This window comes from Pelophylax lessonae (assembly GCF_965119305.1).
Source record: "Pelophylax lessonae genome assembly, chromosome: 7".
In the NCBI taxonomy this organism is placed as follows: domain Eukaryota; kingdom Metazoa; phylum Chordata; class Amphibia; order Anura; family Ranidae; genus Pelophylax; species Pelophylax lessonae.
In genome coordinates, this window is record NC_138774.1 from 155,892,244 (window position 1) to 155,964,332 (window position 72,089).

At 44.8% G+C, this 72,089-nt stretch overlaps 1 protein-coding gene across 1 annotated transcript; it reads right to left on the reverse strand.

Annotated features, from left to right (window-relative positions):
• Window positions 1–20,955: 20,955 nt before the first annotated feature.
• Window positions 20,956–58,426, reverse strand: VBP1 (VHL binding protein 1). The gene is made up of 6 exons (XM_082263779.1): window positions 58,297–58,426; window positions 42,768–42,892; window positions 42,620–42,686; window positions 38,367–38,465; window positions 27,732–27,870; window positions 20,956–21,199 (listed from the first exon to the last, which is right to left on the reverse strand). The coding sequence occupies exons 1-6, from the start codon at window positions 58,384–58,386 to the stop codon at window positions 21,129–21,131; spliced, it is 591 nt and encodes a 196-aa protein (XP_082119905.1). The 5' UTR covers window positions 58,387–58,426; the 3' UTR covers window positions 20,956–21,128.
• Between the last annotated feature and the right edge of the window lie 13,663 nt (window positions 58,427–72,089).

Genomic DNA, 72,089 nt, shown 5'->3' on the forward strand with positions numbered 1-72,089 from the left:
TCGTGGCGAGGCCTGGGCGGACCACAACCTGTGCATGTTCGCTGGCTAGGCTGGGACACCAGAAGGATCTAGATTATAAAGTGCAAGGCCCAGTCTGGCTGTCACTTGTAGTTCTCCAGGAGGATCCGCCTGATACTAGCTAGCAATAATGAGTGAGAAATAAAATAAAACCATTTTTCAAAGAAAAATAAAAACTGAGACGGGATTCCCAGCAGGGTATCCTAGTCCTACTCCTAAGCTAGGCAGCAAGAAACTGATTAGCAGCATTGTGTGTCTGAGGGTAACGTTGAGAGGGACAGCCCCTAAGAGGTGTGTCTTGTTTAAGTTTTTTTATCAAGTTTTCACTACCTAGCCTGCACCTGCAGAGGGCGCCATTACCCAATAGTGAAGAACATGTGGAAGGGCTGCCACTGTCAGAGGACGTAGGAGAAACAGCATTTTTGCTTGCACATGATTGGATGATAGAAATCAGCAGAGCTTCCCCTTGGATCTAGGGTAACTGCGCTGGCAGAGCACAGTATATTTGCCTTATGAAACACATGGAGGTTGAATTACTAAACGTCCTCTCTCTCACCTCCATGTGTTTCATAACAGCTCTCTCTCGCTGTAGGCAGACAGGGGAAATAATCACATGCACTCCCAGCTGGGGCCTGCTCTAGAGCACTATTATTGTGTGTAGGATTGCTGGCTTCCTGGGTTGCCATGACGACACGTGTACCCCCTTTCTCAAGTCTTTCAGCTGGAAGTGCATGTGATCCTTTCCCGTGTGAGAGAAGCTGTTATGAAACACATATCCCTGCCAAGGATTCTTCTGTGATCGATGTGGGATGTTTAAAGGTGCACACCTGATCTGGTTAATATGAGTGCATTTGATTATTAGAAAAAGTATTTTGCTGTGCTAAATGTGAGCTTCTTTGTTCTCATACAGTGCATCCGAAAAGTATTCACAGCACTTCACTTTTTCCACATTTCATCTTACAGCCTTATTCAAGAATGGATTAAATTCATTATTTTTCTCAAACTTCTACAAACCATACCCCATAATGACAAAGTGAAAGATGTTTGAAATCTTTGTAAATTTATTTAAAAAAAAATGAAAACAAATCCCATGTACATAAGTATTCACAGGCTTTGCTTAATACTTTGTTGAAGCAACTTTGGCACCAATTACAGCCTTAAGTCTTTTTGAGTATGATGCTGCAAGCTTGTCTCCCCCTTTTTTTGGGCAGTTTCTCCCATTCTTCTTTGAATATCTCTCAAGCTCAATCAGGTTAGATGGGGAGCATTGGTGCACAGCCATTTCCAGAGATGTTCAATCGGGTTCAAGTCTGGGCTCTGCCTGGGCCACTCTAAACCATTCAGTTGTCCATAGCCACTCCTTTGTTATCTTGGCTGTGTGCTTAGGGTCATTGCCCTGTTGGAAGATGAACTTTCACCCCAGTCTGAGGTCCAGAGCACTCTGGAGCAGGTTTTCATCAGAGATGTCTCTGTGCATTGCTACATTCATCTTTCCCTCGCTCCTGACTAGTCTCCCAGTTCCTGCCACTGAAAAACATCCCCACTGCATGATGCTACCACCAATATGCTTCACTGTAGGGATGGTATTGGCCAGGTGATGAGGGGTGCCTGGTTTCCTTCAGACATGCCATTTGCTTGCCATTCAGGCCAAAGAGTTCAATCTTTGTTTCATCAGACCAAAGAATTTTGTTTCTCATGGTCAGAGTCCTTCAGGTGCCTTTTGGCCAACTCCAGAAGGGTTGTTATGTCTTTTACTGAGGCGTGGCTTCCGTCTGACCACTTTACCATACTGGCCTGATTGGTGGAGTGCTACAGAGATGGTTGTTCTTCTGGAAGGTGCTCTTCTCTCCACAGAGAAACACTGATGCTCTGCCAGAGTGACCAGGAGGTTCTTGGTCACCTCCCTGACTAAGGTCCTTCTCCGATCGCTCAGATTGGCTGGGTGGCCCATTCTAAGAAGAGTCCTGGTGGTTCCAAACATCTTCCATTTGCGGATGATGGAGGCCACTGTGCTCATTGGGACCTTCAATGCTGTAGAACATTTTCTGTACCCTTCCCAAGATCTGTGCCTCGATACGATCCTGTCTCAGAGGTCTACAGACAATTCCTCAGGCATCATGGCTTGGTTTGTGCTCTAACATGCACTGTTAAGTGTGGGATCAGACAGGTGTGTGCCTTTCCAAATGATGTCCAATCAGCTGAATTTACCACAGGTGGACACCAATCCAGTTGTAGAAACATCTCAAGGATGATCAGTGGAAATAGGATGCACCTGAGCTCAAATTTTGAGTGTCATAGAAAAGGCTGTGAATACTTATGTGATTTTATTTTTAATAAATTTGCAAAGGTTTCAAACAAACCTCTTTCATTTTGTCATTATGGAGTATTGTTTGTAGAATTTTGAAGAAAAATGGGATTTTTGACTTACCGTAAAATCAATTTCTCTGATGTCCATTGACGAACACAGTTCCTTATCTTCTTGACCATTGGGTTATACTGTCTACCTACAGGAGTAGGACACTAGGCAGGAAAAAGCTTGACTATGCCTATGAGGCAGTCCCAGAGAGCTCTCAGCTATAGGCACTCAGTTTTGTTACAAGCAGTGTCAGAAGAAAGCCAACACCACAGAGGGGTGGGTGCTGTGTCCATCAATGAACGTAAGTCAAAAATCTCATTTTCTCTATCGTTGTTTGACGTACACAGCTCCTTATCTTCTTAACCATTGGGATGTCCAAAAGCAGTGTCAATCATGGAAACCGCAAGAAAAAAATTTCCAAGGCTAAACCGTAGCCAGCCAGGTAACATGGAGCTCAACCATAAACAACTGGAGCTCACCTGGAAAAAAAAAAACAGTACACCCTCAAAGAGGACTAGGTCCTCTAAACAGCAGCCTGCAAAACCTTGCAGCCAAAATACGCATCCGCAGATGCCAACACATTCACCCTATAAAACTTTGTGAAAGCGTGCATAGACGACCAGATGGCCACCTTGCAAACTTGCATCACTGATGCCAGGAAGCTCTAAGCGTGCGAGTAGTGTGCACCTCAACAGAGAAAGGAGGAACCTGACCCTTAATTAAATAGGCCTGAATCACTGTCTGTCTGATCAAACTGGAAATGGTCACAGCAGAAGCAGCCAACCCTTTTCGAGGTCCATCCGTGAGTACAAATAGTGATTCTGACTTCCTAAAAGACTTCGTAGCTGCCAGGTACACCCTGATTGCCCGAACCACATCCAGGAAATGCAAGGCAATTTCCTTAGAATGTTTAGGCCTGGGCCATAGGGAAAATAACACAATGTCCTCATTCAAATGGAAATCAGAGACGACCTTTGGAAGGAACAACGGGCAGGGACGAAGAACCACCTGATCTCTGTGAACCACCAGGTAAGGTGAACGACAAGACAACGTCACCAGCTCCGACACCCTGCGTGCAAAAGTTTTAGCCACCAAAAAGGCCACCTTCTGGGACAACGTAAGCAGGGGAACCTCCTGAAGACTTTTGAAAGGAGGTTTCTGAAGAACTGACAGCACCAAAATGGAGGTCCCACAGCGGCAATCGAGACCATACTGGAGGAGCCAAGTGATGAACTCCCTGGAGAAAGGTATGCACCCAAGGAATGTGTGGCGAATGGACATTGTAGGAAAACCGCTAAGGCCAAAACCTGGCTCTTGATGGCACTCAAGGCCAAGCGCTGCTCAACCCCCCCTTGGAGGAAAGCCAATATCTGAGCCACCGAAAAGGAGCAAGAGTGAACCCCAAGAGACTCATACCATGCAATATACATCTTCCAAGTACGATGGTAGATATTCCTAGAGGTAGATTTTCTAGCCTTTAACAGCGTAGAAATCAGATTCAGAAAAACCTCTATCCTTCAGCACCTGGCTTTGAACAGCCAAGCTGTTAAAGCCAGCGACTGTAAAGCAGGATGGAAGATTGGCCCTTGAGACAGCAGATCCTCCCTGAGAGGAAGTCTCCAAGGAGCATCGGCAACCAGCCGTACCAGATCGGCGTACTAAGACCGGCAAGGCCAGTCTGAAACCACCAGAATGACCGGAATCCCTTCTGCCTCGATCCTGCACAGGAGTCTTGGCAGAAGTTTGAAAATGGGAAAGGCATAAATCAGATGATAGTGACTACAAGGGGACATTAAGGCATCTGTGGCGTCAACTAGAGGGTTCTAAGACCGTGCCACAAATGTCTGTACCTTCTTGTTGAGACGAGAGGCCAACAGGTCCACCTCTGGAGTATCCCACTGGAGACACAAGTGATAAAACCCCTCCGGATGAAGCGACCATTCCCCCATGGTCCAACGCCTGTCGACTGAGGTAACCTGCTTGCCAATTTTCCACCCCTAGAATGTTTACAGCAGAGAGGGCTGGACGAATCATTCTGCCCACTTTAGAATACCAGCTACTTCCCGAGCCGCAAGGGCACTTCTTGCGCCCCTATGGTGATTGACATAGGCCATGGCGGTGGCATTGTCCGATAGAATGCGCACCAGACACAACGAAGATGAATTGTCCATTGATCCAGACAAAGTCTGATCGCTCGGATTTCGAGTACATTGATCAGCAATCTGGACTCAGGAAGAGTTCAGACCCCCTGAACACAATCTGTGCCAAGGATGCCTCCCCACCCGGACAGGCTAGCATGCGTGGTGACAATCGTCCAGTACAGGTGGCGAAAGGATTTCCCCTGTCGGAGAATGAAGCTACCAGATCAAGGACCCTCCTCTTACCCCGGCTCAACAGGATCAGATTGAGACTAGGGATTCTTGTCCCATTTCACCAGGATCTCTTTTTGGAGAGATCTCGTGTGGAACTGTGCAAACCGAGCCACCTCGAAGGTAGACACCATCAGGCCCAACACCCGCATGCAAGCCCGGAAGGATTACTGTCTGCTGGACAACAGAAGCTGAATTACCTCCTGCAATTTCTGGAGTTTTTCCAGAGGAAGAAACATTCTGGCAGAGGCCGAGTCCAGAGTCAGAACTAGATAGTCCAGTCGTGTGGACAGAACCAGAGCAGAGCTTTGAAGGTTCAGAATCCAACCAAACTCCCTCAGAGTTCAAAGAGTAATCTCCAAGTTGTCCATCAGAGCAGTCTGGGACTCCGTTCGCAGAATAAGATCGTCCAGGTACCCCAGTACCACGATCCCCCGCTGACGCAACAATGCTAGTACCGGGGCAAACACTTTCATCAAGGCCCAAGGAGGTGAGACCAAAGTGTAATGCCACAAACTGACAATGCTTCTTGCCAGCGGCAAAGCGGAGGAAGCGCTGGTGACCGGCGCATATTGGAATGTCCTTGATGTCGATAGAAGCAAGAAAATCCCCCTGATGTAGGGAAGCCACTACCATGCAAATGGACTCCATTCGGAACTTCTGTACCCGCACATAGCAGTTTAGCGCCTTGAGGTCCAGAATTGAACGTACCTTGCCTTCCTTCCTGGGAACTGTACAACAGGTTTGAATAAAACCCCTGAAAACATTCCAAAGTCAGACGGGGGACAATGTTCCACCTCCGGGTCCCGGCGTAAAAGTTTAGCCCACTCGGTCACTTCAAGGGTAACTTCTGGATCTGGCATCCACCAACTCCCTATCATGTGCGGCTATAGAAGAGGAATCATCCTCACTATCTGAGCACGCAGGGTGCATGGACCCAGACGCAGAAGGGTAACTCGCATCTGCAGCGGCCGAATCAGATCCAGGATCTAATGAGACAGATGAAACAGGTGAAGGCGGGGGTGCTTCGAACATGATCCCTGGAGGAAAGGGGACGCTGGCAGGAGCCCCCACCAGGTACATCCCCCTCCCAAAAGTTGATCGTCCGGTCACCGGCGGCACGCTCCCACCCCCATCGCCAGCTTGACACCCCAGACTGACCTAAGAGGTATGGCCACCCAATGGGAGGGAAGGGGGCTTTGGGCAGATAGGGGGTAACAAGTCAGCAGAGGACCACTGAGGAAAAAAAGGGGGGGCGTGCTGCATGGGAAGGAGGGGAACCCGGAGGTCTAACTGTCCCACGTCCACCCCAAAACCCTCCAGGGGTAGAGGGGGGACAGCTACTTACCATACCCCAGGAACAGGGTGGGCACAGCTCCTGACAGACCACCACTCCATCAGAATGGGGGGGGCTGTTGGCCAGGGGGAATGCTGCGACTCAGGCCAAGACCAGGTCGTTTGCGCCTTCACAAGACGTTTACCTCGCAGGCCAGCCCCCCATCCAGTGGGGCTATGTTGCAGCCGACCTAGTGCAGAGCTGAAGCTTGCATGCGCTTGCTGGCCAGACTGAGGGGCCCGCCTGGCTCTAGAATAGATTATTCAGTGTCGCCCAGTCCGGCAGTTGGTTGTAGATTCTCACAGGAACAAAATAACAAAAAGTTTCATTCAAAAAGGAAAAAAATTGCCAGGACCAGAGATTCCAACAAGGAACTAGGTCCTTATTCCTGACAAGGCAGAAAAAAACCTATAGCTGAGAGTGGGAGTATACCCCCTGGGACTGCCCCATAGGCATAGTCAAGCTTTTTCCTGCCTAGTGTCCTACTCCTGTAGGGGGTAGTATAACCCAATGGTCAAGAAGATAAGGAGCTGTGGCCCCTAATGAACGACTGAGAAATAATTAATTTAATCAGTTTTGGTGTAAGGCTGTAACATAACATACAGTGCATCCGGAAAGTATTCGCAGCGCATCACTTTTCCCACATTTTGTTTTGAAGGGTGTGCATCCCTTTGTGCATGATCCCACTAAGAGCTGCAGATCAGTGAACATGGGGTGAGGACATATAATATGTCCGTGTTCTCTGAAGCTGACTCTAAGAATACTTCAGTGCGATAAGTGGAGAAACAACTCTTCTTAGAATCTGCAGGCCTATCCCCATAGAATTAATCTCTGGCCTTGTAAAACCATTGATGAAAGTCTGAAGGGAAGGGTTGTTTTGCATAGGGTTCCCATTAAAGGGTGTTTCTACTTTCATATTGAGCATAAAAAATAAGCAGTTTTTGCTGTAATATTCACCCTTAAGCCAGAGCTCTCCCTTACAGTACTTCTTCTCTGCCACTAGATGTCCTTTGATGGCCATAATTAAGTAACCTTCCTCTGAGCCCAGGTTGTCCTGGACTTGCCCCAATCTGTGTCTAGAGAGTGAAAGGAGAAAGAGAGTACAGTGATGAGCTCAAATCTGTTCCTCTCGGTCTGCTTTGTCCTATCAGCATGAAGGACATGCTGTAACTTTTTTGGGTTGTCCCCAGAACAGTAACGCAGAGAAAATCTTCCAGTGGGGACACTGGTGACCTGGAGGGCCTAAATGGCTCCAGGTCACCAGGGATTTTTTCTCACGTCCCGTGTTGTAAATCTCCCCAACGGGACACAGATGGCAAAAAAAAAAACCTGACGGGTTATATATAACCCTCCCTTACACTCCAAAACGAAAAAAAAGTTTTACTTTTAGTTCTAATTTAAGGGTAGGTTTCAGTTTAGCCTATAAAATGTTAAAAAAATATGAGGCTACTGCTAGAAAATTAGGACTGTTCAGAGGAGTTTTAGGTGTAAAATACAAATCGTGAAAGAAGTTATTTATTGGTTTATTTAAACTATTATGTACAAGAATGTTTTAAACAAGTAATGTAGAAAGATTAATGGAAAACAGGAACATTTATTTCCAGATGTCTGCACTGAACAGCTATATACAGTATCTCACAAAAGTGTGTACACCCCTCACATTTTTGTAAATATTTTATTATATCTTTCCATGTGACAATGCTGAAGAAATTACACTTTTCTACAATGTAAAGTAGTGAGTGTACAGCTTGTATAACAGTGTAAATTTGCTGTCCCCTCAAAATAACTAAACACACAGCTATTAAAATGTCTAAACCACTGGCAACAAAAGTGAGTAAACCCCTAAGTGAAAATGTCCAAATTGGGCCCAAAGTGTCAATATTTTGTGTGGCCATCATTATTTTCCAGCACTGCCTTAATCCTTTTAGGCAAGGAGTTCACCAGTGCTTCACAGGTTTCCACTGGAATCCTTTTCCACTCCTCCAAGATGACATCTCGAAGCTGGTGGATGTTAGAGATCTTGCTCTCCTCCACCTTCTGTTTGAGGATGCCCCACATATGCTCAATAGGGTTTAGGTCTAAAGACATGCTTGGCCAGTCCACCTTTACCCTCAGCTTCTTTAGCAAGGCAGTGGTCATCTTGGAGGTGTGTTTGGGGTCGTTATCATGTTGCAATACTGCCCTGCAGCCCAGTCTCCGAAGGGAGGGGATCATGCTCTGCTTCTGTATGTCACAGTACATGTTGGCATTCATGGTTCTATCAATGAACTGTAGCTCCCCAGTGCTGGCAGCACTCATGCAGCTCCAGACCATGACACTCCCACCCCCATGCTTGACTGTAGGCAAGACACACTTGTCTTTGTACTCCTCACCTGGTTTCTGCCACACACGGTTGACACTATCTGAACCAAATATTTTTTTTTTTTTTTATTTTGGTCTCATTAGACCACAGGACATGGTTCCAGTACTCCATGTTCTTAGTCTGCTTGTCTTCAGCAAACTTTTTGCGGACTTTCTTGTGCATCATCTTTAGAAGAGGCTTCCTTCTGGGATGACAGCCATGCAGACCAATTTGATGCAGTGTGCGGCGTATGGTCTGAGCGTTGTCAGGCTGCCCCCCACCCCTTAAATCTCTGCAGCAATGCTGGCAGCACTCATACATCTATTTCCCAAAGATAACCTCTGGATATGACAATGTGCATGTGCGCTCAACCTCTTTAGTGGACCATGGCAAGGCCTGTTCAGAGTGGAACTTGTTCTGTTAAACCGCTGTATGGTCTTGGCCAGCATGCTGCAGCTCAGTTTCAGGGACTTGGCAATCTTCTTATAGCCTAGGCCATCTTTATGTAGAGCAACAATTCTTTTTTTTCAGATCCTCAGAGAGTTCTTTCCTATGAGGTGCCATGTTTCACTTCCAGTGATCAGTATGAGAGAGCGAGAGTGATGACAGCAAATTTAACACACCTGCTCTCCATTCACACCTGAGACCTTGTAACACTAACGAGTCACATGACACTGGGGAGGGAAAATAGCTAATTGGGCCCAATTTGGACATTTTCACTTAGGGTGTACTCACTTTTGTTGCCAGCGGTTTAGACAATAATGGCTGTGTGTTGAGTTATTTTAAGGGGACGGCAAATTTACACTGTTATAGAAGCTACTTTACATTGTAGCAAAGTGTGATTTCTGCAGTGTTGTTACATTAAAAGATATAATATATTTACAAAAATGTGAGGGGCGTACTCACTTTTGTGAGATACTGTAGATAGCTGGGGTGGTCAAAATAATAAAAACACATAACAGTTTCTTAATTTCAAAGACTAATAAGTGATTTTTTGCACTTTGCCCTGTGAAAAATTTCACTCATTCCTAAAATGCTGCCAGAAGTTCAGAAATCTAATGTACATTGAAATTGTTTTAAATAATTGTTTTTTTTTTTTTTTTTTTTTAAATGAAGAAAAGCTATTGATCCACAAAAGAAGTTATAGTCTACTTTACACTTTTCCAATGATGTTCAGATCTGATGACTGGGGAGACTATGGAAGACTTTTGAGGAAAATCTAACCTGTGAAATAAAAAGATGGGACTGCCATTGCCTTCACCCCTTTTATCGCTGCCTTAACTGTGGAACAGTACTGCTTGCCGCACACTGGGTCAGTTGACCTTATGGTGGCTATATTTACCCTGAATGAAAACTTATAGTCCCTTTTGAAATCTTGAGTTTTTTTTTATCAAATTGTGCCTCAAGCTGTCCTTTTCTTATGGCTAGAGGTGATCAGGTGACGACAAGCCACTCCTCACATCTATTCATGCTGCTGGAAGCCCCCCCCCTCCCTGCCCTGTGGTCTGCAAAGTGCTGCTTTGTTTACATCACCGGCTTTTTTTCTTCAGGATGGAGAACGGTGAGTGTAACTAAACCTGTAAATGTGCATTCATGAGCAGCAGCATTCCTGTGCTGGTAGAGAATAGGAACTTCACCCATGGGTATGGGTATCCCCCTCCCCCTTTTTTTTTTTTTTTTTTTTTTTTATTTTTTTTTCCAAAACATTTTATTGAAATAAAATACAGTAGAATGAAATAACCATTGAACAGCAGTTTGAATGGTACAAAGCGTTACAGAAATATCAACAGTAACATCCAAAATACAATATAAGGGTGGAGGAACAAACCACGACACAATCGTACATTGGAGCACATGGGAGTGCAAGACTGAAACTGAGCATGTAGTATATACCTTAAGTAGTGCGGGAACAGTCCTGCTTCCCATACTCTGATGTGGGGCCACAGGGAGAACATACAGTCAGAGGCCGTGTGGACCTCCAGAGGTGCGGGATGTGTTACGGAAAAGGCACAATTAGGGGCATAGATGGTGCCTCCCATGGTCGGACACCCCCACCCCTCCCCCTTTTTAACTTATTTGCTGGGTAAACCCCCGTACACACGTACCGATTGTCGGCCGTAAATATTCGGCCGACAACCGATCGTAGGCTTGTTAGTATGATGCTTCCGACAGCCGACAGCGCATTTTCGGGCCGAACAGAATCTGTCCTGCAGGCATTAAAATTTTTGTAGGCCAACACCAGAACGGCCGATTGTTCGCCAGTCAGTACAGATTTCGGCCGACAGATAGCAGATTAGCAAGACTGGGCATGCTCAGAAAAGAAAAAAGACAAGGAAAGTTAACCATCCCATGACATCACTTCTGCAGTCGGCTATTGTTGGCCGACAAAATTCGTGTGCAGTCTTTTGCCGTTTTCAGCAGACACGACAGCCCTGGACAAAAGATGGCCGATCGTTCGGCACGTGTGTACGAGGCTTTAGATCCCTTTCCCATTAAAGATCCAATCAGGTTCAGCAGTCCGTTTCTCAGATGGACCATATCAGACCCTGCATCTCCTCTATAGAATGCCAGATATAAATGGACTTGTCTTCGTTTAGACCTGGCAACTTCCAGGCCCAATAAAAAAAAAAGTGGAAAGGGGTCCATTCCTCTCCAGCTGGCTAGATCGGATGGCAGCCAGGTGCATCACTGTCCGCTCTGCACAAGGCAAAGCGGGCACAAACTTGTCATCCACCCACTTAACACAGCTGGGGACAGTCCCCCTGCTGAGCAAAAACAAATCTGGCCTGTGTAAAAATACAGGCCCAGCAAATCCAGCTGTAATCGGCCACTCTCTGGCTCCTAAGCCACCATCTTTGTTTACATCATCGGGAGCCAGCTGTGGCTTCTAGGTTCTAGCATCCATCCCTGTGAGGAGGTACCTTGGAACATGAGCAATGTGTCAATTCCACAGAAGGCTTGTGGGGAAGTTGGACATGGGTATTCGAGGAAGCTTCTTACCCAAGCAAGAAACACATTTTCTGATTGGACAAGGTGGAGAGGGGGTGCTATGACATCACATCATCCAGCAAGAAAGCAGCTTCTATTCATCGTAAGAATAACAAGGTGTTCTGTGAATGGCAGTGGTGCTGATCAAGCAACCTTGTGTGGTAAGTTTGGCGTGTGGTAGCTGCTCAGCACAGGACCCATAAGATTGCAGGTATTACTATAGTAGTGCTGACTACTACAGTGATTGTTACCTTCTCCAGCTGCCTCAGGTATTAAATATGCATACTCAGACTGATCAAAGCTGGACCAATGTAAATTTGCAGAAAAAAATGCATCTGGAGTTTAGGTTGAACATAGCTCCACTTTAAGGCAGCATATAAAATTTAAATGGACTGTCAATACACAGCAACACATGAAAAACTGGACTGTAACAGCTCACTGCAATCACAGAATGTGTTATAGTGTACTACATACAGAGAAGATATGTTGGCATATGCTGTAGATATGAATTGGAATGTCAATAGCACCAAAATATACTAAGCAACGTGTAATTTAATAGGTGTTGCCTTTTGATAAAATGTATATTAATGCAATAGTGTGACACCAGCCCCAGGAGGGATTTTAATTTAGCACCAAGTATAGTAATGCAAGTCCCTTGCATAGAGGTTCTCATACCTGCTATTTTACCCGTTTCCTAAAAAGCCACACTTTTAAATGTGCAAATATGAATTAGCTCAATACAGGTTTTATCTTTAGCAGGAATTGTGGAGATTTATTTTGTGTGAAAATAATCCCTATAGTTTTAGGGAAATTGTTGTGTTGACAAACATTTGTGCAATTATCAAGAGATATGCAAAAAAATAACAGCACCATCTTAATTCTACACAAATATATATAGTTGGGGATTGGGGCACAGTTTACACAGGCCAAAAGCAGTTAGTTCGCAAAGAACCATCTGACTTTCAGCCCATTTGTACAGCTCCCTGTCCGACAGAAGCCAGTCACAGGACTGACTTCTGTTGAACGAGCATGCTAGAAAACCAGCATCCAATCAGCGTGTTCTGGTGGGGCAGCAGCCCCAGAGATGCTCACTGAAGGATGTGGTGTGGAAGAATGCTTGCAATCCCCTACACTAGGAGTCAGCTAACATTTTACGCATAAGCTTAGAAATAGCAGCTGTCTAGGACAGTGTTTCTCTACTCCGGTCTTCAGGGCACACTAACGGGCCAGATTTTCAGTATTACCTTGGGGAGATGCAGACTAGAATACTGCAATCACTGAGCAGCAAATGATATCACCTGTGATGTATTTCAGTTTTCTTTCCAACCTGGCCTGTTAGTGTGGCCTGAGGACCAGAGTTAAAAACCACCGGTCTAGGATACAGGCGTCAGGTCCCTTAGGAAAAAACACTGCAAGACCTCTCGCCCTTCCCACACACACAGCAAGAGGATTGTAAGTTGGCAGGTCCCCTAAGGACTGCTGAGTAAAAATGGAAAATAGACAACCGCACCCCTGAAAGTATGAAAGATAAAATCCATTTTATTGAAGATCCAAATAATCCATAGTGACAAACATCAGAGACAGAGGATGAATACAGTTGACGCGTTTCACGAAAACAAAATTTGCTTAGTCATACCCGCGGATTATTTGGATCTTCAATAAATGGATTTTATCTTTCATACTTTCAATCAGGGATGCGGTTGCCTATTTTCCATTTTTACTCAGTTGCCGGGTATGCGGACCTAGCCGGCACCCTGTCTGATTGGTTGGACATTTGCACACCGGAGCGGTTTTCCTCTATGTTTGGCCCTAAGGACTACTGCCCTTGTTCCTTATGATCATACTAGGCATTTTAAAAGGGTGAGGGACTGCCCACAAAGGGTACTTGCAACCTTTTTTCCCCCACTATTCCTCCATTTCCAGCGTATCCAGGGTTAAGGATAAGTCTCCTGATTAGCTTTTCCTTCTATAGAACTAGGTCACTCCGTTTTATATATGGGCAAGAGAATAGAGCTCCATAGTGTGATGCAGTTTAATTTTTTTATTAAAATAAGAATAGGGTACTCACTTTTTAAAAACGAATGCAGTGTATGACATTCACGAGCGCCAAGCTCATTTAACATCTCTTCCAGGATGTCGGACCCCGACATCCTGGAAGAGATTTGTTAAACGAGCTTGGCGCTTGTGGATGTCATACACTGCATTTGTTTTTAAAAAGGGAGTACCCTATTCTTATTTTAATAAAAAAATTAAACTGCATCACACTATGGAGCTCTATTCTCTTGCCCATATATAAAATGGAGCGAACTAGTTCTATAGAAGGAAAAGATATTCAGGAGGCCTATCCTTAACCCTGGATACGCCAGAAATGGAGGAATAGTGGGGAAACGTTTTATTTCAACGCTGTTACCTTACAGCAGTAAGGTGAGTGGCTTGTGCACACAAAGGTGTAATTTGAACTGAAGATTCACCTATCTCGTTTCACTATTGGTCTGCACAGAAGACTGTTCACTCAAGCATAAATCACTGGAAAATTGTGCAGCAGTTGTTCACTATTCACAGCCTATTTGTCACCACAGTGAGAAAAAAAAAGTGTACTCCAATAAATGGTGCTCAAATATTATAAAAACGCACATATAGAGTGCTGCAGCTTTAAACCAGATAAACAATTAAAGTGAAATTATATTCCCACTAGCCACTCATTAACCCAAAACAAATATAATAAAATATAAATGAATCAGTGTCATAAACATATAATCTATGTATAAATAAACAAAAGTCCAAAACCGTGCACTGCAATAAATCAATTAATTAGTGCCAAAAAGTCCACAGTGTAATCAGGGAATTAAGTAATCTTTGGCGTTAAAATCCCACGCTGAGTAATTGGTCACCGCAAAAATCCACCTTTGACAAAGTCAGATGTGACGAAACACGTGTCAGGGCGCGGCTACACGGCATACCGGAAGATCGTGAACGGAGGTACTTTACGAAGGTTCGTTGCGCCATCGTGGAGGTGGTAAGGACTAAAGGAATACCTCAGACCCTCTAGATAACTATATGCGCCAATGCTGTTTTATCCTATGTGAGTGCAATTATATTGGGCTTGATTTTAATAAAAAGGTCAAATTTATAACTTAATTTGACCAGATTAATTAATAAAAAGGTATTGCACCAGTGGACTCTTTTTCTCCATGCATATACATCTGAGAGAGGAAGAGGTGACACGCAGGTCAGGAGCAGTCTTAGGAGGATTCCTTGATTTTGCTACATTGATTTATTATGCGCATTTGGCCCCAACCATGAAGATGGTGGGCATTAGTATGGGGTGAGTTGCGTAGCTGAAGGGTGTGGATTTTGCGGTGACCCATTACTCAGCACTGGATTTTAACACCAAAGATCACTTAATTCCCTGATTACACTGTGGACTTTTTGGCACTAATTAATTGATTTATTGCAGTGCACGTTTTTGGACTTTGTTAATTTATACATAGATAGGTTTATGACATTAATTTATATTTTATGGTTTGTTTTGGGTTAATGTGCAGCTAGTGGGAATATAAATTTCACTTTAAAGAATAGGTTTACCTTTTGTGGAAAAAAAAAAAAAAATGTACATTATTTTGCAGGGGAAAAAAAAAAAAAAAGTGCCTTTTTTTTTATAATGCAGCCTTTAAAGCATTGTACCCACAAACAGCAGAATCCTCCATCAGGGGGAAGGCAGTATATATGGACTACAAACGCAATCACCAGTGCCCTCACTGTTTGGGAGCTACAAGCCATCAACCACATAGGCTAGGTAAATTCATTCACAGGAAACTGAATGAATGACGCAACTGCATAGGCAGAGCCCTACATGGCCTCGCTGGTTTCAAATTGTGACAGCGGGTGCGGAGCGAGGATACCCCACCTACTGTCACAAAGCAGGTAGCACTGGCGGCAGGTCACTAGAAGCATGTTACACTTTAAATATGGGTGTAACATGTTACATTCTAAATGTGGGTGTAACATGTTCCTAAAGGTGAACTTGGTCTTTAATATCATTTGTGACCAGGCCACTGTAAGGCAGCAGGGAGCCCAGGTGTATTCCAGAGGATGGTGCATAGGTGAAGGGTATAGTTTGCAGAAGTACTAGAAAAATGGCACACACATACCCAATGAGCCCATCGAGAGGAGGCTCTGGCTGTAGCAGAGCCCCGAAATCTCGGGCAGTCGCACTAAAGACCCGCAAGAGTGCCAATTCAAATATGGTGCAGCTCTTCTTTCTGCCAAATTATCTATTCCATCACAGCTGGAGCCCAGTAAGTTAACTCCTTGGAGGGGTTGAAACAACAGTTTTCCCTGCACTCAAGAGCAAAGGCATTACTTAATGCAGCCGAGACACACTGAGGATGGAGATACAGGGACACAGTCCCTAAGCAGACTTCATGGGCAGGACAGGTTTATTGCAGCCCTGGACTAAGCAAGCACCTTCAGCAGAGCCCAGTAGCAAGAAAAGTCAAGCTGGAGAGCTTCAAAACAAGTCCTTTATAGCTCTGCAGTAACAGAAAAAGCTTGCTAGAAGAAAAAGAATCTTTATTAACAAAAATAATTTGCTTCTAGGAAGAAGAAGACGTCCATTCTGGAATAGCAAAAAACAGAGGCATGATGGGAGCAGGAGGAGTGTTCTAAGCTGTCCTCAGGGATTTGGTTTTTTCCATGTCCAATCTTCTCAAGGCAGCAGCCTATCCCAATGTATGGAAATAATACTTCAGCCTATCTTCCCCTAATCTAGTATTATGAAAACATGTCCATACAAAATGTTTTTTTTTTTATGCAGCCTCTTACAAGATTATCATACTAAAGGCCGCCTACCGCCTAGGCAGTGTTAAAACCTACTTGTTACAACAGCCCAGGATTCATTCCAGAGCCCACCTAAGGGTATGCACAGGAATTAGGGTACTGTCAGCACCATTCTGTTTCGATAAGGGTGTTGTAAAAGTGCAGCTAAACCCCAAACATTCCTATTTACAAAATGTCCTCTTTGCTACCATATTCTGCCATAGTAACCCCCATAAAACAGATTTTAGCTGCTGCTGGAGTGTGCGCACACTAGACATATGCCGGTTTTCGGTAATTCGATATATCGCGGTATTGCATAGCCACGGTATTGTTATTGTGGCATTTTTTAAAATACCGTGTTTCTCTGCTCCTGGGTCTGACTTGTGAATTGATACATTTTAGTGAGCTGGATGACTCATTCACTCACACAGCTAAGCCTTTCAGCATTAAGTCTCCTAACTATAAACAAAAATGATTACATTTGTATCTTTTCCTTCCCTCTGCCAGGGAGAAAGGAAGTTTAACCTCTTAAAGACTGGACCTTTTTCTGACACTTGTTGCTTGCTAGAAAAGTACTTAGAACCCCCAAACATTTTATATATTTTTTAAGCAGAGACCCTACAGAAAAAAATGGCGATTGTTGTAATATTTTATGTCACACTGTATTTGCGCAGCAGTCTTTCAAACGCAATTAATAGACTTTAATGAATAAAAAAAAAAAACGTAACAGTAAAGTTATCCCAATTTTTTTTTTTTGTTACACAGAGAATCGTGATCTTTATTCCAAGCTAAAAAAATCGTGATTCTCATTTTGGCCAGAATCGTGCAGCTCATATATATATATATATATATATATATATATATATATATATATATATACATATACATATATATATATATATACATATACATATACATATATACATATACACACACACACACACACACACACACACACATATATAGCAGCCCACATTACATTATTATATAGCCATCAAGCAGTGTCTGGCCTACCTGGTGATGACTGGTCCTGGCGCTCTGATCCGATGGCCTGGTCTTTAAAGGGGCAAATCCTTGCGATCCATAAGTGGTTAAACCTGCAGGAGGACCGGTGTTTTTATCTATTAATGACTTTACTATTGCTTTAGGCCTGGTTCACATGTATGCGGGTTGGCAGCCCACATTTGCACAGGCATAGCAGCCCATTGATGTGAATGGGCTTGAGCTGCTATGCCTGCGTTTTCAGCTGAAAAAAGGTGCATGCAGAATTTAAAAAAATGCAGTGGCCATGAAATCCATCCTTCTTTTGCACCATGCGACTTACCTGCCGTTGCTGCACACGCAAACTGTTTTTAAATGCCGTGCCCACGTATACAAAAAATGCAGAAAGCTTGCCAGAGCAGGAACTGCAGGTTAGTCGCATGGTGCAAAAGCAGGATGGATTTCAAGGCCACTGAATTTTAAAAAAATGCTGCATGCACCTTTTTTCTGCGGAAAATGAGGGCATAGCAGCCCGTTCAAATCAATGGGCTGCTATGCCTGTGCAAATGTGGGCCGCCAACCCGCATACATGTGAACCGCCAACCCGCATACATGTGAACCGCCAACCCGCATACATGTGAACCAGGCCTAAAGCAATAGTAAAGTAATTTATAAACAACACCTCCTTCAGGTTTAACCACTTCTTGACCACAAGGATTTGCCCTCTTAATGACCAGGCCATCGGATCAGAGCCGAGCGCCAGGACCAGTTATCACCAGTTAGGCCAGACACTGCTTGATGACCTATTTTAGGCCTGGTTCACAGAGTCTGTACTGACTGACTATATAATAATGTGCATAAGTGAACCAAAGCCCCTAAATTCAGCAATGAAATTGAAGTGAGGTGGAAATTTAATAATTTAAATTTAATAATAGAATACCGTGATAATACCGTATACCGTGGCAAAACCTTAATCAATTAATCGCAGCATGAAAATCTGATACCGTCACAAGCCTAGCACACACACACACACACACACACACACACACACACACACACACACACACACACACACACACACACACAAGAAGCTTATACAAAAAGCTACAAGCTATGCCCAAAACAGGAACATGTACAAAAGTGAAAGGTGAGTGGGAGACTGTTTTACTTACAGTACTCTACAAAACAAAGCTTTTTTTTTTTAAATTTAGGTCTACTGAAAATAGTTACAGTATATAGCTGTATACTGTATCTGAACTTACCAAATTATCTCTAGAGCTACACTGACTTTACAAGCACTAAGTATCAGCTTATACTTCTAAAGAAAAAAAAAAAAAATTAGATGAGAGCAAGCCCCTTAACTTATGATCAACAACTTTTAGAGGCCATTCAAATGGGTGATTTTTTTTTTTTAATTGTATCTAAAAGAAAAAAAAAAGTGGCAACACGGCCAAAGCAGACAGTTTACAGGTTTTATTTACTAAACGCAGGTTAGAGGAAATCCAAATTCAAACTGTCAAAAGTTGTTTTGTGTTTATCTGGTACAATCATTGCAGTGTGAATAAGCCTCAGCTACCTAAAACCGACACTAAATGTGAAAACTGCTCTGGTGAAGACATCTAGAGAATCTAACATTTTAAACAGTTGGTGTTCCAAATACATTGACATAAAATATCTAAAACTTAAATAACAGAAAACGCAACATTTTCATATTTTTTACAATGCAGAATAAAAAAAAACCCCACTACAAAACCAGTTTATTAGAACAAAAAGCCATAAAATAGGATGATTTATGTGACTATGTAGAGATTAAATGCAATGCATTGTTTAGCAAATCAAACAAACATTGTGTGGGGGAAAATACCAGTTGTGGGGAATCATTTTACTTATGCAGAAGCAATTTCTTAAAGTGGGATTGTCTGCCAAAAAGTAAAGATGGATAAGGCCTACATGGTTAACATTTGCCTACCTCACAAACTATTAAGTACTACATCTCACAGCATGGCCTGTGGAAGAAATTAAGTAACTTTTTATCCTTCGGTTGCCGGCGTCAGATACAAGGAATGTGCTCTTGTGGCAATATTTAGATTTTAAAAAGCGGTACATGCCTACTCTCTAAACTCTTGAAAATTTCAGATACGTGTTAAATGTAGGTTTACTTTATATGTAGATACTGTACATTTGTTTTCTCTGCTTATAAAAAAAAAAATTCCAGTGCTAGTGAAGAGAACTGCATTATATAAAAAAAAGCTATCCATATAACAAAAAGTTATATTTAAAAAAAAAAAAATGTGCAATTAAAATATGTCTTAGCAGAAATCTCTATTTAGGAAAAACTATGGGAATAGTATTTGATGATCCAGGTCCAATATATTTGCTCTAAAGTCACTGACCTGCAATATGTTTGTACATAAGTTACTACCATATGATATGCTTTTTCCAGGTCAGTGGCTCACCAAGTAGTGAAGGATGGGTAAAAGGAACAGTCCTGGGAGCATGCAAGCTCGAAAACAAGTGCAACATAATTCCAATCTATACAGGCCTTTTTGAACTTTTCATACATGCAACACAAACCAAACAAGTTCATTAAATATACATTTCCCCCTCCCTCCCTCCTTGTCCTTAAGAACTCAACCATGATAATTGAGGGTCCTGCAAGTTCACATTTCTTTTTTGCTTGGAAATGGTGTGCAGTCATGGGCGTTAAATCAAACAGGCGATCCCTGGGTTTCATGCCGTTTAGTTTACTCCCAACTCGTTGCCTTATACAGCATGCACATTTGAAGTGACCCCCTCACATACCCTATACACAACTTGTTATGCAAAGAGCCTTCTAAAGAAGACTTTCCTGGGAATGCTTTAAATGTGGTGCTTTTTAAGAAGTCCATGATCGGCTAGGAGGAACCAGAACAGGAGCCTGAACATCTAAGACAGATCCCAAGAACAGAAGACATTTGACATCACTATGTAGAGCTGATCATTGTGCATACAACTTTAGAGCAGAAATGTGAACTGGAAGGACATTGTTGACTGAAAAGCTCTTAAAAAAGCATAGGAAAGGAAAGTTTACTAGCTGATCTTCTCAAAGTTTGACTAAATAGAATAAAAGGAAAGGGTATTTTAAAACTGCCACTATTCGAAGATTTGCTTTATCAATTTGATATAGAATATAACATCTTTCCATTTTGTTCCTTAAGGAGGTTCCCAGGATAAACCAAAACTGGCTTTCGACTAAATGCCTCCCAAGACCTTCAATTTTCTAAAATTCTGCAGGGGCAAAGAATTGACAGTACATGATCTGATTTTATGCTAGGGATGCCACTGATTCAGCAACTTCCACAGGAAAAAAAAAAAAAAAAAAAAAGTGTCCACTGTGCACGTTTCAGTGAATCAAGAGCAAAAAAAAGTATTGGCTAGGTATACAAGTGCTCACAGACTACCATTAAGCCTCTATAGCTGGATCGCAACACCATACTTTCACCCACAGTGATCCAGGTGGATGCAAAACGAATCAGTTCCGCCCTAGGAAACCCATGTAAAAAGATGTTCTACTTAATCCCCTGCAATAAGACGTAACTAGGAAAAAACCCATCAGCCCTTAGTGGATTTATTGGAGCATACAGAGATGGCATGTAAAGAACTACAAGTAGCTGCATGACACATTCCAGCAGCTCATGTACATAGTCTTATTCAGTCCCAATTTAGGTGAATGCAAGAGAAAAGATTCTTATGCTCATTACTATTGAAAAACCAGTATACCTTGATGCATGCATGAAATTGGATTAAACAAATAAATAAGAAGTGCGCGCTTCAAGATTAATGGTTTAGAGGAAAGACGGAAAAAAAAAAAAAAAGACTGTAATCCTATCTCAAATGTCTGCTGAGGGCCCATCTAAAATTGTTACTTGGAAATAATTAAAACTATGCTTTGATTTTTGTGCCATCTCCCTTGTTTCTTCTTTTTACATCCCAGTTATAAACTCTAGCCATATCTGGATATTTTGTTAAGGAACCAGCTTATGAAAAGATTTGGCAATTGAAACAATATACAGTTAACTTTAGACTTGAATTGAACTAAATCGAGTCAGAGAGGTACACTTGTATTTAGAGCTCTTTCACCCAGGCAGCACTTTCTACTGCCCTTTGAGAAGCAAATCCATGTGGACCACAGGACAGTAGAGCAGCAGCTTCCCAGGAGATGATCCTGAGTTTTCCTGCATGTGTTTTTCTTTTATCCGTTTAGATTTAGTATTGAAATAGTATGTGGCAACTGCTGTGGCACAATCCTTTTGACCTCAGGCAAGTATTTAGGGAGAAACATCCCAATATTCAAAGTCTCTCAAATATAAAAAGGGATTTTTGACTTACCATAAAATCCATTTCTCTGATGCTCATTGAAGGACACAGCTCCTCCTCTTCTGGACTAAGTGGGTTATACTGCCCCCTACTGGAGTAGGACACTAGGCAGAAAAGAACTTGACTATGCCTATGGGGCAGTCCCAGAGGGTATACTCCCACTCTCTGCTATAGGTACTCAGTTTTGTTACAAGCAGTGTCAGAAGAGAAAAACCCAACTCCATAGAGGTGCGGGTGCTGTGAACATCAGAGAAATGGATTTTATAGCAAGTCAAAAATCCCATTTTCCCTTTCATTCATTGACGGACATCTTATCTTCTGGCCCATCTCCGAGGACAAATAGGGAGTCTGACTTTCTAAAAGACCCTGTAGCTGCCAGGTAAAACCATTGCCTGAACCACAACAAGGGAATGCAAGGCAATTTCCTTTAGTTGGTTAGGCCTGGTACACAGGTAGGGCAACATGAGGTCTTCATTCAAATGAAAAATCAGAGAAGACTTTTAGATGGAACGACGGACTTGGATGAAGAACCACCTTATTCCTGTGAACCACCAGGTAAGGCGGACAAGACAGCGCTGCCAGCTCTGACACCCTGCGCGCAGAAGTAATAGCCACCAAAAAAAGGCCACCTTCTGGGGCAATGTAAGCAGGGGAACCTCCTAAATGTTCAAGGGGAGGCTTCTGGAGGAGAACTGACAACACCAAATTGAGGTTCCACAGCGGCAATGGAGACTGCACTCAACATAGTGTCTCACTCCCTGGAGAAAAAGGTACACACCAAGCAGCGTGTGGCCAATGGACATTGAAAGAAAACCACCAAAGCCGAAACCTGGCCCTTGATGGTACTCAAACCTGGCCCTTGATTGTACTCAAGGCCAGGTGCTGCTCAACTCCTCATTGGAGGAAAGCCAAGATCAGAGTCACCAAAAAGGAGCTAGGGTGAACCCTGATGGATTCACACCACGCAATGTACGTCTTCCAAGTACGATGGTAAATCTACCCATGAGTAGATTTTCTACCTTTTACCAGCGTAGGAATCACCGAGTCAGACAACCCTCTATCCTTCAGCACCTGGATTTCAACAGCAAAGCCGTCAAAGCCAGCGACTGAAAAGCAGGATGGAAGATTGACTCTTGCGACAACAGATCTTCCCTGAGAGAAGTCTCCAAGGAGCTTCGGCATACCAAGACTGGCGAGGCCAGTCTGGAGCCACTAGGATGACCGGAAACCCTTCTGCCTCAATCCTGCGCAGGAGTCTCGGCAGAAGCTTGAGAGGAGGAAAAGCGTAAATCAGACTATACCAACTCAACAGAGCCACTAATGCGTCTGTGCTAGAGGATCTCGAGACCGTGCCACAAACCTCAGCACTTTTCTTTTGATGTAAGAGGCCAACAGATCCACCTCAGGAGAATCCCACCGGAGACAACTGATGAAACAACTTCGGATGACATGACCATCCCCCCCTGGTCCAACGCCTGTCGACTGAGGTAATCCACCTGCCAATTTTCCACCCCTGGACTGTGCACAGCAGAGCAGGCTGGAACGAATCGTTCTGCCCATCTTAGAATGCTGGCTATTTCCCAAGCCGCCAGGACACTACTTGTGCCCCCCTGGTGATTGACATAGGCCACAGCCATGGCATTGTGTGACTGAATCCATACCGGATACCCCTGGAGACGACATGTCCAATGATCCAAACAGTCTGATCGCTCCGAGTTCCAGTACATTGATCGGTAGCCTGGTTCCAGAGTCCAGACCTCCTGAACACACTCCATGCCGAGGACACCTCCCCACCCGGACAGGCTGGCGTCCGTGGTTACAACCGTTCAGTACAGGGGGAACAAACATTTTGCCCTGACAAAGTCCTGGAGAAAGAAGCTACCAAATCAGGAACCCCCTCGTACTCCGGCTCAAGAGGATCAGATTGTCCAGAGACTGAGGATCCTTGCTCCATTTCAGCAGAATCTCTTTCAGAGATCTCGTGTGGAACTGTGCAAACGGAACCACCCTGAAGGTAGACACTATCTGGCCTAGTACCCACATGCAAGACCAAAGAGATGATTGTCTGCTGGACAGCAGAAGCTGAATTGCCTCCTGCAATTTCTGAAATTTTTCCAGAGGAAGAAACACTCTGGCTGAGGCCAAGTCGAGAGTCAGATCCAAATAGTCCAGGCTTGTGGACAGAACGAGAGCAGACTTCTGAAGATTCAGAATCCAACCAAACTGCCTCAGAGTTCGCAGAGTAATCTCCAAGTTGTCCAACAAAGCAGTCAAAGACTCTGCTCACAAAAGCAGATCTTTCAGATACCCCAGTAGCGCTATCCCCCGCTGACGCAGCAATGCTAGCCTAGGGCCAATACTTTTGTGAAGACCCGAGGAGCAGAGGCGAGACCAAAGGTTAACACCACAAACTGATAATGCTCCTCGCCCATGGCAAAGCAGAGAAAGAGCTTGTGGCCGACACATCGGGATGTGTAGGTAGGCGTCCCTAATGTCAATGGAGGCGAGGAAATCCCCCTGATGTAGGGACACCACCACCACCGTGCAAATGGATTCCATTGGGAATTTCTGTACCAGCACAAAGCAGTTTAGCGCCTCAAAATCAAGAATTGGACGCACCTTGCCTTCCTTGTTTGAGTAAAAACCTTGAAAATGTTCCAGGAGGAAATGCTGCGACTCAAGCCGAAGCCAGTTCGTATGTACCCTCGTGAGACATTAAACTCGCAGGCCAGCCCCTGTCCAGGCGGGGCTGCACATGCTCACTGGCCAGACCCTCTGGATCTAGATGATCCAGGCTGTCGCCCAGTCCCGCACTTGATTGTAGATCTCACAGGAACAAAATAAAAATTAAAATTAAAAAAAAAAAAAAAAGCAGAAGAGGAAAAAAAAAAAAAATTCCATTAAAAAGAAAAAATTGCTAGTATTACAGATCCCAGCAAGAAACTAGCCCTTTACTCCTGACTAGGCAGAAAAAAAAAAACTGAGTACCTATAGCAGAGAGAGAGTATACTCCCAGGGACTGCCCTATAGGCGTAGCAAAGTTCTTTTCTGCCTAGTGTCCTACTGCTGTAGGGGGGCAGTATAACCCACATAGTCAAGAAGATGAGGAGCTGTGTCCGTTAATGAACGAAAGAGAAACTATTTTCTCATGGGATCCTCACTAGATGGATAGACCCTTCCTGATACCGGGTCCAATAAAGCTTCCAATATCAAAACGTGCACCTGAATACGGTGAGATTACAAAGAAAAAAAAAAAGGAGGAAGCAAATTAAATCAAAACAAGACAAACTGCAACATTTGATATTGCAAGCTTTATTGGACTCGGTTTCAGGAAGGGTCTATCCATCCGGTGAGGATCCCATGAGAAAATCTATTTTATGTTATATTAGATTGAAAGTCTTTGATTGAATATTGGGACATTTCTCTGAGCGACGTTCTTTTAGATGATATGTTTAACCTGCCCATGGAGCTAGCTGCTGGGGATTGTAACAGTGCCTTGAAAAAGTATTCATGCCCCTTGAAAAGTTTCCACATTATGTCATATTACAACCAAAAACAAAATGTATTTTATTGGGATTTTATGTGATAGACCAACACAAATTGGCACACAATTGTGAAGTTGAAGGAAAATAATAAATGGCTTTCAAGATTTTTAATATTACAAATAAATATCTGAAAAGTTGTTTGTGCATTTTTATTCAGCCACCCCTGAATCAATACTTTGTCTACCAGCTTTGCATATCTAGAGAGTGAAATGTTTGCCCATTTTTCTTTGCAGAATAGCTCAAGCTCTGTCAGATTGGATGGAGAGTGTCTTAACAGCAATTTTCAAGTCTTGCCACAGATTCTCTATTGGTTTTAGGTCTGGCCTTTGACTGGGCTATTCGAACACATGAATATGCTTTGATCGAAAGAATTCCATTGTAGCTCTGGCTGTATGTTTAGGGTGGTTGTCCTGCAGGAAGGTAAACCTCTGCCCCAGTCTCAAGTCTTTTGCAGACTCTACAGGTTTTCTTCTAAGATTTCCCTGTATTTGGCTCCATCCATCTCCCCATCAACTTTGGCCAGCTTCCCTGTCCCCGTGAAGAAAAGCATCCCCACAACATGATGTCGCCACCAACATGTTTCATGGTGGGGAAAGAAAGAGGTAATCCCCAATGCTGCACATTCATGCAGTTCTAAAATGGTGATGAGAGTCACAACCTCAGCTTGGACTCAAACCAGGCCCCCATGATTAGGCTCTGGGGTAGGAGGGAAACACATAGGGAGCATGGCCTGGTTGGAGTCCAGGCTGAGGTTGACACACTCATCACTATTGTAGGACTACATAAATGTGCGGCATTGGGTATTAACTCTTTCTTCTAGCTTGAGCTATAGCAGTGTTTCCCAACTCCGGTCCTCAGGGCACACTAACAGGCCAGATTTTAGGTATTACCTTGGGGAGATGCAGACTCGTATACTGCAATCACTGAGCAGCAAATGACATCACCTGTGATGTATTTCAGTTTTCTTGCAAACCTGGCCTGTTAGTGTGCCCTGAGGACCGGAGTTGAAAAACACTGAGCTATAGTTTAGAGTCAGGACAGGCTCTGTCCCTTGCCAGCACTCCCTGCAGCAGAGGCAGAGCAATTCACACACATACCCCACATCGGAACGAGCCTGAGCGGCACACTAAGCTATACCATGTTTCGTGGTGCGGATGGAGCCTGGTGATGTGCAGTTAGTTTTCCGCCAGATATAGCATTTTGCTTTTAGGCCAAAAAGTTACATTTTGGTCTCATCTGACCAGAGCACCTTCTTTGAAATGTTTGCGGTGTCCCCCACATGGCTTCTCACAAACTGCAGACAGGACTTCTTACGGATTTCGTCTTGCCACTCTTCCATAAAAACGCCAGATTTGTGAAGTGCATGGCTAATAGTTGTCCTGGGGACAGATTCTCCCACCTGAGCTGTGGATCTCTGCAGCACCTGTAACGTTGCCATGGGCCTCTTGGCTGCTTCTCCAATGAATGCTCTCCTTGCCCGGCCTGTCAGTTTAGGTGGACAGCCATGTCTTGGTAGGTTTGCAGTTGTACCATAACCTTTTCATTTTCAGATGATGGATTCAACAGTGTGCCGTAAATGTTCAAAGCTTGGGATAATTTTTTTTTTTTTTTTATAACTTAATCCTGCTTTAAACTTCTCCACAACTTTATCCCTGACCTGTCTGGTGTGTTTCTTGGCCTTCATGATGCGGCTTGTTCACTAAGATTTTCTAACAAACCTAAAAGGCTTCACAGAACAGCTGTATTGAAACGCAAATTAAATTGCACACAGGTGGATTCTAGTTACTAATTAGGTGGCTTCTGAAGGCAACTGGTTCCACTAGATTTTAGTTAGGGGTATCAGAGTAAAGGGGGCTGAATATAAATGCACACCAGACTAATATTTGTAAAAAAAAAAAAAAAAAAAAATTGGAAACCATTTATAATTTTTCTTCCACTTTTATGTGCTACTTTGTGTTGGTCTATCACATAAAATCTCAGTAAATCCATTTACATTTTTGGCTGTAACATGACAAAATGTGGAAAATTTCAAGGGGTATGAATACTTTTTCAAGGCACTATTTATGAAATTGGCTCCGCCTGTGTGGTGATATTTTAAGTATTTAGGGAAGGCACCCCGACATAAAAAGGTTTTTTTTTTTTTTACCTTACAGAATAAGTTCACCTTTAAGAACAGGTTACATGTTCCACCTGATTTTAGGGTGGAAAATGTAACATGTTCCCAGTGCTGCAGCCACCGCCCGCTGCCCTGTGTCTGAATGAACTACAAGCCGCGACATCCTTAGCTGCTGTCGGCTTGTAGTTCATAGAGTATTCCGGTCAGGGAATATCAGCTTACCTGTATGGGATGTATCAATAAGCCAATACTTTGACAGTGTGCGAGACCTGCATGGCATCAGCGATCTGCCGATCCCTGGTGCAATGCTTTCCAGGCTGTGGCAACAAAAAAAAATTAACGCACATCTTTTTTATCTGCAAAAGTAAATGTATTATTATATTGTTACTTATTGTGGTATATAGACAGCCAATATTTGCCATTGTTTACCAAAACAATAGCTGCTATTCAATCAAGTAAACCCTGAGAAGACCAATAATTATTTAACCTATCACCACAAAAGGATACTGACTTCTGTTGTGGTAAACTGGTCCCGCAAAAAGTCAAGGTCCTCTTCTGCGGACTCAAGGTTTCTGGTGGCTGTAGACAAATTCTTCTCTAGCAAAGCCTGAGCTTCATCAATATCATATTCAAGCATCACATTGGCCTTATAAGAAAAAAACAACACAATTGTTAAACAAAAAGTACATTGTAAGAATAAGTTTCTAAACTACAAACCTAAAGTGGTTGTAAACCCTATACATACACTTAGTGAAACGACTAGCCGCAGGTGATACAGAGATTTAAAACAAATCATACTTAAATAATGTTTTTTTGCAGTCTGCTTTCCTCTAAATATATATGTTTAAAGTCCCAAATTTACATAGCTTGTGTGAACTTTCAACAAGTGGTGGATGGGGGGCTGAAGTTCGCGCTCACGGAGCTCAGCAGAGTGATTGGATGGAAGGGACACACCCCCCTTTTTACACAGCACACAGGAACAAAGCCAAAGCTGGCAATCACAGGCTGTGTGTGCTTTCCTTCTCACTTTTTTCTCTCTAAGGGTCAGGAAAAGTGACTTATGCAGATAGAGAAACCAGGCAGTAGACAGTAATGACACTTAGTGCTCTGGATTAAGACAAGTACACACCATAGCGGTATAGCGATATACTTTGTTCATATTTCGAGTGAGGTTTACAACCACTTTATAAAAAAAAAAAAAAACGCAGTTGAAAAATTTTGCTGCTTCTGACAGATTAATGCATATTCTAACCCCCTTGTAACTTAAAATTTAAAAAAAAAAGACACCTTTGCTCATCAAGAACAATTAGTTGCAAGCACACTTCGTATGGTGTATAAAATGCGTGGTGCTAAAAAATAAACCTAGCTTATAAAAACGTGTCAAATGCCTCCAAACAAATGTTCTATTAAGCTGCAAACAGACTCAAAAATGGCAACAGACAACAAGGTTAATTTGCTAAAACTGAAGAGTGCAAAATCTGGTACAGCTGTCCATGGTAACCAATCAGCTTCTAACGTCAACTTGTTTAACCACTTAAGCCCCGGAAGCTTTTACCCCCTTCCTGACCAGGGCCTGTTTTGCGATTCGGCACTGCGTGACTTAACGGACAATTGCGCGGTCTTGCGACACTGTACCCAAATGAAGGGTATTTGATCACCTGTGCGATTTTTTTGATCATGCGCTATAAACAAAAAAAAAAGCGACAATTTTGCAAAAACAATATTTTTCACATTTTTATTTTTATATGAAATCCCCCCCCCCCCCCAAAATGTAAAAATCGAAATTGTTTAACATTTTAGGCCAATTTGTTTTCTGCTACATATGTTTGGAAAAAAAAAAAAAAATCGCAAAAAGCGTATTTTGATTGGTTTGCGCAAAAGTTATTGCGTTTACTAACTAAGGGAAAGATTTGTCAATTTTTATTGTTTTTTTTTTTTTTAATGAGTAAAGGCAGTGATCTGCGATTTTTTTTGCGGGACTGCGACAAGCGGTGGGCAGATCGGACCCTTGACTGACATCATTTTTGACACTTTTGGGGTTACCAGTGACATTACTACAGTAATCAGTGCTATACATATGCACTGTTACTGTAAAAATGACACTGGCAAGGAAGGGGTTAACTTTGAGAGGGAGGGGTTGTGCGTGTCCCTAGGGGCGTGATTCTTACTGTGATTGGATGTGGCTGCGTGTGTAACAGCACAGATCTACGGTCCTACATAGCAGGACCGTATGATCTGTGCTGTTACACAGGGGAGAATGACAGGCGGCTTTGTTTACATTAGCCGCCTGCCTTTCTCCCTCTGTAACCGACGATCACGAGTGACCGGGGGACATCGGGTATAGCAGGTATAACATTGTGTATATACACAAGGTTTATCTTGTTTTATTGTTTGGTGGTGCAAAAGGATTTAAAAAATTGCAATTGATTGTTCATGGATAAGTGCACATGGATCAGAAGGGAATATGAATTTACAGGTTTTTATTTATTTGTTTTTTTTCCGTTTGTTTATCCCGCTGTCAGCTGACATCACAGAGCCAGTCAAAGCTCTGAAAAGCTCTGTACCATATGGCTGAGATCCACCCAGAACCAGCACCTGGCTCAGCCTCTCAGCGATCCACCGAGAGCCTAAACAAGACCTCCTGCCCATTCCACAGCTCAGTGCTCTAGTGATCAAAAAAAAAAAAAGGAAGAGATTTCCAGTCACAACTTACCAACCAGCCAGCGACCAACCAAATTGACCTGTCTAACAGTATGCGTTAAAAACAGGGGTCAATTCGGTTGGTCGTTGGCTGGTTGGCAAGTTGTGACTGGAAATCTCCTCCGTTTTTTTTCATCTGCGTCCGCCCTTCCAGTGCTCCTTACCACTAAGACCAGTTATAGGTGGAGGCGGTGATCACTTTTTGCATCAGTGCTCTAGTGAGCATGGTTGGGGCAGAGCAGAGAGCCACTGACTGACAGTCCAGACTCTCTGCTTAGAGTGGAGGGGGATAATCGAGTGATCAGCGTTGTTTGATCGCTCAATTCTCACTACAGAGCCAGAAGGTGGGACAGGTGCAGCATCAGGTTAATGCTGCTTCACCTAGGTGAGTAGAATGTTTATTTTGTTTAGAAAGCCTTACTTCTCTTTTTTGACTTTTTTTAGTTAATTTGTTTGTAGGGACATAAAATTCTACACAATTAGAAGTTAACTTTAACGTAGCACATTTTACACACAATATTCAAAACCTGTTAATGTTTTGGCATTTCTCCCCAGACAAAAATGACAATGATGGAAAACTCCTATGAAGATACATTTTTTTAGCCTCTTGCACCCTTCACTACTTCGTAAACATTACCGTCAGAAGAGAAAAATTAAACAAGTCGGTCAGATTTTAAAAATTTTAAAGCAGTAAATGTCTTCCCCCATATTTAGAAACACCCTGAAATGTTTTTTTCCCTAAAACGTCTTTCAGGACAGCACCTTAGAGAGATGGCTTCTCCCTCTCCTCATTAGGAAACACCCCATCCACCAGATTTTAAAAAGGAGGCTTCTCCCACCATTCATCAGTTTTTGTGTTTCCTCCGACCGAGGAACACCTCTGTGGGGAGCTGGGCTCTTAAGGTACTATCCTGAGAGACCGGGCTTCCTACGTCCACCTACCCTTTTTTGGAGACGATTGCTTCTCCCATTCACGCGACCGACTGCAGTGCATGGGCTCCTTCTTCCTCTTCAGTGCTCTAGGCTGAGTCAGGACCCCGTAGAGCACAGCCCTGGGAAGGCATCTTGAAGGAGCGGAACGATTTTTCTTAGGCTTCCGCCGCCTTTTTTTCAAATTTGCAGCCATTTCTCCGGATCGAGTGACGCTCGTCCGGACCGGAAGTGAGGTTCCAGAAAGGGCAGCGTTCTGCAGGGGGCGTATGGCGTCATTTCCGCCGGACGCAGAGGAAGAAGGGAGGAGCAAGCTGGTGCCTTATTCCGGATCCGGTCCAGTGCAGGTGCGCTTTGGTCTCCGGAACCGGTACCGAAGCCACGGGTGATACCACTGCCAAGCGATGGAAGCTTCTTCAGCGAGTGGGACAGGCACAGGCACCAGTAAGGCCCAGGTAAGGGGTATCTTTATATGGCCTATCTTACTGTGGGGTCTCTCTCCATCCCTTTTATCTTTCCCCCCGGTGGCTGGGGGCCTGTCAGGGCACATGGGACTTCCCTTAAAATGTCTTTCAGGCTGACTCTTAAGAAGCATGTGTATGTTTTCCCATTCATGTCTTCCAGGCTAAAAGCTCTGAAATTGTTTCCAAGAGAAAGTGTCCTTCATGCAAAGCAAAGTTGTCGGAAAGCTGGAAAAAGACACTTTGCCAGTGGTGTATTGATGCACTAGTAAAGGAAGAAGCATCTGCAGTTTGTGGCGACCTAGTCGCATCTGTGAGGAAGGAATTGGATGCTACCATCCAATCTTTTCGGTCATCCCTACAGGATCCTACCCTGAGTCAGCCATCAGCCTCACTGTCCTCTCAGGGTTCACAATTGGTTCCTTCGGTGGGGACAGAAGGGGTTCCTTCCACCCAAGGAGATAATTCCCCCTCACATTCCAAAGAGGGAGGGGCACAAAGTAGGCCCACTAAATACAAACTATCCTTAGAGCAAGTGGATGGTCTCCTGAGGGCAGTTTACATCACCCTGGGTCTAGAGGAGGAAAAGAAGGAACTGTCCCTGCATGATAAAATGTATGCAGGCTTGGAAGAGCCTAAAGCCCCGTACACACGTACCGATGGTCGGCTTACAAATGTTCCTCTTTTCTCCCCGGGATGTCGGTGTCTGCTGAAAAGTGCAAAGACAGCACAAGGACAGCACAAGAATTTTGTCCGCCGACTGCAGAAGTGATGTCATGTAATGGTTAACTTTCCCTGTGTTTTCTATTTTCTGAGCATGCCCAGTCTTGCAAATCTGCGGTCTGTCGGCCGAATTGTGTACTGACAGGCGAACAATCGTCCGTTCTGGTGTCGGCATACAAATATTTTCATGTTTGCACGAAAGACTTTTGTCCGCGGATTGTGCGCAGACATCTGTCGGAGGCACCATACTAACACGCGTACAATCGGCAGATCCTTCGTCCACCGACGTTTGTATGCCGACGATCGGTACGTGTGTACGGGCCTTAAGGGCCGTATCTTCCCAGTGCATCAGACCATCTCAGATGCAATAAAACATGAGTGGGCTGATCCGGAAAAGAAAACCTTCTTCCCTAAAGCCTTTAAAAGGCGATTTCCTTTCTATGAGGACCCAGGAGCTCCCTGGAATAAGATGCCAAAGATTGATGCAGCCTTCTCCCAGGTTTCTAGGTCGACAGACCTAGCATTTGAAGACATTAGAGTCCTGAGGGATCCCATGGATAAGAAGATGGACCAGCAACTTAAGAGATCCTGGCAATCCATCATGGGGAGTCTGAAGCCTGCCATGGCAGTAACCTGTGTGTCCAGGAATCTGGAATACTGGCTTAGCCAGCTAAAAGCACACATCACAGCAGACTCACCTAAACAGGAAATTTTGGATTCCTTCTCCACGCTCTCCACGGCCATAGCCTTCATTGCTGATGCTTCAGCAGAGTCAGTGAAGATGACAGCAAGATCTGCAGCTTTATCCAACTCAGCCAGAAGGGCTCTTTGGTTAAAGACATGGCCTGGGGATACGGCTTCTAAAAATAAGCTGTGTGGACTTCCTTTTCAAGGGGATCTACTATTCGGGCCTGGGCTAGACTCTGTTCTAGATAGAACAGCAGACAAAAAGAAGTCTTTACCTGTGAAGAAGAAACAGGCAGCAAAGAAGCTTTTTCGACCTCAAAAAGCTCAGCAAAATAGCAGACCCCAGGAGAAGAGAAGAAACTGGTCGACACAAAAACCCAAAGGGAAAGGAGGTGTTCTCTTCCATCCTCCTGTGTCAACCAACAAAACACAATGACAAGACATTGCCGGTGGGAGGAAGATTGAGGGAATTCCTCCCCTATTGGGCAGCCATAACAGAAAATCAATAGATTCTGGATATGCTGTCCCAAGGCTACAACAGAGTTTTCAGAGACGCCACCCGAAAGGATGTTTGTCACAAACCTCCTAAGAGATGCAGAAAAAGCCCTGGCTATGATGGACCTGTTAAAGGACCTGAGGCGACAGGGAGTTGTCTGTCCAGTTCCAGTGGAGGAACAACATCAGGGATTCTATTCCCACATATTTTTGATAAAGAAACCATCGGGGGATTTTCGTCTTATACTGAATCTGAAACCATTAAACAGGTCAGTTCTGTACAAAAAGTTTCGAATGGACTCAATTCTTACAGTCAGAACCCTGTTAACCACTTGCCGACCGCCGCACGACTATCTACGGCGGCGGTCAGCCCCTCACAGGCAAAGTGACGTAGGTCTACGTCGCTCGCCTGTGAGGGTTTAGGGAGCGAGCGCGCGCCGCCGGAGGCGCGCTCCCGCTCCCGCGTGGTCACGGACCCCCCCGCACGTGTGACCGGCGGACCCGATCGCCGCCGGCCACTCTGCGATCGGCGGGGGAGAGGGAGAAAGTCAGGCAGCTTGTGTAAACAAGCTGCCTGTCATTCTCCTCTCTGTATGAGAGCTGATCACATGGATCTACTATGTAGATCCATTGATCACTCTGCATACAGTTGAAGCCACAGCCAATCACAGTTAGAATCACGCCCCTAGGGACACACACAGCCCCTCCCTCAAATAAAGTTAACCCCTTCACTACCAGTGTATTTTTACAGTAACAGTGCATATATATAGCACTGATTACTGTAGAAATGTCACTGGTAACCCCAAAAGTGTCAAAAATGTCAGTCAAGGGTCCGATCTTTCCGCCGCAATGTCGCAGTACCGCAAAAAAAAAAAAATCGCAGATCGCCGCCATTACGCGTTAAAAAAAAAAAACAACAAAAATGACAAAAATCTTTCCCTTTGTTAGTAAACGCAATAACTTTTGCGCAAACCAATCAAAATACGCTTTTTGCGATTTTTTTTACCAAACATAGGTAGCATAAAACAAATTGGCCGAAAATATTAAAAAATTTTGATTTTTACATTTTTTTTTGGGGGAATTTCATATAAAAAAAAGGGAAAAATATTGCTATTTTTGCAAAATTGACGCTCTTTTTTTGTTTATAGCGCGTGATCAAAAAATCGCACAGGTGATCAAATACCACCAAAAGAAAGCTCTGTTTGTGGGAAAAAAAGGACGCCAAATTCGTTTAGGTACAGCATCGCACGACCGCGCAATTGTCCGTTAAAGTCACGCAGTGCCGAATCGCAAAATACCCTCTGGTCGTTTAGCAGCCAAATCCTCCGGGGCTTAAGTGGTTAAAAGGATGCTTCATGGCATCAATCGACCTAAGGGATGCTTACCTGCATATCCCTATTGCCCCTCGCTCACAGAGATTCCTAAGGTTGGCAGTAAATCTGGGAAAGGAAATGCTCCATATCCAATTCAAAGCACTCCCTTTCGGGCTATCATCATCCCCTCGTATCTTTACGAAGGTAATGGCAGAGTGTTTAGCTCCCCTCCGCCTTCAGGGAATCTCTGTGGTGCCTTACCTGGACGACCTGCTTTTCTTTGCCCCGTCAAAGGAAAAACTTCAAGAGGACCTGCACAAGGCAAGAGGTCATCTAGAAGCTCTGGGATGGATAGTGAACATCAAGAAATCGAATCTCACACCGGCTCAGCGGGTTCAGTTCCTAGGGTTTCAGTTATGCTCTGTGGAACAAAGAATCTTCCTACCAGAAGACAAACAGGTCAAAATACAGAATTTGGTAGCAAGGCTACAAACAAATCAGTGGTGGTCGATCAGAGAGATCATGTCAGTCCTTGGAAACCTGACTGCATCAATTCCAGCTGTCCAATGGGCAAGGCTGCATTTTCGGCCACTCCAATATTTCCTCCTCAGAATCTGGGATCACAATCCAGAGACTTTGGACTTAAAGGTAAAAATCCCCACCAAGGTCAAGAGGTCCCTTTGGTGGTGGAGAAATCAGATAACCTTGTCCCAGGGTTTGGCCTGGTCCTTCCCAGCAGACCAGAGGTTAACAACGGATGCCAGCAGTTGGGGGTGGGGAGCCCACTGGAACCAAAACCTGGCACAGGGGGTTTGGTCTCACACCGAGACAAGGAAATCCTCAAATTGGAAGGAGTTAAAGGCCTAGCTCTAGCTGCCTTCTCTCAAAATCTTCAGGGGACTCATGTTCAAGTCCTTTCAGACAATGCCACTACGGTGGCATATCTAAACAAGCAAGGGGGCACAAGAAGCAAAACCCTACAGCTGTTGGCAACGGAAATTCTGCAATGGGCGGAAAGGCAGTTACTTTCCTTGTCAGCAATCCACCTAAAAAGGTACACTAAACAGTGTGGCGGATTATTTAAGCAGGCAGAAGATCCGAGAAGCAGAATGGAGCTTAAACCCAGAAGTCTTTATGTTGATAACCAAGACTTGGGGAAAGCCAGAGGTGGATCTGTTTGCAACGAAAGAAAACGCAAAACTTCCACTTTACTTCTCACTCCACAGAAACGAAAACTCTCTGGGAGTAGATTCCCTGGCACATCCCTGGAGGTTCAGGTTGGGGTATGCCTTCCCCCCCTTCCAGCTCATTCCGTTGGTATTGAGAAAAATCCAAACGGAAAGAGCCTCAGTGATCCTGATCACTCCTTATTGGCCCAAAAGGGTTTGGTTTTCGACTGTCCTTCAACTATCAGTCAAACCTGCTTTTCAGCTCCCTCTTTGTCAAGACCTACTGCTTCAAGGTCCAGTCTATCATCCAGAAGTGGAAAAGCTAAAGCTCACCGCCTGGTATCTGAGGAGCAACTGCTGAAAAGGAAAGGATTTTCAGATGCATTAATTGCTACTCTGCTTTCCAGTAGGAAAAAAGTCACAAGGAATATATATGCAAAAGTTTGGAGGACATATAATACCTGGGGTGAATCGAAAGATCAAAAATTGGACAGTATTACTTCAATTTTGGAGTTCCTACAGGAGGGCGCAGAAAAAGGTTTGGCAGTAAGTACCCTCAAGGTACAAGTTACAGCCCGGGGGTATTCTTGGAAAGGCCCATTTCTTCAGAATCTTTAATCATCAGATTCTTTAGGGCCCTTACCCGCTCCAGACCAGTGCCTATTAGAAGCTTCCCCAAATGGGACTTGTCGGTGGTCCTTCAGGCCTTCACAAAGGAACCTTTTGAACCACTAGAAACGGTTACACTAAAAAACCTTACCCTCAAGACGGTCTTCTTAGTGGCAATGACATCAGCAAGAAGAATCAGTGAATTACATGCTTTATCAGCTATCGAACCTTTCTTGTCCATATATCCAGATAGGATAATTCTCAAGACGGATCCAGGGTTTCTCCCAAAAGTAGCTTCAACGAGAAACCGCTCACAAGAAATTGTGTTACCTACCTTCTGTCCTAATCCATCAGGAGATAAGGAGAAAAGCTTTCACTACCTAGATGTAAGAAGGGTCCTTATACACTACTTGGAGGTTACTAAAGAGTTTAGAGCATCAAACTCTTTTTGTTCTTTTCTCTGGCAACAAAAAAGGTCGCCAGGCATCAAAAGGATCAATAGCCAGATGGCTCAGATCCGCTATTTCAGAGGCTTACTCCCAAATGAAATTGTCTCCCCCACAGGGGATCAGAGCTCACTCTACTAGAGCGCTAGCCACTACATGGGCAGAGAAAGCTGGTGCCACTCCAGATCAGATCTGCAAAGCGGCTACGTGGTCAAGCTACTTTACATTTGGAAGACACTATAGGTTGGACCTTTTGGCAGCTGAAGATCAGGCTTTTGGCAGAAAGGTCCTGCAAGCTGTGGTCCCTCTCTAAATTGAGTAAGTCTCGATAATCCTCTCTAAGGTGCTGTCCTGAAAGACGTTTTAGGGAAAATTCAAGTTAGACTTACCGGTAACTTGTTTTCCAATAGTCTTTCAGGACAGCAGGAGGATCCCGCCCTATTGTATAAAAATGTATTGCTGTGATTAACCATATCTGTTTATGTGTTCCAGCATGGGCCGGAGGTACTCTTCTACAAACTGATGAATGGTGGGAGAAGCCTCCTTTTAAAATCTGGTGGATGGGGTGTTTCCCAATGAGGAGAGGGAGGAGCCATCTCTCTAAGGTGCTGTCCTGAAAGACTATTGGAAAACAAGTTACCGGTAAGTCTAACTTGAATTATTTAGAAAAAGACAATATTTTCACATTAAAAAAACCCACACACCACATCTACACACTGAGGGAATGCAACTCCTACAATTTAAAAAAAAAAAAAAAAAAAAAAAAACAAATTTCAACAGTTAGAAGTTATTAAACCTCACACAATGACTCTAGATATCTACTTTTCCGTGGCTGTACTTCAAAATACACATCCTATGATGTAGGATGTTTTATGTAGGATCTTTTAGGAGAAATCCAGATATTTTGCAACACAGAAGCTGCTCAGGTGGTTCTAATGGAAATGACCCTATCATTCTCAATCTGTTTGAGAAAAGCTTTTATAAAAGCCTACAATCTTTTCACAAAAGGAGCAGTTAAAGCGGAGTTCCACCCAAAAGTGGAACTTCCGCTTTAGGTGGTCCTACCCCCCTGACATGCCACATTTGGCATGTCATTTTTTTGGGGGGGAGCGGGTACCTAGTTTTGACAGGTACCCGCTCCCACTTCTGCTCGGAGCGCCGCGGCGCCCTGAGCGGAAGTTCTCCTCTCCCCCTCCCTCCCTGCAATCTTCTGGGACAAGTCAGAGGTCCCAGAAGATTGCCGGCCAATCACGGCGCGCAGCGCGACTCGCGCATGCGCAGTGGGTACCCCGGCTGTGAAGCCGCAAACTGTCACAGCCGGGTGCCCACAGCAGTGATGCCGGCGCCAAGGGAGAGGATCGAGGCTTCGGGCGGCCGCATCGCTGGACCGTTGGACAGGTGAGTGAAATGGCTGGAACTCCACTTTAAGAATGTGACAAAAGGATTCCTTAAAGCCTTGCAGTTCACCAAAGATGATCTGCTTATCACTTACAATATGACAGCTGAAAAAAGCATTACATAGCATCACTTTTAAACACAAAAAAACAAAAAACAAAAGTGCAAACATAAAAGTATTAGGGAGACCCATTTACCTTTCTTCTAAACTTACCCCAAGCCACAAGCAGACTTTGTCTGTAGGTGGCACCGATGCTTTACAATATACATTATCTGCCAATAAAAACCTTGTTTCCATTGGCTCCGTAGTGCCCTGTCAAAGAAAAAAAAGTTTTCACTTAAAAAATTGCATCTAAACCTAGGAACAAATATTTACGATTTCTAGCTTAGCAGTCCTTAAAGTTGAACTCTAGGCAGATTAAAAAAAAGAAAAAAAAAATTTACAGCTCTGTTATTAATACACAATTAACATGTATATTATTATTATTTTTTTTAAATGCAAGAAGTGTTAAAAGAAGAAGGTCACCTTTAATAACATTTAAACATGTAGTTAGGATGCAACATGTTACAATTTTTTTTTTTTTTTAAACACAAACACACACACACACACACACACACACACACACACACACACACACACACACACACACACAAGCCCTTAAGTACCTAAATCTGAACCTTGCAATTTCTGTACTGCAGGGCTGAAGTGTGATAGGAAAAAGCAGAAGCAGTACAAGGAGACAATCAGTTTATGCACTGACCAGAAGACAAATCAGAGTGACAGATGAGCTTATCACTGTGTGGCTCAAAATTAGAATATCAAAAAATTAATATCAGTAATTTAATTCAAAATGTGAACCTCATTCATTACACTCAGTGATATTTTTCCACCATTTCTTTTTTATTTTAATGATCTCAGTATCTCAGATAATTAGGTTACAGAAGACCAAAAAAAAAAAAAGTAATCTTGCAGAAACGTATGTCCATGTACAGTATAGTATATACTCAATACTTGGTCGGGGCTTCTTTTGTATTATTTTGTATTAATTACTGCAGCAATGCAGAGTGGCATAGTGGTGATCAGCCGGTGGCACTGCTGAGGTGTTATGGAAGCCCAGGTCGATTTGATAGCAGCCTTCAGCTCATCTGCATCATTTGGTCTGGTGTCTCATCTTCTGCTTGACAATACGCCACAGATTCTCTATGGGGTTTAGGTCAGACGAGTTTGCTGGCCAGTCAAGCACAGAGATACCATGAACATTAAACCAGGTATTGGTACTTTTGGCAGTGTGGGCAGGTGCCAAGTCTTTCTGAAAAATGAAATCTCCATAAAGCTAGTCAGCAGAGGGAAGCATGAAGTGCTCTAGAATTTCCTGGTAGAGGACTGCGCTGACTTTGGACTTCATAAAACACAGTGGACCAACACCAGAAGATAACAAGGCTCCCCAAATCATTACGGACTGTGGAAACTTCACACTGGACCTCATGCAACTTGAATTCTGTGCCTCTACAACTCTTCCTCCAGACTCTGGGACGTTGATTTCCAAATGAAATGTAAAATTTACTTTCATCCGAAAAGAGGACTTTGGACCACTGAGCAACAGTCCAGACATATATACACAGTGGCTTGACAAGTCTTGGATAGGTCTGTGTGGGACGGCTTTTGAAGCACTGACACCAACCGTATTCCACACCTTGTGAATCTCCCCAAAATGGATACAGCACTCTGAACAGCAGCTTCTGTAGCAATGGCCTTTTGTGACTTGTCCTTGTGGAGGGTGTCAATGACTGTCTTCTGGACAACTGTCAAGTCAGCAGTGTTCCCCATGAATGTGCAACCTACTGAACCAGACAGAGACCAATTAAAGGCTCAAGAAACCATTACAGGTGTTTGGAGTTAATTAGCCGATTAGAGTGTGACACTGAGTCTACAACATTGAACTTTTTCACAATATTCTACTTTTCTGAGATAATGAATTTTAGGTTTTCACTAGCTGTAAGCCATAATCACCACAATGAAAAGAAAAATGCTTGAAATCTATCACTGTGTTTAACTCTATATAATATACAGAGTTTTACTTTTGTAAGTGAATTACTGAAAAAAAAAAAAAAATACATTTGATGATAAGTCTTATCTTTTTTAGATGCACATACATATAAAAACTTAAGAGTTGTAAAGGCAGGAAGTTTTTTTTATCTTTATGCATTCTATGCATGAAGATAAAAAGCCTTCTGTGTGCAGCAGACCCCCCCCCCCCCAAATACTTACCTGAGCCCCCATCTCACAAGCAAGGTCTACAAGTCCCTCAGCCGTTCCTCCTGATTGGCTAAGACACAGCCGCGGCTATCAAAGTCAGTCAGCCAATGAGGAGAGAGAGAGGGGGTGGGGCAGAACAGCAGCTCCGTGTCCGAATGGGTATCCATGTACCCAGCACAAATCTCATTATTCATACTTTACTAAAATGAATCCAAGGAATTAAAGATCATGTATATTGCATTAGGGTAGACTTTAAAGGCTAAAAAGGAAAAAAACACTTTGGAACTCAATGGGATTTAGAGAGAAAAAGTCCTGGGGACTCAAGAAGTTAATCTGCTGGCTTACAGTGGAAAAAGATGGGCATAGGGCTGTAGCCTACACACATCACTATCGCTGTATAAAAAAAAAACAAAAAAAAAAAAAAACAAACAATGGACAGCCCAGAACATGTAGAATTGTACATTTTTCTTTCCATACCTTCCTTTATCTTGTAGTTTTTCAGTTAAAGAATAATATATATATATATATATATATATATATATATATATATATATATATATTTTGTGACAGGAAGTCAGGTAAATCTGTGGATGTAGTCACAGACAGGAGATACATTTCCACCTGGTTTAGAAAATTCACCAATTACTATAGGGTGTCGGCTGCAGAGGTAGCCAGGACGGCTTAAGGAAGTTGAAAGGCCTTCAGCTGTTCTGAATGAGGAAGTTAAGGCTTCTATAATTTGTCCAAAGGAAGTCTATTGATTGCTGCCTCCTGACGCTGTGTGAGCTGGGGAGAGGAGGACAGTCAGATGTGTGCCTCCCGACGCTGTGTGAGCCTGGGAGAAGGATTGCTGCCTCCTGACGCCGTGTGGGTAGAGTAGGACAGTCAGATGTGTGCCTCCCGACGCTGTGAGCATGGGAGAAGACCTCCTGAAGTGATGTGCGCTGAGGAGGGTAAAAAGTGTGAAGACTACTCAAGGTGAGGTCTGGGATTGTTTCTATGTGGAAGAAATAAATTAAATTAACTGTTTGCTATGTGAAGAGACAAGCAAAGGAATGTGTTCTATGTGAAGAGAAAAGGGACATGTTCAATGTGAAGAGGACAAGGGACATGTTCAATGGACATTTGTTATGTGAAGAGAAAATAAATGGACTATTGAGTGTCTGCTGTAGGATCAGCAAAGTTTGCCCAACAGTAGGTTGGAGACAGACTCTTTAGGTAGGTTCCTGTATGTGAGAAGGTAGCCGCCCACAGTGGCAAGGATTTATTTTGCGTTTTATTTTGAGGCTTGCACTTGTGTGAAGAAAATTGCAAGAATAAACCTTACACTGTTGTTTTCAACCACTTCTCGGCTATCTCCCTGTGTAACGAATCCCCCCCAAGGGGTCATCCACGCCCGCCACCGAGCTAATCAACCTCACTAATATATATATATATATATATATATATATATACATATATACACACACACACAGTGTCCAGCTTGTCATCCCACCCTCTCCTACCCCTATCACTCCCACTTTGATTAACTGAGCGAAGATATTCTTCTCTACATCATGCTCTTTTTGGGCAATAACCCTTTGGACATGTCAAAGCATGGACTCAGACCTCAAGGACACTAGGTCTCCCAATTAACAGTTGAATGATTTGCTTAATGCATAAGTTGTGACCTTTGTACATATTGCTCTATAGAGATGCAGAGGACTGCATGCTACCAGAAAATTGGGATCACTCATTGCACGGATATTCACTTTGACTAAGCCCTGGTGGGTGGTGTGAAATGTATCAGAGGGGCGTGGCTTAGGAGTTTAGTTCCCATTCTTCTGCACCTGCTACATTAGTGGTGTACAATATTTCTCATCCTTCACTACTTTCTGGATCAAGCACAAGATGGCCTGCACCCTTACACTGCTGTGAGACACCAGATCCCCCCCCCCAGCAGAGCACCTTGAGCGGCACTTTAAGTGGTTACAAGGTTTTGTGACGGTTTACCACTACGTCAGATGTCTTGTTACAAGTCGCTCAATCGCATATCTATTGTACGCAGTTGTATGTCAGTTGACCTTGTATTGGAGCAACTCACATTTCAATTCCAATCTATGCGTGCTTCACTGTACTGTTATCACTTGAAAAACGTTCTAATAAAAATGTATTCAAAATAAAAAGAAATAAAAAAATAAAGTACATTGTTTGGAAGAGACAAGAGTTACCTTTTTCTTTTGCATATGCTTCAAAATTTCTAACGTCTGTTTAATTTCAGGGATTTGACTCTTTAGTCTGCCAAAAGAAGAAAATGTCAAAATTTAATAGGGGAAAAAAAAAAAAAAAAACCACACACACGTCTGCAAGAGAACTCACCTCCTTTTCTTCTGAGAAAGATTTAATTCCATAAACTTATACTTCTGATATTGTTCATCTAATCGCTTAAGCACTACATCAGCCGTTTCATTTCCAGGTTTCTGCATAAATGAATCCACATCTTCCTAGAACACAACAGAAACTGAAAGATCAATTTTCATCATATTACTGCTGTGTTGTGGTTGGCACAGTGGTTTTCACTATTTTCTAAAGTTATGCCCAACCCCCCCCCCCCATACAGGGAAGTCTCAACCAGTGCGGCATCGCAAACCAATTGCATAGAGATCCTTCCCCACGGCAAAAAACTGAGAACCCATAGGTGTCCCGAACATAACAGGATGTGAAGGTAGGCAGCTTGATGTCTATGGAGGACAGGAATCCCCCTGATGCAGAGAAGCCACCACCGTGCGAACCGATACCCCTAAACTACTGATATGGATCAGAGAGAACTGTGTCCATCAATAAACGATAGAGAGAGAAAATATCCAGTAAGCAGCAGTTGTGTGGATGAAAATGCCTTGTTGATGTCAGAGGAGAATGGGCAGATGATAGAAAGAGAACAGTAACTCAAATAACCACTCTCACTACAATGAAGGTATGCAGAATATTAGCTCTGAACGCACAACACATTGAACCAGATAGGCTACAGCAACAGAAGACCACACCGGGTGCCACTCCTGTCTGCTAAGAACAGGAAAATTAGGCTACAATTCACAGACTCATCAAAATTGGACAATAGAAGATTGGAAAAAAAATTGCCTGGTCTGATAAGTCTCGATTTCAGCTGGGACATTTAGATTGTAGGGTCAGAATTTAGTGTAGACAACATTAAAGCATGGATCCATCTTGCCTTGTATGAACAGTTCAGGCTTGTGGTGGTGTAATGGTGTGGGGTATATTTTCTTGGCACAATTTGGGAACCTTGGTACCACTGAGAATCATTTAAACACCACGACCTACCTGAGTATGTCCATTCCTTTAGGACTACAGTGTACCCATCTTCTGATGGCTCCTTCCAGCAGGATAATGCACCGTGTCACAAAGCTCAAATCATCTCATCCAATAGAGCACCTTTGGGATGTGGTGGAATGGAGGATTTTCATCATGGATGTGCAGTGGATAAATCTGCAGCAACTACGTAATGCCATCATGCCATTTGGACCAAAATCCCTTAGGAAGGTTTCCAACACCTTGTTGAATTTATGCCACAAAGAATTAAGGCAGTTCTGAAGGCAAAAGGAGGTCCAACCCAGTACTAGCAAGGTGTACCCAGTAAGTGTATATCTCAACAGAAGTTAGGGAAACGTTTTGATGCGATATTCAAATTTTGTTTGAAAGCTAGTTATTAAAAGGAAACCTCTTAACCACTTACCGCATATCGATGTAGGGCTACGTTGGTAAACTTTGCGGGCTTATACCGGGATGATGCCTCTAGCTAGAGACATCATCCCGATCCCGGTACCGTGGTTTGAAGCAGACGGTCGGCTTTCCGTTGGTAACGACTGATGCGGCTCGGGAGCCGCTCGATCGTTACCCGGGGGGGGGGGGCCCCTCCCGCCGCCTTCCGTGGCTTTGCTCGGGGCTCCCGTCCCACCGGGAGCCCCGAGCACCCAGCCGGCACGTCCGCCGGCTGGATGGAGTCCCGATGAATGCCGGAAACTGCATTGATCGGGTCTCCGATGACGTAACCCGGAGGCGGCGTCCATGACGTCACTTCCGGGTTACTGTGCTGCAAAAGGCGGCAGTTTTAAAAAACGGCTGTATGCAAAAATGCAGTTTTCGGCGTTTTGCATACAGGGAAGTGTAGTGGAGGGGTCTAGGGTCTTTTAGACCCTCGATCCCTCCATAAAGTGTACCTGTCACACATATTGCTGTCACAAGGGATGTTTACATTGCTTGTGACAGCAATAAAAGTGATCAGATTTTTTTTTTTTTTTTTTAAAAACCTGTAATAAAGTTGAAAAAAAATAAAAAATAAATAGGAAAAAAAAAAATGTAGCCGCCCCCGTCACCGTTAGCTCGAGCACAAAAAAAAATGTATACGCAAGTCGAGCCGCGAATGAAGTCGCTGTTCAAACCCCACATGTGAGGTATCACCGCGATCGCCAGAGCGTGGGCAATAATTTAAAAAAAAGAGCTACACTCTACCTCTAAACTGGTAACCGTTAAATAAATTTAAAGCGTCGTAAATTGAGATCTCTATTGACCATAACATGTTGGGTATCTATTTACTCGGCGTGACATCATCTTTCACAATATACAAAAAAAATGGGCTAACTTTACTGTTTAGTATTTTTTAAATGCAGTGAAATGTGATTTTTCAAACTTTTCCAAAAAAATGGTGTTTTAAAGACCGCTGCGCAAATACCGCGTGACAAAAAATTTTGCAATGACCGACATTTTATTCTCCAGAGTCTTTGCTAAAAAAATATGTATAATGTTTGGGGGGTTCTAAGTAGTTTTCTAGGAAAAAATACTGGTTTTAACTTGTAAACAAAAAGTGTCCGAAATAGGGCTGGGGCTTAAGTGGTTAAGAGAAATTTCTCTATCGCTCATTGACAGACGTAGTCTTCTTGATTCTCAAGAGCTGGGTTATGTTGTCTCCGCAGGAGTAGGACTAGGCAGAAAGACAAAACGTTCTGGCTCCACCTTAGGGGCAGTCCCTGAGGGTATATCCTCCCTCTCTCTGCTACAGGGAATCAGTTTTTTTCTGTCTAGTCAGGAGTAAGGACCCAAGTTCCTTGCTGGGATCTTTTTGGTCCTGGCAAGATTTTTTCTTTAAAAAAAAAAAAAAAAAAAGTTTTTTTAGGCAGTTTTTCTCCAGTGTTTTTTTCCTGTGAGATCTTCAAGCAAATACGCCGGACTGGGCGACACTAGTGGTCACCCCAGCCGGCCTACGAGCGCGCGCAGACCATTGCATTGCGCTTGGTCGGCCGCCACACATTCAAGTAAGTATGCGGGGACGGGCTGGGTGTTGAGATCCAGTGGTCACCCCGGTTTCTGCCTACGAGCGCGTGCAGACCAGAGCTCCGCGCTGGGTCGGCCGCGACGGAGTCCCAGTGGAGGGACTGACCTGGCGAGTTAAAAGTCTCGCTTGGACGCCAGGAACCAGAGAGTCGAGGCGTCCGGAGTGGTCCACAACCCCCCACCCCCGTGGAGAGGGTATTGTGAAGAGAGGGTGCCTGTCGGTTCGGTATGGTGAGTAAACGTTCCCTTTTTTTCTTTCCTCGTTATGAGGCAGTATGAATTATGGGCCCCTCCATACATGGTCAGTATATATCTGACACTAAAAGTCCCCCTTGTAAATACAGTATGTGTTTGGTGGGAAGTGGACTTGGTTTGAGAGCTAACACTCTACCCAGCAGACTGTAGCATTACAGCAGACATAGGAGGTATAATCCTACCTTATTTGTAGTGTATCTCCTGTAGATCAATAAATCGCCTCTTAGCAGAGATGCAGGTGGATGTGCTGGGAAAACGATTTCGGCGGTCCGCCGCCATTTTGCCGTAGACCAAGTGCATGTATGTCCTCAGGTCACGCCGGCCGCCATGTTTTTGGAGTCTATTGTCTCTTGTATGGGGGCGGCCATGTTTCATGAGCCCAGCTACCTCGTGGAGAGCTGGGAACGCCGGAATGCGTACACAGGGGGCGGAGCCACGTCCTTCTACCCGGGAAAAAGCAACAGCTCCTTCCAGTCTGTAAAAGACAGACGCTGACTGCAGTTGGTTGGAAACTTCACTGCATCGGTTGGTGAGCCTTGGGGGTCCCTCTCTCTCTGTGGGGATCGAGAAGCAGGTACTCTGAGGGGCGCTATTGCGCTAGGGGGAGACACAAAAAAAAAAAAAAAAAAAAAGTTTTTTTGTTTTTTCTGGCAAAGGTGTCCTGAATTAACATGGACCCTGCCACTCGTGTATCTCCTCCGGATCCCCTCGAGGGGTCTGCAGGATCCTCCAGCACCCCACTGACGATTGAATCATTGTCAGCTATTATGGAAACTTGTGTCCCGGGTGGAAGTGGCTTGTCAGGGACAGGGCGCAAGAACATTCCGGGGGTGGAGAATTGGCAGGCAGATTATCTCAGCCGTCAGACTCTGGATCAGGGGGAATGGTCCCTCCATCCAGAAGTTTTCCACCAGTTGTGCCTACGGTGGGGCACCCCGGATGTGGATCTGTTGGCATCACGATTCAACAGGAAAGTACAGAGATTCGTGGCTCGCTCCCGCGATCCTCTAGCAGAGACCGCAGACGCACTGATCGCCCCGTGGGGGCAATACCAGCTAATGTATGCCTTCCCTCCTCTCGGGTTACTGCCAAGACTTCTTCGCAGGATAGAGGAGGAAGGAATTCCAGTAATTCTGGTAGCTCCGGACTGGCCTCGTCGAGCTTGGTACGCCGACGTGGTCAGACTGGTGGCGGACGTCCCGTGGAGACTTCCTCTCAGGGAGGACCTACTGTCTCAGGGACCGATCTTCCATCCTGCTTTACGATCGCTGGCTTTAACGGCCTGGCTATTGAGACCCAGGTGCTGAAGGACAAAGGTTTGTCAGCTTCAGTTATTCCTACTCTAGTTGAAGCAAGGAAAGCGACTTCCAGAAAGATTTATCATCGCACATGGAAGTCCTACATTGCATGGTGTGAACCTCTGGGGTTCCGTCCACGGTCTTATTCGGTTAGTCGAATATTAGCTTTTCTGCAACAAGGGGTTGAGCAGAAACTGGCCTTGAGTACTATCAAGGGTCAGGTCTCAGCATTAGCTATCTTCTTTCAGAAGCCTTTGGCTACTCATTCCTTGGTGCGGAATTTCATCCAGGGGGTGCGACATCTGGCTCCGCCAGTGCGCGCGCCGTTACCACCCTGGGATCTTAATTTAGTATTGTCGGTTCTTCAGAAACCTTCCTTTGAAGATATTAGGGAGATTCCTCTACCTACATTGTCCCAGAAGGTGGCCTTCTTGGTGGCTATTACTTCTGCACGCAGGGTGTCAGAACTGGCCGCATTATCTTGTCGTTCCCCATATCTGGTGGTTCATAGAGATAAGGTGGTTCTTCGTCCGAATCCATCCTTCCTACCAAAAGTGGTTTCAGAATTTCATCTGAATGAAGAAATTGTATTACCTTCCCTGTGTCCTAAGCCCAGTCATCCTCGGGAGTTTGCTTTACACTCCTTGGATGTGGTCCGGGCGATCAGGGTATACTTAAAAACGACAGACTCGTTTCGCAAGACGGATTCACTTTTTGTGATCCCGGATGGACCCAAAAAGGGTTTGCCTGCATCTGCCGCGACCATTTCCAAATGGATCAGACAGACGGTGGTACAGGCTTATTCTATTAAGGGTCGGGAGCCCCCGTTCCCTGTTAAGGCGCACTCCACTCGGGCGCTTAGTGCGTCATGGGCCTTTCACCATCAGGCGTCAGTGGTCCAGGTGTGCAAGGCGGCTACCTGGTCGTCGGTGCATACCTTTACAAAACATTATAAAGTTGATGTAATGGCATCATCTGATGCCGTGTTTGGCCGCAAGGTTTTGCAGGCCGCCATTTGAGGAGACCAGTGGTCTGCCTCGAGGGTTTTTTTCCGTTGGAAATTTTTCTTTTGAGTCTCATTCTTTGTTTATAATGAGCCTTTAAAACTTCTAGTTTGGCACCGGTTGGGCCTTCTAGATTGGATTTTGATTTTTGTCAATCCCACCCCTCATTTGTGGCACTGCTTCTGGATGTCCCAGCTCTTGAGAATCAAGAAGACTACGTCTGTCAATGAGCGATAGAGAAAAATGGATTTTTGTAAGATCTTACCGTAAAATCCTTTTCTCTTAAGCTCATTGACAGACGTAGTACCCGCCCCTCTATCATTGAGTTGGGTTGGGTTAAATTCTCTGTTACTGCTTTAGAACAGAACTGATTCCCTGTAGCAGAGAGAGGGAGGATATACCCTCAGGGACTGCCCCTAAGGTGGAGCCAGAACGTTTTGTCTTTCTGCCTAGTCCTACTCCTGCGGAGACAACATAACCCAGCTCTTGAGAATCAAGAAGACTATGTCTGCCAATGAGCTTAAGAGAAAAGGATTTTACGGTAAGATCTTACAAAAATCCGATTATTTGGGCTGCAATAGTTTGCCCTCTCCACACTCCAAGCCAACAAGTGAAAGCATTCAGCAGACGGCAATTCTGGGAAGGTCACTTACTAAAAGTGGTAAGTAACCCAAACAGCTTGCCAATCATTAGATGTGGCGGCTGCGTTCGTTTTTCTTAGGCTTTTTAACGGTTTTTATTTGGTGATCTGGCCAATGTTACCTTCTGTATTCGTGAGGGACAATTCTGGAGGAATGAGAACATGAGGCACAGCGGACAGCAGCATTGTCAGTCCTGGGAGGGGGATAGTGTTAAATGTATTAGTAGATTTAGAAACACTAAAACTGGAGACAAACTCCAGATTAGACTTTATAATCAGTTACAATTTTTTTTTTTTTTTCTTTTTGGAATAAAGGTTTTACATGAAAAAAGGCTGCCATCGGTAAAGTGATTGTAAAGTCTCGTTTTTAAAATAAAATAAAAAAAAAAAAAAAAACCACACACACACACACACACACACACACACACACACACACACACACACACACACACACACACACACGTTATACTAAACCTCGTACACATGCAACAATTGTTGGCCGTGAATTTTCGGCCAACGTCTGATCGGCCGATTGTCGGCTTGTTAGTATGATGCTTCTGACAACCGACTGCGACTTTTGCGGCCGAACAAAATCTGATGTGCAGGCTATAAAAATTTTTGTTGGCCGTCAACAGAATGGCCGATTTTCCGTCAGTCAGTACAGATTTTTCCGTCAGTCAGTACAGATTTCGGGAGACAAAAATCTGATGAGCAAGACTGGGCATGCTCAGAGAAGAAAAAGCACACGGAAAGTAAACCAGCACATGACATCACTTCTGAAGTCTGCTGCTGTAGCCTATCTGGTTGTTGGCTGAGAAAATTTGTGTGCAGTCTAGGCACATTTCAACCAACACAACAACACTGGACAAAAGTCGGCTGATCGGTCGGCCGATAATCGTTGCGTGTGTACGAGGCATTACCTGCCCTGTGAAGTGGTTTTGCACAGAGCAGCCCATATCCTCCATTTCTTGGGTCCCAGCGAGCCTGGCCCCTCCCTTCTGTTGAGAGCCCCCAGAGCAAGCAGCTTGCTATGGGCGCACCTGAGCCGAGCTGCAGCTCCGTGTGTCCATTCAGATACGGAGCTGCCGCTCGCCCCCCTCTTTCCTGATTGGCTAACTGACTATGACAGCCACGGGAGCCAATGGCGCCACTGCTGCGTCTCAGCCAATCAGGAGGGAGAGTCCCGGGTGGACAGAGATGGGGCTCTGATAAGTATTAGGGGGTGCTGGGGAGGCTGTTTCACACATAAGGTTTTCCATTTTAATGCATAGTTTGCAAAAAAAAAAAAAAAAAGATCCTGTTCCCTTAAACATGTTATACAGCACAGGGTCATTTGGCCCCTTCTATCACCCGAAATACCTGTCTGATCCTGCCAGTTTCTACTCTCCCCTCTGTATACAAGATGATCTGGTATAGGTACAGATCGACATACATTTTCTATAACACAGGGACACTTATTGTTATAGTACAGAGGGGATGGGATGGGATGATTTTATAGTAGTGGCTTAATAACTACTTTAAGAGAAAAAAAACCTTCTGCCTTTACAACTCCTTTAACACTTCCTTACCGCTGGACGTCATATGACGACCTGGGCTTTAAGTGGGGATATTTGAATGATGCCTGGAGCTGCAGGCATCAGATATAATTTATTTCAGCCGGCGATTCCCTTCACCATAAGAACAATCATAGCAGCTGTTCAGCTGCTTGATCATTCTTTACAGGCGGTGAGAGGGGACAACCCCCCCTACCACCGCCCTCCGGTGCTCCTACCCACACGCCCGTGCAATCGGTGAGCCGGAGAAAGAATCCGTTGCCGGCAGAAGTTTACCATAGAGGGTGAGGACCAGATGGTCCCCGGCAGTCTCTGACTCTGATGAGATGACATCACGCCCAGTCTGGCAGTTTTCAATACTGCACTGATCTCGGCTGAATAGCCGAGATCGTTTTTTTTCTTTTTATTTCAGGCTTTCTAGACTAGGAGAGATCTGAGGTCTTGTGGACCCCAGATCTCCCCATAAGAGGACTTGTCATTGACTATTCCTATTACAAGGGATGTTTACATTCCTTGTAATAGAAATAAAAGTGATCAAAAAAAAAAAAAATTAAAGTGCCCCCTGTCCATGTGATTGCATGCATACATCACAGCCACATATGTAAATGGCGTTCAATCCATGCATGTAAGGTATCGCCGCAAACGTTAGAGCGAGAGCAACAATTCTAGCCCAAGACCTCCACTGTAGCTGTAAACTGGTAACCTGTAAAAATGTTTAAACCGTCGCCTATAGAGATTTTAAAATACTGAATTTTGGTGTCATTCCACGAGTGTGCGCAATTTTAAAGCGTGACATGTTAGGTATCTATTTACTCTGCGTAACATCTTTCACATTATACAAAAAAAAAAAAAAAAAATGGGCTAACTTAAGTGTTTTTTTTAATTCACAAAAGTTTTTTCCAAAAAAAAAAGAAAAAAAAAGAAAACGCGTTTGAAAAATGTCTGCACAAATACTGTGCAACATAAAAGGTTGCAGTGACCGCCATTTTATTCCCTAGAATCTCTGCTAAAAAAATATATAATATTTGGGGGTTCCAAGTAATTTTCTAGCAAAAAAAATGATGATTTTTACATGTAGGAGCAGAGTGCCAGAAATCGCCCGGTATGGAAGTGGTTAAAGAGGAAGTAAACCCTCCTGTGCAACTTGTACCTATAGGTAAGCCTATAATAAGGCTTACCTATAGGTACTGTAAATATCTCCTAAACTTGCACCATTTAGGAGATATTTACCTTAGATGCATCCAGTGACGTCACTGGCGCATGCGCTCTGAAGGAACGGGCGCTGGTGCCGTTCCTTCAGAGCCCCGTGCCGTGACCGACAGCTCCCGCACGCGTGCGCGGGAGTGACATCACCGCGGCTCCGGCCAATCAGATGGCCGGATGCCGCGATCCCGGAAGATGGGCGACTGAACATGTCGCCCGTCATAGAGGTAAGCGGGCGGCACGGCGGGGGCTCGTTCTAAGGTAAGTATTTCATAATGCGCTAGTATGCGAATCATACTAGCTCATTATTTGTTTTTCTTTCAGGGTGAAAAAAATAAATAAATAAAATCGGGTTTACAACCTCTTAAGTGGTTTGTCTCATCCATGTAAACCAATACATTCTGCTGGAGAGATTTTGAAAATCAGTTGTGCTGGCTGGATCACCAGATGAAAACAGAAGAAAATAAAATGCAGCCATCACATGGAAATAGTAAACTGCAATACAATAAAGGTTTGCTTGTGGGTTTAACACTATTTAAATTGGCCATAACCCCTTAGGCATTGTTCACAAGGGGGTTTAGCCATGCATACATTGCAATGGAGGTCTGTTGGCAGCTTACTATCCGCACAGCCAGCAATTTCCTGATATGATTACATCCCAATTCCTGGATTTGGACTTCAATTCACAATCAAACCCAAACCTCTTCAAAAAGCAAATACACTGAGAAAAAGTATGTCTAACAAATGGAAAGGGAGGGGGGGTCCTTTTTAGTCCTGCTGAGCCCCTCCCCCTAGTATTATGGATACCAAGTTAGCTGCAGTCCTCAGTACATGCAAGCTGTCCAGTGCCCCCTCAAGAATAACAAATGACCCCCACGGTGGTCATGGGAACCAGACCATTAATCTTGTCATTCAGATTTTATAGGCAGGATTTGAATCTGCGGGTGAGCGTCACAATCTTCCCTCCTCCAATCACAGAATGTCTTGCAGTCACTAAAAGGAATAGATGGCTTTTTATAAATGGAGGTGGTGTGGCTCCAAGCACTGTGATTAGCATACTGCAGCTGGAATTGCAGGTCTCGGTGTTAGCTGGTCGGTGCTGACCGGAGACTGCCACCCAAGAGCAAACCTATTTTGAATGTGCAAAAAGCCATATATTTTGGGACACACTTCAGCTTTATCGCAAGATGAGCAGAGATTACCAAAACACCCTATAGTGCTCACTGAACTCTAGCACATTCACATCTACATGGGAACTGAAGAACAGAGGGTGACAAGTCAATGAGCCACAGTTTATTCACTTGCATCATAGTTTATTCTTCAGTTTATGCCAAACCTATCTACACAAGACTGCACAGGCGAAATACAAACATGTGAGAACATAACACTGACAAGGCACTCCTAAAATGACAGGTGGGTGTCATATGCACCATACGACAAGACCTCAAAGGGATCACTAGGAGGAATATCAAAAGCCCAGAATCACTGAGGACAGTGTATCCAGGTTTATTCCACACAGGTTTAAAAACAAAGGAGATGAACGGTGGTTACTAGTTGATGACCAACCCCATACCACAGGCATGCAGAATATGCTGGGGAACCGGGTTACCAATGAGGACCACAGGATCCATGTTTGAACACTCCTGCCGGCCACAGCAAGGAGGTGGGTAGATCCACGTCACTGGAAGTAGTCGGAACCAGGAAGTCTGTGGTGGTGGACACTTCGACTGGGACACACCAGAGAATCACGCCAATTGCCAGGGTAACGTTTCAGGGTACGCCTGTCAAATCCACTGGTGCGATTCTCTGGTGTGTCCAAGTTGGAGTGTCAACCTCCACAGACTTCCTTATTCCAGCTACTTCCAGTGACATGAATCCACCCGCCTCCTTGCCACGGCCGGCGAGAATGTTCCTAATTTGATCCCACAGTCCTCATCTGTAACAGTTTCCCAGCATATCCCGCATACCTGTGGTGTGGGCTTGGTCATCAACTAGTAACCACCGTTCATCTCATTTGAATTTTTTTAACGGTGTGTGGAATAAACCTAGAGTGTTTCAATGGATACACTGTCCTCCGTTTCCAAAATTTTGATATCACTGCTAGTTAGCCCTTGAGGTCTTATATTGTGCATATATGGCACCCACATGTCATTTTAGGAGAGCCTTGTCGGTGTTGTGTACTGTTCATATTCCCATCGCACAATACAGGCACATCTATAGTGGGTGCTGCAGCAAACACCAGCTGGACACTGGATATATCACAGATAAATATGCATGTTCCCCAGCACATCATGGATCTTGCATAGCAGTCCCAAAGTTTTTATTGCAAAAAGATCACAACAGGGTAATGCCCCGTACACACGTCCAGATAATTGGACGACTTAGACCCCGTTCACACTGGGGCGACCCGTCAGGCGACCAGGTCGCCTGCCATAGAGAAGCTGTGGACCCGTTCTAATAGGAGCAACACAAGTCGCTCCAACTTAGAAAAAGGGTCCGGAGCTTCTTTGGGGCGACCTGCATTGACTTCAACGTTATGAAGTCCGAGCCGGCCGCTCCGAGGTCGCGGTGCGAGCTGCGCGCCGCGACCTGTGAGGTCGCCCCGGCAAGTCGGATCGCCCCAGTGTGAACGGGGTCTAATCGGTCGCATTTTGTTGCATGATACTAACATCAAATTCAACAATGCGTACAAACCGTATGATTTTTGTCGTATGATTCTGGAAAAGCTTCCTGGTTGCTTAGCTATGTATCAGATGGTGCAAAACAAAAACAATGGCAGCCAGGCTTTTTCGGGGCTATTTTAGTGTTTCTGAGCATGCGCGGTCTTTGTCGATCGATTTTTAGCGGACGCATAGTGTACTGATGAAACGATTGTCGTTCGCGAGGCTGTCGTACGACAGAAGTTTTCCTGTTTGTCCCTTCTGATTTTGTTGGACCAACTGTCGTGATCGGCTGTCGAAAGCTGTGTACCAACGATCAGATTATCGTGAGATCAGGTCGAAAGCGAGTTTTGTCGTCCGATTATCTGAACGTGTGTTCAGGGCATTAGTGCAACGTTTCGGACCCACGCAGGACCCCTTATCACATGCCTGAGGAAGGGGCCCTGAGTGGTTCTGAACCGTTGCACTTACCCTGTTGTGATGTGATCTTTTCGCAATAAAAAGTTTGGGACTGCTATGCAAGATCCATGATGTGCTGGCAAACATTGCATATTTGTCAGTGTTATGCTCTCATGTGTTTCTAGCCACTATCCCAGGGGTCACTGTAAAGGACTATGGATATCTGGTTTACTCATGGCAGTGGACTTTTGATAAAGGTGGAGTCAGTCTAGAGACTTACAACGCTGCTTGAAATACAAACCTGGCAGCTGCTTTATCTGCTAAAGGATTGGCATATCTGTCCTGATAGTTGCACAGCCAGGAAGAGGGCACCACTATTCATTTACAGTTGAATCAGACTCACTCACCTCTTACCTACTGCATAATCCTGGCCTGCTGGAACAATGCAGAGAATATGCTCCCACTACAAACGTTTGCCGCCATGGATGTGCTGGTAGGTTAATGGACTCCTGTCTAAATTGGCCCTTGTATGCGTTTGTATAAATGCGAGTTAGGGGTTGTAAGCTCCTTGAGGACAAGTACTGATGTGAATGTACAATACATATGTAAAGTGCTGAGTAAATGCAGAGCTATAAGTACCTGAAATAAATAAATGCACATATTTTTGCAGGGAAAAAAAAAAAAAAAAAAGCGCCTTTATTTATTTTTTTCCCCTCAGGATCTTGGAAAGCATTACACCCGTGATCAGTGGAGCAATGTCAGGATCCTACAAACAAGCCTCTACCTCCGATATGGGCTGACTGTTTACAAGTTGCAGAGCTGGTGAATGAACTAGGAGAATGATCATCTGCACCCTCGCAAGACATTGAGAACTACAAGCCATCAGCCGCAATCACTGTGAATGACTGACGCAGCATTGTAGGTGGAGCCCTGCACAGGAGCACTATTTTCAAAATGTGTCAGCGGGTGCTGGGAGAAGATTTCCCGCCCACTGTCACAAGAAGGATCGGAGGGCAGGTGTGGCTTGTTGCACCCAAATTCTGGGTTTAATGTTTAACATGCTCATCCTTTAAAGTTTAAAGTGGAAGTAAACTTGAATTTTAACCACTTCAGCTCCAGAAGGTTTTACCCCCTTAATGACCAGGCCATTTTTTGCGATTGGGCACTGCGTTACTTTAACTAAAAATTGCGCGGTCGTGCGACGCTGTACCCAAAGACAATTGATGTCCTTTTTTTTCCCCTACAGAGCTTTCTTTTGGTGGCATTTGATCACTCTGCAGTTTTTAGATTTTGTGCTATAAACAAAAAAAGAGCGACAATTTTGAAAAGAATGAAAAACACACAATATTTTTTACTTTCTGCTATAAAACATTCCCAATAAAAAAAAAAACAAAAAAACTTTAAAAATAAAATGTTTTTATCAGTTCAGGCCAATTTGCATTCTGCTTCATATTTTTGGTAAAAAAAAAAAATCCCAAAAAGCGTATTTTAATTGGTTTGCGCAAAAGTTATAGCGTTTACAATCTACGGGACAGATTTTTGGACTTTTATTTTTTTTTTTTATTAGTAATGGCGGCGATCTGTGATTTTTAGCGGGACTGCGACATTGCGGCGGACAGATCGGACCCTTAACTGACATTTTTGACAATTTTCAGGGATCAGTGACATTAATACAGTAATCAGTGCTAAATAATATGCACCGTTACTGTATAAATGACACTGGCAGGGAAGCGTTAACACTGGGGATGATCAAAGGGGTTAATGTATGCCTAACTGTGCTTACTGACTGGGAGGGGCTCTGTGACAGGCACAGAGAGATCGGGGCTTAAACTCCTGATCTCTCTCTGCCTGCGTGACAGGGGACTCGCCTGCTGTGTTTACATAAGCAGGCGGGTCTTCTATCAGTTCTCTGACGATCGTCACCGCTCCTCCCACAGCCCACCTCCCGCTGGGAGCACTGCAGATATATGTGATTTTGCGCAGCCGAGCCACCCTGCCGCAATATATCTGTGGTGGGCAGTCGGCAACTGGTTAATCAAATGGCTGACAGGCAGGGTATTACTGACAGAAGAGACCCTATTGGTGACAAGCTGACAGGCAATCATGTTCACTGAGCCGTGCAGCTCAGCGAACATTTGCAGGCTGGAACCATGTCATGGTGATGGGATTCCCTAGTGCATGCGTGGCATCATTGCAGCCTGACCTATCAAGTGGCTGAAGGCAAGGGACCCAGAAGACGGGGCGAAGATGGAAGCACCGGGGGCCCACTGAATCAGTGCCTGCGCTGTACTGGAAGACACCATACGACAGGTACGTCTGCCATAATGCAAGAATATGCTGTGCATACTAGTACATTATGGCATAACCCACCAGGGGGGGTGTTCTAAAATTTCCAGACCCTCGTCACTTCTGGTGAGGCTACGTCATAACCCAGCTGCTGCGAGCCCCGGTGTGCATGCGCACAAGGCATTTTCAAGGTCCGATGAAATTCTAAGACTTACGAACAGCTGACTGAGAGGAGAAGGGGCTGAGGTAGGACGCACACACCGCTGCGGGATAATGTTACAACACCACCGCGTCATTGAGCAAGGAACATGTTGCAGAGCTGACTTAGAGGAGGCGGGAAGGAAGTGAATACTCATACTAAATAGTAATGATAAAAAAAAAAAAAAAAAATTATAAGAAATACTAAACATTTTTTATCATTACTATTTAGTATGAGTATTCACTTCCTTCCCGCCTCCTCTAAGTCAGCTCTGCAACATGTTCCTTGCTCGATGACGCGGCGGTGTTGTAACATTATCCCGCAGCGGTGTGTGCGTCCTACCTCAGCCCCTCCGCCTCTCAGTCAGCTGTTCGTAAGAATTTCATCAGACCTTGAAAATGCCTTGTGCGCATGCACACCGGGGCTCGCAGCAGCTGGTGGTGACGGGGCGTCCCCGAAGCGACGAGGGTCCGGAATTTTCACAGGTCCGACTAAATTTTAGAACAGGGGGCCTAAGAAATAAAATTATTATTGCGGACTTTACTTTCGCTTTAAGGAGTGGTGACGCCTCTCTGCCTCAGCATACTGATTGGACAGTGAAGGCTCAGCAGCAAAGTGATGAGCTCATCACTCTGCTCTCTCCTGAATGAGCTGCCTCTGCCCAAAAAAATGAGGATTTGAAGTCACATTTCTCTACTGATGGAAAAAGAATTTAGAAAATAAATGATTAGTGAATCATGTCTTGTTGCCATAATGCATCTTTACCTCTGCCTTGTGATGGCTGTAAATGTACACAATTCAGTAACCCATAGCAACCGGTCACTAGAAAGCTTTATAAAAAGCAGGCTGCCAAGGGACAAAGCTCTCCAGGCACGTCCACCTTCCCATTACACACGGCTGAGGACAGGGGCGCTGCCATGTGCTGTACAGGGGAGGAGGGGCGCTCTGCAGTATGGGGCAGGCAGGAGAGTCTGCCTTGTATGGACACAGAGCACTCAGCACAGCAACGTCCACAGCAGCGGCAGACACACACACCACATGTCTATCCGTACACTGCGCCCTCACCACAAACACGGCCTCCGGGATCCCGAGGTGCGATCTCTTTATACCGCCGGCACCAACACCCTCATTGGCCGTCGCCATCTTGGAAACCATGCGTGCCTTGCGTCCCCGCGTTTTATTACAACATTCGCGGCGTCTGTTTAACCACGCCCCCCTGAACACCGATTGGCCGAGATGTGTAAGTGGCTGGATCCGTGTGTAACGTTAGAATTCCATACCCCGTGGAGAAACTCCTCCACCTCGTCACTTCCTGTGGGAAACAGCTGAGCAGCGCAGCAGTGCGCATGCTCAGAGCCCCGGATACCTAATTGACAATCAAAGAATTTGAAAAGTGCGCATGCTCAGAGGTTAGGAAAAACTCACGGCACTGTGTGAAATTTAATGCTTGCGGTGGGTACATTAAAACACTTCGGGTGCAACATCAATCATCTCTGTTCCGTGAAAAATCCATACCCGTGAGAAAACCATACCCTCGTCACTTCCGGTTCCGCTACGGAGGGTATGGATTTCTCACGGTAGTTAAACTTGCGGCGCTTACATTAAAACAGCTCCTCTGCAACATAAATCATCTCCGCTCTTCGCCCTGTCACTGCCCTCATCTCCGGTAATAAATATAAAAGCGGATCACGGAGCCACGATCGCCGTCACATTTACATCACATACACCCGCCACCGCTTTTATATTTATTACCGGAGATGAGGGCAGTGACAGGGCGAAGAGCGGAGATGATTTACGTTTCAGATGAGCTGTTTTAATGTAAGCGCCGCAAGTTTTACATTAGACACAGTGCCGTTAGAATTTCATGCCCACCGAGCATGCGCACTTGTCTAATTCTTTAATGTTCAATCACGTATCCGGGGCTCTGAGCATGCGCACTGCTGCGCTGCTCAGCTGTTTCAGCCCGGAAGTGACGAGGGTATGGTTTCTCCACGGGGTATGGTTTTTTAACGTTACAATCTCCTCTGCTATCGCTGTAACATCCCTCATCTCCGGTAATAAATATAAAAGCGGCGGCGGGAGTATGAGACGTAAATGTGACGGCGATCGCGGCTCCGTGATCCGCTTTTATATTTATTACCGGAGATGAGGGAAGTTACAGCGATAGGAGAGGACATGATTTATGTTGCACCCGAAGTGTTTTAACCACTTAAGCCCCGGAAGATTTTACCCCCTTCCTGACCAGGGGGTATTTTGCGATTCGGCACTGCGTGACTTTAACGGACAATTGCGCAGTCGTGCGACGCTGTACCTAAACGAATTTGACGTCCTTTTTTTCCCACAAACAGAGCTTTCTTTTGGTGGTATTTGATCACCTGTGCGATTTTTTGATCACGCGCTATAAACAAAAAAAGAGCGTCAATTTTGCAAAAATAACAATATTTTTCACATTTTTTTATATGAAATTCCCCCAAAAAAAAAAGTAAAAATCAAAATTTTTTAAAATTTTCGGCCAATTTGTTTTATGCTACATATGTTTGGTAAAAAAAATCGCAAAAAGCGTATTTTGATTGGTTTGCGCAAAATTTATCGCGTTTACTAACAAAGGGAAAGATTTTTGTCATTTTTGTTGTTTTTTTTTTTTAACGCGTAATGGCGGCGATCTGCGATTTTTTTGCGGTACTGCGACATTGGGGCGGACAGATCGGACCCTTGACTGACATTTGTGACACTTTTGGGGTTACCAGTGACATTTCTACAGTAATCAGTGCTATACATATGCACTGTTACTGTAAAAATACACTGGTTGTGAAGGGGTTAACTTTATTTGGGAGGGAGGGGCTGTGTGTATCCCTAGGGGCGTGCTTTCTACTGTGATTGGCTGTGGCTTGAGCTGTAAGGACACTGATCAACGGATCTACATACTAGATCCGTTTGATCAGTGTCTTTACAGCGAGGAGAATGACAGGTGGCTTGTTTACACAAGCTGCCTGACATTCTCCCTCTCCCCCGCCGATCACCGAGTGACCGGCGGACATCGGGTCCGCTGGTCACACGCGCGGGGGGGGTCCGTGACCACGCGGGAGCGGGAGCGCGCCTCCGGGGGCGCGCGCTCGCTCCCTAGACCCTCACAAGCTAGTGACGTAGCCCTACGTCACTTTGCCTGTGAGGGGCTGACTGCCGACGTAGATCGGCGTTAGGCAGTCAGCAAGTGGTTAATGTACCCGCCGCAAGTTTAACTACCGTGAGAAATCCATACCCTCCGTAGCGGAACCGGAAGTGACGAGGGTATGGTTTTCTCACGGGTATGGTTTTTTCACGGAACACCGTGTATGGTGGGGAGAGAAGTAGGGTGTTCTATCAGAATACCGCTAAAGGAAGTGACGCACGAACTAGAACAATTTACTGTGCATGCGCCATGCGTTCCAACATGGCCGCTGTGCGTTCCAATAGGTTTCCTAATGTGAGAGAACACGAAGCAGAGGAGGACATCTTCTTACACCCACGCAAGTCTTGAATTTTACATTTAATTTAGCAGTAAACTCACCTTATATACTGAAATAGACTATTTCATTGTGACCAAGTGAAATTGTCTATTTCTCTATATAATCAGTTTGACGCTGAGCAGTGCGGGGTGGACCAAGATGGCCATCGCCACCTTCTACCTGCAGGTTTCTCGCTATACTTACTAAAATACAGTAATAATACAAATGTAATACTATGATTCAGTATATAAGGTGAGTTTAGTGCTAAAATAAATGTAAAATTCAGGACTTGCGTGGTTGTAAGAAGATGTCCGCCTCTATTTCGTGTTCTGTCACATTAGGAAACCTATTGGAATGCATAGCGGCCATGTTGGAACACATGTGTGCATGTGTGTGCTATTCTTTTTTAATATACATGTCGCTTGGTTCATAGCTGCACCGGCTTTAGATATACATGTTCAGGGTTTGCTCCCCCCAATTTTTTGCTTGTTCATTATGTATTCGGTCTGACCAGACTTCTGAGGTTGAGCACCCCCCCCGCCCCCCCCCACACACACCTGTACTCTATCAGTGTCCACTATCAAGTAGATATAGGAGGAGTCCCTTGTAGTGCATTAGCACATCTCTCCCAGCAAGGAGTATTATCTCCAAGGGTTAGGCTGGATTCATCTCTTTGTCATGGATAGTGTAGGACCCACTGATAATGGGGTACTTTGACGCAGTGGTGGGCTTGAGCACGATATGGCCATATGGTGGGACTAAATCCCCATTTTTATTTATGGATTGTCTCCATATTTGATAGTCATTTCTTTTGCATGGTTGCGCTATTCTTTTTTAATATACATGTGGCTTGGTTCATAGCTGCACCGGCTTTAGATATACATGTTCAGGGTTTGCTCCCCCAATTTTTTGCTTGTTTATTGGAATGCATAGCGGCCATGTTGGAACGCATGTCGCATGCGCAGTAAGTTATTTAGTCTGTAGGTCACTTCCAGTACCACGCTACCTATCAGATTCCATAGTTGCCAACATTCTCAAAAAATGTATAGGGACACTTTTTTTTGCCTGTGGGCAGAGTATTATTTTCATTAGGGGGTGGGGCATTCATTTGTAAGCGTGGTCTAGGTGTAAAAGAAAAATGTGATGTGCGTAGCGCGCCACTGTTAAAAATGGGTGTGGGGTGTAATTAAATAGTGTTTGGAATGAAAGAGGGATGGAGGGAAAGAGAGGGAGGGAGAGAGTAAGAGAGGGGGATAGAGAGAGAAGGAGGGGGGAAGGGGAGAGAGAGAAAGGACATAATACAAGAGATGGTCAGAGACTGCGGACATTCTACAAAAGATGGGGTCAGAGACTAAGGACACAGCTGATAGCAGAGGCTTCTCACATGGCCATGAATGTGTACAATGTTCTGTGTATGGTGGAAGGATGTCAGTGAGCTAAGTACACTACACGGGTCAGTAAAGTTTGCTCAGTACACACAAAGTGAGTGTGTCCGTGAAAACCTGCTGCTCGCCCTCCCTCACAAAAAAAAAAAAAACAGAGACAAAAAGCCCACCTATTGTGTTGATTTCCACAGACCTTCAGCTGCAGAGAGAGCCCAAACTCCAGGGTACAAACATACCTCTGCTTGGATGCACACATGCTGTAGTGGAGCTCAGGTTAGGCTGTCTTGTTCCCGTTCACATCTCAGAGGCTGGCCACTCCTCCTCTCTGAGTCCTGGCCAATGACTGAGAGGTAAGCGCCACCTAACCTCCCTGCATGCTAATTCATTGGAGGGGAGGAGGCAGGGAGAGGATCTGAGAAATCCTTCTGTTTAACCCATGTGTTACCCCAACGCTGCAGCTGGGTTTTGCGATGTAGAGTCCAGGCTGGTGTTTCTAGGTAGGAAAAAGACCAGGAGCTTGAGTCCGAAGGTAAATTTGATCCCACAACGTCCCTTTCTGACATCAGAAGGGGGCGAGAAGACTAGCTCCAGGGAGCTTTGCCATATGCTGAAATAAAGGTGAGTGTAACACCAATTAGAGCATTTTGATGGGGCGACACCTCTTGACCCCTTTATATTACACAGCCCCCCCCCCACACCTCTGGACCCCTTTACATTACAAAGTGTGTTGTACAGGGTGCAAGATTCAGGAGTGCGTTGTACAGGGTGCAAGGTTCAGAAATGCGTTGTACAAGGTGCAAGGTTCTGGAGCGCATTGTATAGGGTGCAAGGTTCTGGAGCGCGTTGTACAGGGTGCAAGGTTCTGGAGTGCGTTGTACTGGGTGCAAAGTTCAGGAATGCGTTGTACGGGGTGCAAAGCTCAGGAATGCGTTGTACGGGGTGCAAGGTTCAGGAATATGTTGTACTGGGGGGAAACATTCAGGGATGCGTTGTACGGGGTGCAAGATTCAGGAAAGTGTTGTACTGGGTGCAAGGTTCAGGAAAATATTGTACAGGGTGCAAGGTTCAGAAATGTGTTGTACGGGGTGCAAGGTTCAGGAATGCTTTGTACGGGGTGGAAGGTTCAGGAATGCGTTGTACGGAGTGCAAGGTTCAGGAAAGTGTTGTACAGGGTGCAAGGTTCAGGAAAGTGTTGTACAGGGTGCAAGGTTCAGGAATGCGTTGTACAGGGTGCAAGGTTCAGGAATTCGTTGTACGGGGTGCAAGGTTTGGGAATGCATTTTACAGGGTGCAAGGTTCAGGAAAGTGTTGTATGGAGTGCAAGGTCCAGGAATGCATTGTAGAGGGTGAAAGGCTCAGGAAAGTGTTGTACAGGGACTCACTGACGCTTAGAACACACTATAACTTGACAGAAGTGCTGAATCCTCGACTCTTGGTCAAAAAAACTGCTGTGCAAATACCATGTGACATTAAAAATTGCAACGACTGCTAGCAAATAAATGATGATTTTTACATGTAGGAGAAGAATGCCAGAATTGGCTTGGCCTTGAAGTGGTTAACGTGCATCCCTGTATGACTGCTGGTACAGCATCAGTGAGGAACCCGGATGGAGGACTTAGGTGAGTATAACTGACTTCACTGCCAGGTAAGGAAAAGTTATCAGCTGGCATTATGGATTAGAAGGGGTGGGAGAGAGGGATGGGGAAAAAAAAATAATTTTGCTTAGAGTTAGAGACTTTACAGTAGAACCAAAGCCATTTTTTTTTGTTATTTTGGAGGATTATAATCATGTCAGCCTTTTGTCATCTTTGTCAAATTGGCGAGATTGCCCTTCAGTTCCTGTCCCTTAGCCAAAACAAGAAGGGAGAGGAAACCCTTACACAGCAGGAAGAAATTGCTGGTAGTCACCAGAACTATTGTCTCATTTGGAAGATTTCTGCCCTTTTTCTGTGCTGGTGACAGCCAAAAATGTGGATCCAAAAATCCAAAACTAAAAAAAGTTTTACGTTTGGATATACTTTAATTAAAATCTGTTGTTGTCTAATTTGAAAAGTAATATGTTGTTATACATGTTCTTGCAATGTCGAAAAGAGATATATATATTTTTTACATTTCATAATTTCAAATAAATCATTCTGGTGATCTTACTAGCATGGCGTGCCTGCTGAACTGAGAGTAAACAATAGAGGAGAAGCTGCAAAGCATGCATGGGATCCAAGAAGTGGTTGAAAGAGATAGTCATCAGACAGGCAGAACTCACAACATAAATGGAGATTTTTCAAGTAAGTTTAGTTTGAACTGTCAAAAATAACTGATGTTTGTATTGATATTACAATCCTGATGTTCTAAAATGAAAGTGTATGCTGTGACCACAGATTTCCTTTAAACCCTAGTGATATTAAAACTAGGGATGCATTGGTACCAGTTTTTTAAGAACAAGTACGAGTACCGATACTTTTTATCAAGTACTTGATGATACCATCTACTGATACCTATTTTTTTCCCGCATGTGATTCGGACAGGAACATTTGCACTGTACAAGTACTCGTGGAAATGCTTAGCATCTTGCCCCAAAAATTAGCCCACATGGGTTTACCTGACAGCTAAGAACGTTGTATTCTGTGGCTGAAGGTACATTAGGCATTCACAGGATACAGATGTAAGTGTCGGCCATTATTGGCCCCAAAAATTAGCCCACATGGGTTTACCTGACAGCTAAGAACGTTGTATTCTGTGGCTGAAGGTACATTAGGCATTCACAGGATAAAGATGTAAGGGTCGGCCAGTAATGGACCCAAAAATTAGCCCACATGGGTTTACCTGACAGCTAAGAATGTAGTATTTGGTGGCTGGAGGTACATTAGGCATTCACAGGATAAAGAAGTAAGTGTCGGCCAGTATAGGCCCCAAAAATTAGCCCACATGGGTTTATCTGACAGCTAAGAATGTAGTATTCTGTGGCTGAAGGTTCATTAGGCATTGACAGAAAAAATAATTGTAGGCCATAAAAGGCCCGAAAAATTAGGCATTCAATGGACATAAAATGCCTTTTATGCCGCTGTATTTAGCGACGACAAGGACCAGGAATTGTTGTGGGTGGATGGCGGTCTGGCGGATATTTGTGGCCTGTCATGAGGAATTTCAATGAAACATGGTCTACTGGTCACATGTGTTGGATTCCTCAGAGATCCATGCCTCATTCATTTTTATAAATGTGAGGTAGTCTACACTGTCATTAGCTAGGCGAGTCTGCTTATCGGTCACTATCCCCCCTGCTGCGCTGAACATCCTTTCGGACAGGACACTGGACGGGGGGCAAGCCAACAGTTCCATTGCAAATTGTGCAAGCTCTGTAGTTTCTTCACTTCTCAGAGCGTCCACATCGGCCATTAACCCGATGTAGTCGGACACCTGTCGGTCTAGGCGATCCTTGATGCTGGATCCAGAGTACAGCTGTCGATGGGTCAGCTGAAAGAAGGATCTCATATCTGAAGTGACCAAGACATCTTCACACCGCCCTCTTCTTGCAGGCGCTGTTCGATTGCTACCCGCAACTGTCTCTCTGTGACTGGAAATTCCTCTGCCAGCGCACGCAAAAACAGAATGCAGCATTTCTCGCAGCAAGGCCTGGAAGTGCTGCATTCTGACCGCCCTCTGTGATACTGGTAACATTTCCGCCATTTTTTGTTTGTACCGGGGGTCTAAGTACGTTGCCACCCAGTACTGGTCCTTGCCCTTTATGCTTTTTATACGGGGGTCCCCCTTAAAACACTGGAGCATGAAGGCCCCCATTCACACTAAACTGGAAGCGGTGTAGTGGCCTGGCTCCAGCTCATCATCCAGGATAATGTCGTCCTCGTTCTCCTCCCCCCATCCACGGATAAAACCAGAGATCCCAGAAAGGTTTAAAGCATGCTCTTCTTGCTCCTCCTCATCCACCCCGGCACCATCCTCCTCTGACTCCTCTTCAGACTCCTGTTGTTGACTTGTCTCAGATGGAGTAGCACCAACTGGGAATTCATCCAACATTGCGACTTCCCATCTTCCTGCTCCTGCTTCTCGACGGCTTGATCAATGACACAACGCAATGTACACTCCAGAAAGAAGGCGTAAGGTACGATGTCACTGATGGCGCCCTGGCAGTGACTGACCAGTTTGGTGAACTCATCGAATGGCCGCAGAAGTATGCATGCATCCCGCATGAGCAGCCACTGGCAAGGTGAAAAAAACCCAAGCTCCCCAGAACCTGTCCTGCCGCAGAGTTCATACAAGTAGTCGTTAACTGCACGTTTCTGCTGGAGCAGCCTATCAAGCATATGCAACGTAGAGTTTCATCGCGTTGGGCAGTCACAAATAAGACGCCCGAGGGGCAGGTTGTGTCGCCGCTGAATGTCAGCAAGGCGAGCCATGGCTGTGTAAGATCTTCTGAAATGGCCTGAGATGTTCCTGACCTGCCGCAAGACGTCCTGGACCCCAGGGTATTTGGCAACAAATCGCTGCACGACCAAGTTCAGGATGTGTGCCATGCATGGCACGTGTTACATAGTTACATAGTTAGTGAGGTTGAAAAAAGACATCCGTCCATCCAGTTCAACCTATGATGTGTGTGTGTGTGTGTGTGTGTTTGCTGTTAACCGTACATTGTATACCCCTGTATGTTGTGGTCTTTAAGGTGCCCATCTAATAGTTTTTTGAAACTATCAATGCTCCCTGCTGATACGACTGCTTGTGGAAGAGAATTCCACATCCTTACCGCTCTTACAGTGAAGAACCCCTTACGCACTTTAAGGTTAAACCGCCTTTCCTCTAGTTTTAGTGAGTGACCACGTGTCTTATTGTATCTCCTTTCACTGAATAGTTGGTTCCTTATGCTAGGGTCACCAGTACAGTATTTGTACATTGATATCGTATCCCCCCTCAATCGTCTCTTCTCCAGAGAGAATAAGTTCAGTGCTTGTAGTCTTTCCTCATAGCTGATGTCCTCCATTCCCCTAATTATTTTTGTTGCCCTTCTCTGGACTTTCTCCAGTTCCAGCACATCCTTCCTGAGGACCGGTGCCCAGAATTGGACAGCATACTCCAGATGTGACTGGACCAGAGTCTTGTAGAGTGGGAGAATAATCTCTTTATTTCTGGAGTGAATCCCCTTTTTTATGCATCCCAGTATTCTGTTGGCTTTGCTTGCAGCGGCTTGGCATTGCATGCCACTGCCAAGCCTATTGTCTACCAGTACCCCCAGGTCCTTTTCCATCCTAGACTCACCCAGAGGTCCCCCCCCTAGTGAGTAGCTTGCTTTCTGGTTTCTGGCCCCCAAGTGCATTACTTTACATTTTTCAACATTAAACCTCATCTGCCATGTAGTTGCCCACCCCATTATTTTGTTCAGGTCCGCTTGTAAGGTTTCCACATCCTGCATAGAAGATATTGGCATGCTTAGTTTAGTATCATCCGCAAATACTGAGATTGTACTAGATATCCCCTCCTCTAGATCATTTATGAATAAATTAAACAGGATTGGTCCCAGGACAGAACCCTGGGGGACCCCGCTTTCCACACCCGCCCAATCCGAGTACTCCCCATTAATCACCACCCTCTGGACTCTCTCCTGGAGCCAGTTCTCTATCCAGGTACTCACCTTATGGTCCATACCTACCTTCCTTAGTTTGTACAGTAAGCGTTTGTGGGGAACGGTGTCAAAGGCCTTTGCAAAGTCCAGATACACCACATCCACAGGCTTTCCTTTATCTAGGTGGCAGCTCACTTCATCGTAGAAGGTTAATAGATTGGTTTGGCAAGAACTATTTTTCATGAATCCATGCTGATTACTACTAATAATACAGTTTTCATTACTAAAGTCTTGTATGTGGTCCCTTAAAGCGGAGTTCCGGGAACAAAATCGACCTAATCGATTTTGTGCCCATCCGCTGGCTCTTCTTCACCTGAAAAGGAATTGGATAGTTAGGATTATTTTATTTTTTTTTACTCACCTTGTATTCGTAGAAAGAAATACTCACCTATTCTCCACTTCCTCCCTCTGTGGCCGCGGCCCGCACCGTCACTTCTGGTTTGCAATGATTCCTGGGAGCTGAACGTCATCGCTCCCAGGATTTAAATCGGACGGCACCGGCCCCCTGCTCGTCACTTCCGGTGCAACGCCGCATTCCCTGCTAAACAGCTTCTGGGCACGCACCGGAAATGACGAGAGGGGCCGGCGCAGGCGCATTCTGGGAGAAGAAGACGCGGAAGAGGACGCAGAAGAGGATCGCGCTGGCTTCAGCTGCCCACAACAGAGATGGCAACGCTGTAGAAGAAATTTTATAAGTGAGTATTTCTTCTTGCAGGTAAGTGCGAACCGGGACAGATCAGAGGCTAGCCATTGTGGAATGTACTAGCCCTGACTGTCCCGGGGGTATGTTTATTGAAAAAATGTTTTTGTGCCCGGAACTCCGCTTTAACATCCCCTCCAAAATCTTGCAGACTACAGATGTTAGGCTGACCAGCCTATAGTTACCCGGGATATATCTCTGTCCCTTTTTAAATATTGGTACCACGTTGGCTTTTTTCCAATCAGCTGGCACAATACCTGTCTGTAAACTATCCTTAAAGATAGTGTGTTATTTTGCCCTGTTTCAGCGTGCTCAGCAGATTGGCACCGTTGTCGCATACCACTTTACCAACTGTCAAATTGAGCGGTGTCAGCCACTGATCTGCCTGTGAACGCAAAGCTGAAAGGAGTGCAGGACCAGTGTGGCTCTTGGCTTCCAGGCACAGCAGACACAGCACAGCATGGCAACGTCTTACCTGGCATGTGGAATAGGTTCTGGGGATCTTGAGCAGCGCATCGGAAGAGACGGTAGCAGCGGAAAAGGAGGAGTCAGCCGAGGAGGAGAGGGAGGATGGAGGAGGAGGAGGAGGAGAAGAAGAGGCAGGCCTGCATGCAATCCGCGGTAGTACAAACAAATCTATACGGGTTACATGCTTGACGGCCGTCAGAAGGTTCACCCAGTAGGCAGTAAAAGTCATATACCTTCCCTGCCCGTGTTTTCTAGACCATGTGTCTGTGGTCAGATGTATCTTGGCACCAACACTGTGTGCCAGAGATATATTCACTGGCCACTTAACATGGCCATACAGCTCTGGAATGGCCTTCCGCGAGAAGTATTTCCTGCCTGGGACCTTCCATTGAGGTGTTCCAATGGCCACAAATTTACGAAAGGCCTCAGAGTCCACCAGTTGATATGGCAGTAGTTGGTGGGCTAACAGTTCCAACAAGCCAGCAGTCAAACGTTGGGCAAGAGGGTTATCCGGTGTCATCATTTTTTTCCGCTCCAACATTTGGGCCACAGAAGCATGCCTTTTTCCAGAACAACGTGACGACGGCATCATGGAAGGTGGAGTGGAGGACAATTGTGAGGAGAGAGGAGAAGGAGAAGAGGTTTGACGGTGAGAGCCTGGAGTGTGGCTTTGTGGGTTCTGACGGTGTTGCTCCCACTGGGCTCCGTGATGGGAGTTCAGGTGCCTTCTTAAGGCGGTCGTCCCTAGGTGAGTGTTGGGCTTACCGCGACTTATGCGTTGACTGCAATGGCTGCAGATGGCAACACTGTTGTCAGCAACGGACACATTAAAAAAAGCCCACACTGCGGAGCCATGTGCCGGCATCCTGGGAGCGCCAGATGTGACTGTACATGGTTGATGGCTTGCTCCTGATACATTTGCAGTCTGCTTTGTACCTCTTGTGCAATGCAAGTTTCGCCTGCCTCTCCTCCCTATCTGCCGGTCCGTCTCTCCCTCTGAACTCCCCTCCTCTTCCTCTCTTGTGGCCACCCACGTGATGTCCATAGACACGTCATCATCCACGTCACTTTCCCCACCACTAACATTCGAGATCTCGGAGTAGGCAGCAACAGCGGGGACCAACCTCCTTGGGCTGATCTGGGTACTGTCGTCAGACTGCTGAGTGGCGGCTGTTGCTACATCCTCTTCCTGATCCGATGCCAACAATGGCTGCGCATCACAAATGTCTTGTGATGGATCTGAAAATAATACCAGTGACTCAAGCGGAGGGTACACAGCAGAGATTAAAGAGGGTGCAGATAGAGAGGATGAGGAGGGTGCAGAAGCGGAAGACTGAGTGAGCCACTCAACCAAGTCTGGTGAGTCCTTTGACGTAATCGAACGCACTTTCTGAAACTTCACACTTTGGCTCCGGCCTACTGCTCCTGCCCTACCCCTACCACCCCTGCGGAAGGGCCTGACTCTTCCTCTGCCTGTCATTTTTTAAATTACCCTGTGACAAAAGTCTCTAGAGAATCGCAGTATATCTGGAAAAAGGTACTGTATATAACACTCCGCTTCAATCTGTGGTATTGGGGGGCCACAGGTTATCACACCAGTTCTACAAATAATTGGGCAGTAACTGTTGTTACTGTGTGTAGCACAGTTAACACCGCAAAAGAGGCCACATTTTTACAGGACTAAAATACACTCTTAGAAAAGTATACTGTTAAATAACACCCCACTTCAATATGTGGTATTGGGGGGCCACTGGTTTATCACACCAGTTGTTCAAAAAATTGGCCAGTGAGTTTGGCACTGTGTGTAGCAGAGTTAACACATCAAAAGAGGCAATATTGCATGTCTGGCGGGGGGGGTCGCGGGTGGAGTCCTTGGAGTCTGGAGAGCTGGGCATGTTTCCCCAGAATCCGACTCTATTACTGATAGATACATTTTGGCGTAGGGCTAGGGGTCATTTTGCATATGAAGGATTCTCCAGGTTCTCCCGCATATTATGTAATGCTACAGGCTCCGAGATTCCTTACAGTGGGCTAGATATGGCATTAAATTCATTTCACAATTGTACAGGGGGACTGTTCTCAAAGATTTTCAGGCACTCCGGGCGGAATTTGGGCTACCTAACACCTTGTTCTTCCAATACTTCCAGTTGCGGCATGCCATTACATCGCAGACCAGGGATTCCCCTTGGGGCTTGTGTAACCCAGTCATTCTCCTTAGTCTAGTCAACTCTACAGTAAAAAAGGGACACATTTCCTCCTTATACTCTTCTTTTATGGAGCAGGTATCGAGAGCTATGACGTATGGTTGCAGAACTGTCTGGGCGGACGAATTGGGGCCAATAACGTCGGAAGAGTGGACAGGTATACTTGACAATGTGCTCAAGGTATCCCTGTCGGCTACACAGCGACTCACACAACTGTTCATACTGCACCGCACTTATCGGACTCCTCAACGACTGCATAGCTGGGGCAGGAGGGACTCTCCATTCTGTCCCCGCTGCAAGATACATGAGGGCACGCTACTGCACATGCTTTGGAGGTGTCCAAAGCTGCACCGTTACTGGACTGAAGTACTGCGCTCCATTAATGCTATCTGGGGGCTGCAGCTCCCTCAAGATCCGAAACTTTGCAACCTGGGTTGGCTAGACGAAGAATTGTATAACCCGGGGGTGTTTGTGGCAGTCCTTAGGACCTTATTTCTTGCCCGCAAATTGATAGCGAGGAAATGGATCTCTCCGTCTGCTCCCACACATGCGGAATGGACGGAAGAGGTTAAATCTCTGTTGGCCAGGGAAAATTTGACTTACCTGCATAGAGGGAGCTCCATGAAGTTTGAGCGCATTTGGGGACCATGGTTGGATGTGCCAGGCCTGGCTCCTCCTCACCTGGTCGCTAATAGACTCTTGGGGGGAGCGACTTCTTCTGCCCCTTGAAACTGTTGTTGACCTCATTAGTTATTTTAGAGTAGAGCCTGGGCGGTTATAGAATGAGAATGGGAGGACCAAAATACATAATTCTTCTTGCCCTGTAGGGCAGAGAGGTTGTCCGTAGGGGAGGGGGGAAATGGAAAGTTTCCCCCCTTGTGCTTGGAGACTGCACCACCTACTGTTTTTATTTTTATTTTTTCTCTGTGTTTCTATTTTCATTCTTTTTTCCTGTCCAGTTATGTTTCCCAATGTGGCAGGGTCGGTTTC

Excerpts from the sequence above, each read along its gene's own strand:
- VBP1 (XM_082263779.1), bottom strand. The coding sequence starts at position 58,386 with ATGGTTTCCAAGATGGCGACGGCCAATGAGGGTGTTGGTGCCGGCGGT. Across the intron at positions 42,687-42,767 it reads CTTTCTCAGAAGAAAAGGAG|ACTAAAGAGTCAAATCCCTG; the intron begins GTGAGTTCTCTT and ends TTCTTTTGGCAG. Across the intron at positions 27,871-38,366 it reads AAGTCTGCTTGTGGCTTGGG|GCCAATGTGATGCTTGAATA; the intron begins GTAAGTTTAGAA and ends TTTTCTTATAAG.